This window comes from Eschrichtius robustus, chromosome 5, assembly GCF_028021215.1.
Source record: "Eschrichtius robustus isolate mEscRob2 chromosome 5, mEscRob2.pri, whole genome shotgun sequence".
Taxonomy (NCBI): Eukaryota; Metazoa; Chordata; class Mammalia; order Artiodactyla; family Eschrichtiidae; genus Eschrichtius; species Eschrichtius robustus.
The window spans coordinates 90,609,776-90,681,864 of NC_090828.1; the positions used below are offsets into that span (position 1 = coordinate 90,609,776).

Below are 72,089 nucleotides of genomic sequence, written 5' to 3' on the forward strand. Positions count from 1 at the left end.
GAAAGTAGGGTGTTAATATCCCCTACTATGATTGTGTTAATGTTGATTTCCCCTTTTATGGCTGTTAGCATTTGCCTTATGTATCAAGGTGCTCCTATGTTGGGTGCATAAATATTTACAATTGTTATATCTTCTTCTTGGATTGATCCCTTGATGATTATGTAGTGTCGTTCTTCGTCTCTTGTAAATGTCTTTATTTTAAAGTCTATTTTGTCTGATATGAGAATTGCTACTCCAGCTTTATCTTGATTTCCATTTGCATGGAATATCTTTTTCCATCCCCTCCCTTTCCGTCTGTATGTGTCCCTAGGTCTGAAGTGGGTCTCTTGTAGACAGCATATATACGGGTCTTGTTTTTGTATCCATTCAGCCAGTCTGTGTCTTTTGGTTGGAGCCTTTAATCCATTTACATTTAAGGTAATTATCGATATGTATGTTCCTATTCCTATTTTCTTAATTGTTTTGGGTTTGTTATTATAGGTGTTTTCCTTCTCTTGTGTTTCTTGCCCAGAGAAGTTCCTTTAGCAGTTGTTGTAAAGCTGGTTTGGTGGTGCTGAATTCTCTTAGCTTTTGCTTGTCTGTAAAGGTTTTAATTTCTCTGTTGAATCTGAATGAGATCCTTGCTGGGTACAGTAATCTTGGTTGTAGGTTTCTCCTTTCATTACCTTAAATATGTCCTGCCACTCCCTTCTGGCTTGCAGAGTTTCTGCTGAAAGATCAGCTGTTAACCGTATGGGGATTCCCTTGTATGTTAGTTTTTGTTTTTCCCTTGCTGCTTTTAATATTTTTCTTTGTATTTAAGTTTTGATAGTTTGATTAATATGTGTCTTGGCGTGTTTCTCCTTGGATTTATCCTGTATGGGACTCTCTGCACTTCCTTTACTTGATTGACTATTTCCTTTCCCATATTAGTGAAGTTTTCAACTATAATCTCTTCAAATATTTTCTCAGTCCCTTTCTTTTTCTCTTCTTCTGGGAGCCTTATAATTCGAATGTTGGTACGTTTATTGTTGTTCCAGAGGTCTCTGAGACTGGCCTCAATTCTTTTCATTCTTTTTTCTTTATTCTGCTCTGTGGTAGTTATTTCCACTATTTTATTTTCCAGGTAACTTCTCCGTTCTTCTGCCTCAGTTATTCTGCTATTCATTCCTTCTAGAGAATTTTAAATTTCATTTATTGTGTTGTTCAGCATTGTTCATTTGCTCTTTAGTTCTTCTAGGTCCTTGTTAAACGTTTCTTTTATTTTCTCCATTCTATTTACAAGATTTTGGATCATCTTTACTATCATTACTCTGAATTCTTTTTCAGGTAGACTGCCTATTTTCTCTTCATTTGTTTGGTCTGGTGGGTTTTTACCTTGGTCCTTCATCTGCTGTGAGTTTCTCTGTCTTCTCATTTTGCTTAACTTACTGTGTTTGGGGTCTCCTTTTCACAGGCTGCAGGTTCGTAGTTCCCGTTGTTTTTGTTGTTTGCCCCCAGTGGCTAAGCTTGGTTCAGTGGGTTGTGTAGGCTTCCTGGTGGAGGGGACTGGTGCCTTTGTTCTGGTGGATGAAGCTGGATCTTTTCTTTCTGGTGGGCAGGACCGTATCCGGTGGTGTGTTTTGGGGTGTATGTGACCTTATTATGATTTTAGGCAGCCTCTCTGCTACTGGGTGGGGTTGTGTTCCAGTCTTGCTAGTTGTTTGGCATAGGGTGTCCAGCACTGTAGCTTGCTGGTTGTTGAGTGGAGCTGGGTCTTAGAGTTGAGGTGGAGATCTCTGGGAGAGCTTTCGCCATTTGATATTACGTGGAGCCAGGAGGTCTCTGGTAGACCAGTGTCCTGAACTTGTCTCTACCACCTCAGAGGCACAGGCCTGACCCTTGGCCAGAGCACCAAGACCCTGTCAGTCAGCCACATGGCTCAGAAGAAAAGGGAGAAAAAAAGAAAGAAAGGAAGAAAAATAAAGTTATTAAAATGAAAAATAAAAAAAATTATTAAAAGTTAAAAAAAAAGAAAGAAAGAAAGAAGAGAGCAATGAAAACAAAAAACAAATCCACCAATGATATCAAGCGCTAAAAACTATACTAAAAAACAAAAAAAAAGAAAGGACAGACAGAACCCTAGGACAAATGGTTAAAGCAAAGCTATAGAGACCAAATCACACAAAGAAGCATACACATACACACTCTCATAAAGAGAAAAAGGAAGAAAACATATATGTCTATATATTAAAAAAAAAAAGGACGAGAACAACCAAATCAGTAAAGAAATCTACCAATGATAATAAACTCTAAATACTAACTAAGATAAGCATAAAACCAGAAACAAATCAGATGCAGAAAACGAACCCAAAGTCCAATGCCTCAATTTTGCGGTGATTCATTGTCTATTCAGGTATTCCACAGATGCAGGGTACATCAAGTTGATTGTGGAGATTTAATCCGCTGCTCCTGAGGTTGCTGGGAGAGATTTCCCATTCTCTTCTTTGTTCGCACAGCTCCTGGGTTTCAGCTTTGGATTTGGCCCTGCCTCTGTGTGTAGGTCACCTGAGGGCGTCTGTTCTTCGCCCATATAGGAGGGGGTAAAGGAACAGCTGATTAGGGGACTCTGGGTCACTCAGGCCGGGGGGAGGGAGGGGTACAGAATGTGGGGTGAGCCTCCGGCGGCAGAGGCCAGCGTGATGTTGCACCAGCCTGAGGCGCGCCGTGTGTTCTCCCCAGGAAGTTGTCCCTGCATCACGGGACCCTGGCAGTGGCGGGCTGCACAGGCTCCCAGGAGGGGCGGTGTGGAGAGTGACCTGTGCTCGCACACAGGCTTCTTGGTGGCTGCAGCAGCAGCCTTAGCAGCTCATGCCCGTCTCTGGGGTCCGCGCTGATAGCCACAGCTCGTGCCCATCTCTGGAGCTCATTTAGGTGATGCTCTGAATCCCCTCTCCTCATGTACCCTGAAACAATGGTCTCTTGCCTCTTAGGCAGGTCCAGACCTTTTCCCAGACTCCCTCCCGGCTAACTGTGGTGCACCAGCCCCCTTCAGGCTGTGTTCACGCAGCCAACCCCAGTCCTCTCCCTGGGGTCTGGCCTCCGAAGCCCGAGCCTCAGCTCCCAGCCTCTGCCCGCCCTGGTGGGTGAGCAGACAAGCCTCTCACGCTGGTGAGTGCCAGTTGGCACCGCTCCTCTGTGTGGGAATCTCTCCGCTTTGCCCTCCGCACCCCTGTTGCTGTGCTGTCCTCCATGGCTCCGAAACTTCCCCCCTGCCCACACCCCGTCTCCGCCAGTGAAGGGGCTCCCTTGTGTGTGGAAACTTTTCCTCCTTCACAGCTCCCTCCCAGAGGTGTAGGTCCCGTCCCTATTCTTTTGTCTCTGTTTTTTCTTTTTTCTTTTGCCCTACCCAGGTACGTGGGGGAGTTTCTTGCCTTTTGGGAAGTCTGAGGTCTTCTGCCAGCGTTCAGTAGGTGTTCTGTAGGAGTTGTTCCACATGTAGATGTATTTCTGATGTGTTTGAGGGGAGGAAGGTGATCTCCACGTCTTACACCTCCGCCATCTTGAAGGTCTCACCAGCAGTACTTTCTAAGAATGTATTCTGAATGGTTATCAGCAAGAAACAAACATTTATTGAGTACTGATTATATTAGAAAAATTAGTTTTGATTAGCAATCATCTTTTTAATGTGTTTACTATTCCAAAACATGGATTATATCTCCAGATAGACCTGCTATCATAAGATGTATTACACTCGTGCCTTCTTTTCTCTGAATGTAATCTAATTCTTGATTCTTGAAGTGTGTTCGTACATTCATTCATTCAATTCACTTTCTTTGATTGTTCACCCTATACTAGGCACAGTGTCATTTTTTAAAAATGTTTGGGTATTCAGGTCAGAACCTTTAAAACCCTATTTCAGTGAAGTTATTTCACAGAATAAATTTTTTCACAGCTATTTTCTAGAGAGTGTTTTCCAGTAATATCAGTGCTTATCAAGTTAGTGCCTAAACTTAACATATCAGCACACCAATATCTCATAGCAGGTAATGACACGCTGACCTTTTTCTGCTAAGATTTCCTGAGGCTCCTCGCTGAAATAAACTGTTAGCTTTGGATACACCTTTCCTTTAGGCAAAACGAAACCTAGAAGCAGGTCTAAGTCTTTGGAGGCATGAAAGAGAAAATAACTTGAAAATAGAGGTCAAAGGATGGACGAAATATCATAAGAAATACCTGACAGAGTCTCAAAAGATGAAGCCAACCTATGATTCTTTAAGACCTGACCCCTGGTCTTATCCCCTGGTTGGATAGATTTTTGAGGCTTGGGGTATCTCTAAAACAGTTATAAAAAAGTTGAGGGGCCATTTTCCAAACAATATCTCTCACAAGATTTTATTGCAGAGTTGAAATTTAGAATTGCAGGGGAAAATCATGCTGTTACTGTGCTGAGCAATTGCTTAAATCTTGTTCATACACAAAAAGAGGAAATGTGGTATTAATTATATGTCCTGTTCATTCCACAAAGATTTATGACTAAGCAGTTGTTCTCAAAAGTTAGCATGCATCAGTATCAGAGGACTTGTTAAGCATAGATTTTTGAGTCCACTTCCAAGATTATCTGATTCAGTAGGTCTGGGCAGACAGAGAATTTCACTTTCTAACAAGTTTGCGGGTGATGCTGATACTGCTGGTTCAGGGATGACACTTTGAAAACCACCAGATTAAAGTGACGAATAGATTTCATTAGAAATTGGTTTCGGCCGTAAGGTAGAAATCAATTTTGAAAGGTTGGAAAGATCATTTGTTCTGAAGCCAGAAGAAACCTCCACTAGATTTCTAGTTTCCTGTTTCAATGACCTTGACCTCAAAAAGCTACAGTTACATCACTGCAAATTAAGATTATAACACCTAACATCAGGGGCTATTGTTGTGAGGATTAATAAAACATTGTATACAAAGTACCTGATACATACCAAGTGCTTAATACGTTGTAGTTAGGATTATATTATTGGTGGTTGCGATGATACTATTTTTATAAAATACCTATGCATTAATCACTTGTGAAAATAAGTGGATCTAGTAAATTTATCAAGAATAACTGTGCCCTTTGCTACAGTGGCTGGGCAGAACACTGTTCCCACATTGGCTGGTACCTGCCCTTTCCACCCCAGATTGTTGCTTCTAATATTTTTGCAGTCCCTCAACACCTTCAGTCTAGAGGGTCATCCCAGTCAAAATGAAATCTTGTCTCTTCTTGCTTTTACCGAAAGTTGAGGCCTGAGGTTCACTGCATTATTAATAACCAACCTTTCCTTTCACCCCCGTCTTTGTGCAAAGCCCAGTCATCCTAGATCTTCAGTCATCACACAGACATTTATTCCCATATGGCACCGGATATATTCTACCAAGACCCATCTCCTATTCTCACCTCTTCTCCCCAAACCCTTTTTACTATGTCCTATGGGATTCAGGGTCTGTGATCAACAGACTTCTCTACATCCTTACATTCTTCTCCAAAGATCTATTTTCTAACTAATGGGACCATCTGCTGAGGTCCTAGCTTCCCCTGCTTTGTGTTCCCTCCCATACTCACTTTCTTGAGCCTCATAGCTCTAAGCCTAAGGGGTTGTATGCTCCCAGTTTTTATGTGCAAAAAAATTCTCCTTCTCCCATTTTCACAAATTCTAGTTTCTTTGAAACGTGTCATCAGATTTTACTAGTGTTATTCTTCCTTGTTTTTGTTATATGTGTCCTCTCCCTCATTCACCAGGTAAATGTCTTCTCTTCCACACAAGCCTGCCATTATTCTTAGAGATTTCAACATAGAAGCAAATGATCTAACAAGTAGAAGATGGCTTGACCTCTATAGAGGTTAACAATTATTTCCTCCATAAGGATTATTTCCTCCACCCCAATCCAGCCACTTCCTCACACAATTGCAGTCTGGGTCCTGTCATCATCAGCAATAGCACCACATGAAGAAAGTTTTTTTTGTTTCCATTTCCCCAAATATCGACCATCCTCTGATCATCCCTTCTCTTCTGTCCAGTTCATGCACTCTCACTCTTATGCCGGACTGAAGTTCTCTAAAAATAAATTTTGTAAAAAACACTGATGCTTTCTGAAGATAAAGTCTGTTCCATCTTCTTTGTTAATGTTCTCTGGAGCATCTATGGCAGGGATTTGCAGAGAGAAAAGATTCAGTTAACATGCAGACCTGACTTTACACAACTCTTCTTGTATTTGATGGAAGAGGATTGAAAGCCAGAAAACTTGTTTATCTTTTCAACTACAGAAATCAGGAAATTAGATGGTATTTTTTCCTGGCTATATGTCTCTGTAAAAGGAAGTTGGCCAATTTCAGAATTTCTAGGAGAAAACAAGCAAGGTAAATATCATCAACTAATTCTTCCTCTCTGCTCCTCCGTCCTACTCACCCCCCCCCCCCCCAGTGATAGGCCCTGGTTGAATTGGAACACAAATATCCATCACATAGATAACCAATAAAGCAAGTGAAAAGTAAATATTTTAGTTTTTTTGAATCTCCACAACTTGCTTTTTTAGACAAAACCCACAAGACTTGAATGATGGATGTGATGGCAATCATTTCCCGTTTTTTTTTTTTTTTTTTCACACACACACACACACACACACACACTGTATTTTATTTTTACAAGAGATAAATAAACTGACACGAAGCATTGTAAATGGATGACCACAGCAAAAGCAACAATGATTGCAATTACCAAACACGAAACACACTCATACTATGTCATAATATTGACATTCAGTCCAGTAATCCTCCACTGTAACAGCTCCTATACTTTGCTGTGAAAATTGATTTGTACATTTTTTGCCTCTCAGTCCTTGTGGGATTTTTTTTTTTTTCTCAAACAGAAAGTCACAAAAATTTGACTTTTCCCATTTTAACTCAGCAATTAGCTCTATAAATCATGATAATTCCTTAATTTCAGTGACTGAATTGAACCAATTCCATACATGGAAATGAGTTTAAGGGCTCATGGAGGAAGATGATTCTCCTCTTACTGCTTATGCAAAGTACAGGACCAGAGCCAGCCATGTGCCAGAATAAGTGTTCACAAAAATTTCCCAGAGGGAATTACAATGACCTTTCCTTTGTTTGAACTATGAAGTTCAAACCACCCCATGTGGTGAATGGCCAAAGAAGAGATGAACTCCTTCTGAGGTTGATGTGGATGGGGGCTCTCGGGCAGTTCCAAAAGGGTGGTTAAAGACTGTACCATGACCTCCCTTATTATCACCTAACCCCTTTCTACATTTTGGATAGAAAACAAACAAGAACAAAAGATGAAAACTATAGAAAACCACTTTGAAATGACAGATATGGGCTGCTAATGTTTTAGAGCTGTCTAGTTGCGTCAGGAAAGATTATTGGAAAAGATTTTTTTTTTTTTTTTTTTAAAAGCTGCTTCTCCTTTATATAGTACAGAGGGGGTAGGTCAGGGAGAGTTACAAGAGACCTCAAAGAAATACCTAGGAAGACAGATGCTTGATGATCAGATTCTATTTGTTGGGTAATAGATTTTCTAGGTGTATGCTAGGATTATAAGCTAGAACTCCCTGCTGATAACTATCAAAGGCTTCATTGGATTGAGAGAAACAATATTTATGAAGAATTGCTTGAATGTATCACAGTCCATCCATTCCCTTGGATCCTCTAAAATAGTCCGTCTTGAATTTGGCAGAGACCAACAGACAACTCTTCACCTAGAATGCAGAACGTTGCTTCTGCACCCTCCCTCTCACCTCCACCACCAGCTCCACACTGCCTGGGTGATCAGCCGTTTGCTGAATCATGCTTTGGTACACTGCCCTTGGTCTGTGTTGAAAAACTTGATAAAATGCAAACCAAGGAAACATAGAATAATCTACTGTGAGGACATTGTTCACAGGGCTCATTATGAATACCCTTGGGAAACAACCTTTTATCTCAGTATCAAGAAAAGATGTTGCTTGTGTTGATTCACTTGTTTGTTTTTATATTTTGGATGTGATGGAGCATGCAATGGATTGTATTCCCCCTTTTTCACTGCCTGCTGAAAAGCTTAGAATTAACTTTGATGCCTAACTATAACATAGTGTAATTGCCTTATTTATTTTAAACTTTATTTTTTTGCTGTCAATAATCTGCTTCTGGTACAAATGAGAATAAAATATATTAAATATTTAAGATAAGATAAACTACTTATGTTGATACGGGAAGTGATCCAGGGTGCTGTGCGATTAGGTGATGCAATCCACCATTTCCGTACCGTGCAGCTTTCCCCCTGTACTGGTGTACCACAGTGCCACAGGAGGTGGTCTAGCATAAAATAGTTAAGAAATGTGCCTGGAATTGGACAGGATTTTAATTTCCAGATTCTCGGGGGTTTAATCACGTTATTTTAGATTTATGCCCTAATCTCTCTGAGTCAAAGTTTCTCTTTCTATAAAGTGCAGATTATAGTTATGCCTACTTTATGATTGAGGATTTGATGCAGTGGGATGTTTAACAAAAATACTTAGTATCACCTTCATTTATAAATATACTTAACACAGTGACATACACACACGATATACATATAAATTATGAGATGATATAGGATAATATAATAATATAATAATTATTTAATAAATGATAGCTTTACTACATTGCTTTTCTTCTTCACCGTTGTTGCTTTTTCATGCATGAGCTCTAGGTGGCATTATATGAACTGAATTCATTTCCAGCTCCTCCAGATGGACCCACCCCCCGCTGCCACAAAGGCGACTTCATTGATGGACAATTTTATATACAATGTGATAGAAGTTTTATGGGAAAACATGGGTTATAAGATCAGGTAATTTTGCAAAACACTGTACAAAGCAAAGTAAAAACTAGTCTATTTATTTAAGTAATTTTCAGTGTCTTCATTATGTTAGTATATACATGAATTCTTCAAACCAGGGACATAGAATGCAGCCTTTAGCGAACTTATTTTATTGCATTAAAAAAAAAAAATCTCTCCAGAATCATTCAGGGGACTGGATTTCTGGAGAATCAGTTTTGGGAAATGCTACACCATGCTAAAATTCCTTTTCTAGTGACCTATTAAGGTGCTTGAAATTCTCACTTCTTTGTGATAAATCATTCCTTGAAGAAGAACTGAAAAATCACACCTACTTACATCAAAACTTTTAGGCCTCAAAGTGTAATTACCTGAGAAGTTTACAAGCTCTCATGTAGGTTAAAAAAAGGACTCAGACAGATGGAAACACAGCATATTATCCAGCGGTATGGGTCATGGTCAAGAGAGCAAACCTAGATGGAGGAACCACGGAAGTTGGGGCATAGCATGAGGGCACCATGGGAAGGAGGTGGTGGAAAGGGGAGGAGATATGGAAGAAGAGTAGTAGATAGGAGAGCCTTGGACAGACTTTATGAGCTGCATAATGACAGGTCATGGACAGATGTGAAAGCTACCTACTACATATTAGGTGGTAATGGAAGGGTTAAATATCTATCCCTGATCGTTTAAGAACTCCTTTTCCACAAAAGGGCACATAGAGTTAGTTTTTTTTGGTTTTTTTTTTTTAAAACATCTTTATTGGAGTATAATTGCTTCACAATGTTGTGTTAGTTTCTGCTGTATAACAAAGTGAATCAGCTATATGCATACGTATATCCCCATATCCCCTCCCTCTTGCGCCTCCCTATCCCACCCTTCTAGGTGGTCACAAAGCACCGAGCTGATCTCCCTGTGCTATGCAGCTGCTTCCCACTAGCTATCTATTTTACATTTGGTAGTGTATATATGTCCATGTCACTCTCTCACTTCGTCCCAGCTTACCCTTCCCGCTCCGTCCCAGCTTACCCTTCCCACTCCCTGTGTCCTCAAGTCCATTCTCTCCGTCTGCGTCTTTATTCCTGTCCTACCCCTAGGTTCTTCAGAACCTTTTTTTTTTTTTTTTTGATGCCATATGTATGTGTTAGCATACGGTATTTGTTTTTCTCTTTCTGACTTACTTCACTCTGTATGACAGACTCTAGGTCCATCCACCTCACTACAAATAACTCAATTTCGTTTCTTTTTATGGCTGAGTAATATTCCATTGTATATATGTGCCACATCTTCTTTATCCATTCATCTGTCGATGGACACTTAGGTTGCTTCCCTGTCCTGGCTATTGTAAATAGAGCTGCAATGAACATTGTGGTACATGATTCTTTGAATTATGGTTTTCTCAGGGTATATGCCCAGTAGTGGGATTGCTGGTCGTATGGTAGTTCTATTTTTAGTTTTTTAAGGAACCTCCATACTATTCTCCACAGTGGCTGTATCAATTTCCATTCCCACCAGCAGTGCAGGAGGGTTCCCTTTTCGCCACACCCTGTCCAGCATTTACTGTTTGTAGAGTTTTTGACGATGACCATTCTGACTGGTATCTTTTACTCTCTCCACTTGTCAACTAACATCTGTAGTTAAAACTAACTCTAACCGTTCTGACCGGTTAGAGTTAGAACGGTTACAGTTAGTTTTAACTACAGATGTTAGTTGACAAGTGGAGAGAGTAAAAGATACCAGTATGTAAACTAATGTTTCTCATCCCATGCTGCACTTCCACAGCACCCAGGGTACTCTGTAAAAGAACCAAGGCCTGGCTCCAGTCCAAACCAATTAAATCAGGATCTGCTAAGGCTGAGGCCAAGACACTAGTAATTTTTAAGCTTACTCAGAGATTCTAATGTGCATCCATGGTTAGAACCACTGCCTTAGAGAAGAGATCATCGAAGAAATAGTGGGGAGTAGAGAAGGATAGTTTCTTCAAACTGGCACTTAGGGATGAAGTGGTTTCCTTTCTACCAAAAAACTGTCCACAATTTATAAATCCCGACGCAAAGGTAGAGAAAATTATGAAATTCTTTGAATGTATTTCACAGGCCTTTATCTGCTATACCTTTCCTTTATTCTCTTACCAAATTGCCAAAGGGCAGTTACTCTGTGGATATGAACCATCTCCAGTCCCACGCTCCACACTTTAGAATCCTGTTTACCCTGAGACTAGTTGATGGAGTGAAGATGAAATTTCTCCCCAGAGTTCTGTCATCATATTTGCATGAGTCATCTTTTTTGGAAAATCCAGCTGATTATCAAAGAGCATCAGTTTTATTTTAAGATTTTGGTGGATTGTCTCTTTCCCTCTTCAGATAATCTTTAGGTTTCAGCTGAGAGCACCTGGAAGAAATGAAGGATTTGGGGATAGTATTTTATTTAAGTGATGGTGACTTAAGGTAGGAGGCACATGAAGGGGGAAAAGGAAATCTGTCAAGTATAGGACCTTTCTTCAAAGTGTACCTAAGGCTCATAATGGCTGATTCAATGATGGTGATGTATTTTAATGAGATTTACATGACTGAGTTTCTTTGCCCCCTGGAATATTGATTCTTGTTTGTAACTTCGTCTTCCTCCAATGAACTTTCTCCAGTGAAATGATTGCTTTGCTTCTTAAACAATCCAAGGGGAAAGGAAAAAAAAATCCAATAACTGAAGGAAATTTGATAGCCTGTACCATGATAATAGTCCTATACCTATCATCTAGATGAATTTTGATGTGCTGGGGAAGAAAGGAAAACAATATTTTTTGAAAATTATTTTTTCAGCCGATTGTAGTTGAGTCTTTTTTTGCCAATGAGTGAAACATAGCAAAGAGACGTACCTATACAGAGTCCTATTACTCAAAGTTTTAAATAAGAGAATAATTTTTTTCATTTAAAAGAGTCATGAAAACTTTAGAGAGGCAGAATATAATTATCACAATATGTATTCATCCATGTCACTGAAATTTTATACCATGCCTTTTTATTCTTCTCCTGACTGATTCCTACCATGGTAAGTATTTCTCCTTGGGAAATAGTGGGAAAATGGAAAGAATGTCAGTATAAATACTGTATTAGTTAAAATTAAAAACATTTATAGTTGGTGTTAGCGTAAGTGACAATCAAGTGCAGAATGGCTCCTTTGGTAATTTCTAAACAGCCATAATAACACAGAAGCTCCAGTGATTTGTTTTTCCCCATTAGAATTATCTCCACATCTTCATCATTTATAGATATGACCTCCCAAGACTAGGAGGCAAAGTGGCATGTTCTTCTATATTAACAAGATATGTCCAACCAAACTAATTTATTAGGATTTGTTCAGACAATTAAAACAGTATTTCTCTCTGCGTTCCTCATTTTTATTTTCTATCTTAGCAGAAGCATCCATTTTATCTAACAGTATAAATCCACCATTTAACTAGCTGTGATTGTGAGTAATAAACATTTTTCTGTTTCTGTTAACTTTTTTCTTCTTTCTGTTAAAAGGACAGACGTAAAAGGGGAGAGAAGCATATTGATCTAAGTATTCTCATCTTTCATTATAAAGCATAAAATTGTATACATTTATTCAGAAATATTTATTAAGAGCGTGTAATATACTTGCTGCTATTTTAAGTCATGGTTCCAGAGCAGTGAACAAAGTTGAACAAAAACCCCTTCCCTCGTGAAACTTACATTCTGGTACTATTTTTTTAAATGGGAGGTAAAGTTAAAGGAGTTGAAGACAACAGGTCTCAAGAGAATTGTTAAAATTAAAAGTATGATGTTTAAGGTATGATGCCACATCATAGACAATAATAGTATTGTTAGTAGTAGTTGGCTCGAACTATGGGCCATGAATTACTCATTAAATAGAGCTTTTTATTTAATGATCACAGCTTCTTATGAATGTGGTACTTTTAAATTCTCATTTTGCAGTTAAGAAAACTGAGAAAGTTTCAGCAACTTGCCCATAGGGACATAATTAAGAGGGACCCCACCTCATAGAGACTGAACTTCAGATCTGTGCTCTTTACCCCTTCAGTTTGTGGCTCCCTTGTGTACAAGGATCCGAACCAAGGTACAAAACTACGTATTTTCATATGAACCTAGTATTTCACCTGCAGTGCCAGGTTTTAGTTATTTTAAATATTAACAAAAAAATTAATTATTGTTAAAAATCATATAACAGATAAGGACATGGACAATTAGATGAAGGGCCCATATCTTCAACTCTTGAGTGTCAAAGAATTGTCCAAATCATTGTCATTATTTTAGAACCCAATAATATAACACAGAGCACAAACTTTTTACACAACTTAGTACCGTATGAGATAAGCTTACTGTGTTTTTCCATTATTTTTCTACTTACAATCCAAATATTAATTGAGACTCTGATCTAAAATTGATTATTATTTATATTGCCAATCTGTACCTTTCAAATAAGATTGTTTCATGACCTTCATTGTATTCTCTCTTCTTGCCTTTGACTTACAGAATGAAGTGAGGGGAAAATTATAGAATGATTATGATTCATGTAATAAATGACCTTTGCCAGGCAGCCCTGGTGTTAGCCAACTCTAGTATTTATCTCAAATTAAGCCCCATTTCTTTCTTCCTAGTGGGAATTCCAAACATTTTCCATGCTTCTTTAGCCCCCAATCTAACTTCTATCATTGCTGTTCTCCCCAAATAGCGTTCATTGAAGTCGTTTAACACAAATTCCTTCAATCACACATTTATTTTGAAAATGTTTCTGTATTTTTAAACATGTCATCTTGCATGCTTTTTTCTTTGACACCACATTCTAACGATTTTCAGCTATTCCTCCCCCAATTCCTTGAATTATTCTTTTTTTTCTTTCTTTTTTTTTTTCCCCCTGATATTTAAACAGATACTGGTGGAGTTATTTTTTTAAAGTAAGGAAAGGGCTCTGGGAGTTTTGCCTTCTTGAACACTTTTCTTCAAAAACCTTCTTGGAATCTTTCATACTAACCACATGTCCCTGAATCACCCCCGTGGAACCCTCAAGTACTAAGGAACAGTTTGAATACCACTGCATCAGACCACACTCCGACGTAATTTAACAGCCTTGCCCTAACTCTTCAGGGAGGATCATAGTGTGCAATGGATTATAAAGGGCACAGTGGCAAACCCTGGGTTGAGCAGGAAGCCAATCCAATTACCCAGGAGAGATCACCCTAAAACAGTCCCATCAACAGAAGTAATCTATTTGGGTTACCCAGTCATTCAGTTTTGTTACCATGTGCCATTTGCTTTTTTGAACTAAAATTCTGCGTGGTTTTCTCTATTAGATTCTTTCGAAACCAAGTTGAAGTTCCCTTAAAAGTAGCTGATCCGAAAATGGTATATGTATACAAAGTAGGGAGAGGAACCTATTGATTTATGCTTGCTTCTTGCAGTTTATTCTGAATTTTCTAAAAATTTGATTGCTATATTTCCCTGCATTTGCAGGGATCATTTCAGTTAACCAAGTGGATTTTCATCTACCGGTTAAACTGATCCTGTGAGGTTGGTAATACAGGAGGAAATCAAGGTGAAGTCAGTAAAAGTTGCAGGAAGAACTTAAAACCATTGCCCTCTGTGTTTATTCAGCTCAGTGGTTTTGCCTCCACAAGAAAGAATTGTTTTATTGGCATTTGTTCATGTCCACAATGATGTTTCTCTTGCTTGTCTCACTTTTCTGGAATACGATAATACATCATTGATGATTTCAAAATGACACTGAGTCACGAGAAAAGATAAAATATGTCATTCTTGTGTTCTCAAAGAAGGGAAAGTTATATGATATGTATTTTAGAAAGTAGCTAAACATTTAGCTTTTCAGGAAAAAAGCTCTGTTCCTTGAAATTCACATCTATGAATATATTGACTAATAGTGTGTAAATGAATTGTATATTTTTTATATTGATAAGTAATGAGTTGTCATTTATTACTTGCCTATTATTCATGAAGCTAGACATTAACCACCAAGCCTGACAATAACTCCAGAATTAAGTATTAATATTTCTGATTTACAGGTGGAGTTTGTATTTTTCTTCATGTTTCTCTACAGACTTATCTCTTTTTTCCCTTCAGTTTATCCTCCAGTTTATCCTAAGCTCTTTACTCTCTTACCTAAGAAACAAATCCTTCTGGAATCTGATTTCTCTCTGCTAAAATATTATTTTTCCTGATTCAACTGCACTTCCAAACTACCTTCCCTTTATTGCTAGTATCACAAAACAGGAGTATCTATTCCACCATGGTTTCACAATACACTCGGCCACACCACACCATCTGGTTTTCCACAGTTCTACTCGATTGATACTGCTCTCTTAGAAATAACTGGTGGCCTTCTAATGACATCTACATGACTTTAATTCATAAAATTATTGAACACCACCTTCTACCTTTTTTAATACCTGTACTCATCTACTTCTATAAAGTACAAGTAATATCTGTACTTCCTACTTCTATAAATTTTCTATTGTAGATGCCTTGTAGCTTCCTCCTCTAATTGCTTAAGTGTAAGTTCATCCTTTATTTGAATATCAACCTTGTCTATTTTTGCCTCACACTTTGCCCTTGAAAGTATCATCTACCTTCAGAGTTTTAACTTTTACTTTTAAGTTGATGACTCTGAAGTCCATATCATCAAGCCTCGATTCTTAGCTGGTACCTAAATATCTCAATGTAACCAGGCTGACAACTCCACAATCACAACCAGAAGTGACGTCATTACCTTCTTTTCCAAGCCTTCTTGTTTCCTTTTACTCAGTTTTGAGTCACCATCACCTTTACTCTCTGATTCACTTTTTAAACTCTGTCATTTCTCTCTTAACCACACCACTTGTTTCAGTGATCTCTCTTTTCTTCCCAATGCTTCCCAGGACTATTATAATAGCTTCCTAATTGGTGTATTGATTTCCAGTCTCTTGTTTTTTCAATCTGTGATTTATATCACCATCACATTTCTCTTCTTAAACAAAGAGTAAAGTTGACAATTTCTGTTATCAAAAGCCTACATTGTTTATCTCTTCTACATGTTTATAACTGAATCACTTTGCTGTTCACTTGAAACTAATACAACATTGTTAATCAACTATACTCCAATATAAAATAAAAAGTTAAAAAAAAAAAAAACCTACATTGTCTCCTATTACATAGAGAATGAAATACAAACTATTTGGCCTACCATTTAAGATTCTTTCTTATCAGGTCACCAAAAACTTCCCTACCTACCTAACTTCAGTCATCAGAGTCTTTAACTACTAGCCCTTAAATTGCACCAACTTTCCTATCTCCCTGATTTCATTTATATTCTTTTTTATATGATTTTATTCCCTTAGCCCTTCTCATAGTTCTCTCTCTCACCTTCCTCACCTTCTAAGACCTAGTTAAATCTGTTTCTGACATTCACATACTTTGACCCTGGCCTAGTGCATATTGTGTTGAATGAAACTGAATAAAATAAATTTTTTTTCTTGAGTACATTTTGAACAGTGGAAAAAACTTTTTTTTGTCTGTCAAAGTGACAAATATCAACTCTAGGAATTAGTTGCCAATGGAATAGTTGTGATTTTAAAAGCACTTTAAGGAAGACTATAGTTAATCTCCACCTGGAACCTTATAATACTACAAATAATAGTTCATCACAAACTATTTTTCAAATGTATTAATTTTGAGAAACTGATAAGGAAGTTTCAGAAAATGAAATTAAAGATATATATACATATATATAACTACAATGACATATTTCTATCTATATCCTTAATATATTTGAGGTTAACAGTAAAATTGCCTGATTATACAACCTAATTTATATGTTAAAAAGAAGGTTGCTTTCTACATTTTAGAGCTGAGTTTGAAGTTTGAAAATGGTAGTAAATATACACTGAGATAGAGTACACTCTGACAGAGTGAAGTTTTGTCTTGCCATGAAAACTTGGTCTATCTTAAGTTTCAATAGCTAACTCTGCTGTACTTATAGTCCACATTAATCACAGAAATATATACATACTTTCATTACTAACATAGTGAATAGATATCATAAATAATAATTAAGTAAAAATAATCAATACAACTGGAAATTTTCTCACTGGCCATCCTTTTCCCCACATCATTAGGTAGTTAAAATTGATGATACCAAATAAATGATTCCTTCCCCTGAATTTTAAGTCCATGGATAAAGATTCTCCATTTGCCACTTGACTCACTTCCTTCTGTCATGCATTCATTTAATGCATATAGTTTTAGCTTTTTACTTAGTAGGAGTAGTTTCTAACTCTGGGTTCTAGTTTTAGATGTGTCACCAAGTTATCTTGAACTTACCGTTTCATTAACCTGTAGTTCAGTATCTCCATCTATGATAAGTTTGATGTGAAGATGAGGCTGTGAAGAATAAACTGGCCTTAGTAAAAGTCTTTGAAATGTGAAATTAAATTGTGTGTGTGTGTGAGAGAGAGAGAGAGCGAGAGAAAGGGAAAATCAGTGAGAGCTGTAGTTAAAATAAAGTAGTTTTGACAGAAGAAGATTAATCAACTAAATTAGAAATGCATATCTAGCAAGCAGCATCTATTAGATTGTCTTACTCACTCTCCCAGAGTACAATTTGCACAGTTACACAATGGCATTCTCAAGCAGTTACTTCATCATGCCTATCCATAGCTTGTCTTCTCATATAAATTGTCATGTGACCATTTTACACAGAACACTCATCACAGTGGGACTGGACAGGTGCTGGAAGTTGAGTTCCATTTCTCATTTGCTCTCCACAAAGTCCAAAACCCACTGATTTTGTGAAGTAGGTCCTCTTTATTGTCTGGAGTTTGGAAGCCTTGCTAATTAGCATTTACATATAAATAATGCAGGGGTTAGCTGACAGTAAGTAGTTCTCTGTGTGATGCCTTCACTCGGTGTAAAGTTGAAAGAGGTGGTGAACAATCACTGTACAAACCATGTTTTCTGGAAATTATATTAAAACCTTTATTAGTACTTTAATGCCAGAATCGTGTTTCCATTTGTCTTTGCAGTTCTAATCTCATTTACAGGAAGTTTAACAGCAGTTTCTAAAACAGTCACTTTCAAAGCATTCAGAACCCTCCTATGCTGTTAATCCTCTCCCTCTCTGTTTCCCATTTCAGAGACCCTTCTTGTTCTAAGGGAGCCATAACCCCATATCCCCAGTGGGGAGTTGGGGGTTGAGGATGGATAAAGTGAAGCTAAGAGAACTGGGAACACATTCCCCACAGTCTAATTTATACAATTAAAACCACTTCTTCCACCAGTCATTATTTGTCATTAGGGCTCTATATCCAGGGTTAGATCTTTTGTTTTCTACCACTAAGTCATCAGAATTCCTTCCTAGTTGTGTGCGTTAACTTCTAGCATTCTTCCATCCCCATTCCCTGAGACAAGGTTGAATTTTGTCTGAGCCCCATGTTCTCACCCTTTGGTGTTCCAATTAGCAGCTAACAGCAGAGGACCACCCTGCCCTTTTTATTCTCAGAAAAGACCCACCTCTACCCTTCCTCAATGACTCATCTCCATCCATCTTCATGACTCCCTTAAGACTCACAGATGGCTCCCTGTTTACCTGCCTCTCTAAAACTCCAGGTCTCCTTCCTTCCTTATTTATTTATTTTTGAGAAATTCCTCATTAATGAATGTTTTCCCTATTGCAGTAGCCTGAATAAAATCATCTCCTTAGTTGTCCAGTGCAGCATTGCAGCATTTTATCTTTTACAGCTGCAGCAAAGTTAAAATTAAAACAAAAAAGGAGAAGAAGGTTGTCTAAAACACACATGCAGCCAAAAAGATCTATATCTTTTTTTCTCCATGGAACTTATGAGGCTGCTCTAATGGCATAAAGAAATATTTCACTGAACTGGCAACATATAGAAATATGGAAAACATATTATTGCATATGTATTTGTGGCATTAGATGTTAACAGTATAAATACACGAGAAAGAAAAGACTTAAGGAATTTCACATATTAAAATACTATACTGTAGTTTGAAAGACATATACACTTTTTTTTCTGAAATTAATGAGCTTTAGCAAGTTTTAATGCACCTTGAACAGGAAAATTGGGAGAAAATCTTGCTAACTATAGGGGGCTTATGACTTCTTTTCAAACTGCTTTATAGGTTTCTGAAATGCATCATTAATATAAATGTTTATTAGACATTTTTTTGAAATCTAATGTGGAAGAGATGATTCTATGTTTAAAATATGTATCACTGGTACTTGGCATAAGGTAGGGATTAATTAGATTGAAGCAACAAAGTACTGTAGAAATCCATTAACTTCAGTGAAAGTTAGGAAATGTATAATGTTCTTATCTCCCATCTTAAAAAAGTATATCCAATTTGCCATGTAAGAATAGCCACCTGAGAACAAATTGTGTTTGGGAACGGCCTCAGTGGAATTATAAAATTACTAATAAGATTAAATCTCATTACATCATTTCAGAACCTGATTGATATAATGAAAAGAGCCAATGATTAAAGATATCTAGAAATTCTAATAGATTTGATACTAACAGTACGTAATATTTTTTAGCTGAATTTTCCTTATAAATTGTTATTGGTCACCCATTATGTCCCAACTCACTATATAAATATCCTAGGGACACCAAGAAAAAAATAAATAAATCCTTGTCTTTCGGGGGTCATTTTAAACATTTGAGACAATGTTAGTAAAAGTATAAACAACAGAGAAAAGTAAGATAGGGCAATTGCCAATGATTGGTAATAGAAAGCATTTGAGAAAATTGAGTGACACGTTGATATAATATATGTAAAGAGCTAAGCAAAGTGCCTGGCATTGAGTGGTCAATACATGATATCTAGGAACATCATATTTAAATCCTAGGAAGAACACCTAGGGAAAAGGAATTTACATGCTTCTTGACTGAAAAATAATTTGACTCTGATAAACTAAGAGGAAGCAACAGAAGACAGTATCCTAAATAGTAAGAATAGAAAAAGCAAAGATATGGAGGAACAATGTCTATAACATGAAAGTTTAGAGGTTCTTAACTACATCTATGCCCTTTATTGTATTTTAAGGATAGCCATAAACTTATCCATTGCACTGGAAAACTGAATCAGTGATTCTCCAAGGCGTGCTTGGGTTCGAGGTGAACTTCACAGAGTGGACATGTAGTTTGAAAATGACCCTGGAGATTCTTCTAGTTCTTTGCTATTGAAATTCACAGGATTTAGTAAACCATTTGTAGGAATAGTTGGAAATAAATAGGTATATGTAGGTGACAGAGAATAAAGGTCAGTAAATATCCATCTAAGGAGGGTGGACTACCGGCAAAGGGAAGGCAGGAGATATTTGGGGGGAGGAAGAGGTACAGAGTGGCAGAGCAGGGATACACGTTTGTAACTAGCTTTGTAACTAGGTTGGATGGAGGGAGGAGAGGGTCAAAGCAAGAAACTTTATTAGGAAACTCGGGATACTGGAAGTATCTAAAACTTAACATACTCACCTGAATATCTTCACAATTTACAACTGGCAATGCTGCCGCAGTTTATAACCCAACTCTGGTGCTCCAGTTGTCAATTGCTGAGTAACAAACCAACCCACAGCTTACACTTAGTGATTCTGTGGGTCAGATATCCCAAAAGGACACAGCAGGGCCTCAGCTGTAATGATTCAAATGTCTGAGGTGATCAACATCTAGGAACTGGAATTATTTGGAGGTTTTTCACTCATTCTGGCACCTGGGCTGGGATGACTGGAAGGGTAGCCTCAGCTGTGGAGTGGGGCACCTAATCAAGGCACAACCTCTTCATGCAGCTTGGACTTCTCAGAATGTGGGGTCCTGTGCACCTGGGTCCTATGGTGAGCGAGTGAGCCTTCCGAGAGACACAGGCAAAAGTTTTAAAGCTCCTTCTGATCTTGTCTTGAAGTCAAAGTCATGTGACATTATTTCCTCTGAATCATATTAGTCAAAATAATCACCCAGATTCAAGGGAAATGGGCATAGACATCACCTCTAAATGGTAGAAATGTCTAAGAATTTGAGACCATGCCTTAAAATTGCCACGTGTAGATAATAACAGAAAAATGTGTATAATATGAAATAAAGCAGTGTTAGCAACTGTTTTCAAAGAACCTATTTAAAATGGCATATTACTTATTTTTGATATTACTCATGCAATTCTATAATCCTCAGGGTTAGGAGGCATGTAAGGGACATGAGACATTAGCAGTGCTAATAGAACAGAATTGTGAATCGACAATTAAAACCCATATTCAATTCATAAGTCTCTTATTAGGAGCTCAAGGGTTAAAAGAGACGCCATTTAAAAGACTGAAATTTCTTAGAAGTGCATGTTTGAAAATATGGCTGGCCCTGCAGCACAAAACTCATACGGATTTTAAAATGATGCAATTAATTATCCAGATGTTTCAAATATCGGTGTTTGTTATTACTTCCACAATATCACCCGTCATTTGGTTTACATTTTTCTTTACATTTAGGTGTTCTGAGTTGCAAATTTAGGTGGAGAATGTGGCTCACCCTTAAGAGAGCCCATCACCATATGTTTTGTTTGGGCATGAAAAATGAGAATAATCTAAACCTTTGCCACTGAGAGAGGTAAAGGGTTCCCATCAATGGCCATTAAGGCTGAGTAATGGGGTTTTAAAGAGACAGCTTGTATTGTTGCTCTTTAGGAGCCTCGACAGCAGTTGTGCTTTAGCTGCAGGTGCCATGATCCAGCAGTGAGGGTAGCTTTGGCTCCACTCAGGCCCTTGCCTGTGTCACCACTGTTTGAGCCCCCTCTATGGTGTGCATCTGTTACCAATTCTCTTTCAAAGAACATCTGCTGCCAGAAGAGGCAAGCTTTTAATATGCTGATTTATCATTGTCAGATACAGGGTTTCATTGCTTGCATTTGAATATTGTATTTAAGGTGCTTTTGTGATTACAGATGTTTTACATATAAATTGCTTTATATTAGAAATATCATTTTTTTCAGTATTTTTAAGGAAACTTCACATTCACGTGTTTTACATTTTAATATCATCTTTTGCATTGCTGAGCACGTGTGAATTGCTTTTTGTCTGTAATGGCAGTCGGTATGAGCAACAGCATCTGTGATTGTTGCTGCTTCAAAGGAGAAAACTAAGTGTGGATATAGCTCTTCTCTTCGAGGGAGCCAGAATTTATTAATTACTAAGGGAAGCTTTGATTGTTATTTTATCCCCCAAAAGGACAGAATAGGTCACTACGTAAAAATAGCTTCCCACTCCATAACCTTTACAAACTAGAAAACGGTGTCAAGTTTCACACTTTTCTCTCACTTGTTTCTGTAGTCTTAAAATAATCTGAAAGTCTTTGGTACTGTATGGTCTTTGAAATAATAGCACCATCTACTGTCAGATCCTGAATTCATTCATCGTGTAAAGGAAAAAAATGAAGATGGAGGAGGTGCTCTGAGTCGTTTAATAATATGGCACTACGTAAATACTATATAACTGAAAAATGGGAAAATTCTTACTTAAAATTAGAAAATAAGACTAATGTGGAGTTCGTCATATTAAATAAGCATTGTGAAATACTTTTTTTCAAGAAAATCCATACTACAGTATAAAAATTATAGATAAGGTAATGTCCTCATTATCATCACTGTCATTATAATTTTAGTTTCCCAGTTCCTTTAAGCTTATTTTATATTCATTTAGATGACAGTGAGGGGTGGGAGAGGTGGATTTAAAAAGAGCTATCTTTAAGAAGTCCCTACCTCTCAGCAATGCATTGCAATGAAAGCATAATTGCTTCCTTTCTGCGTGCAGAGCCAGGCAGCTCTTGAGAGCACCTCTCATAGTGGGAGTTGCTAGTAGGCCTGATTGTTCCCTGTCCTCAAATCCTTTCCCCAAAGGAGTAATGTCATTTCATTAAAGAAACTCAACTGTCTTGGTAAAGGATCAGTGAAAATATGTCTCAGGGCTCTCATAAAAATAAGCTACTAGCTATTTCAAGAGCATAGTGTGGAATTCCGGACACCTTCCAACCCTCCTTCGTGCTGATTGCTTTCAGTGAGCGAGAGGCCAGTTGTCACTGTGCCTCCTGCACAGTTACTTCCTTAACCTCACAGCTCCCAGAGGACTGTTGTGCCTCCCACACATCTGTTGCAGACGGTACGTGGCTCTTCCTGCCTCTGGGATTGGCATCAAGTTATTCCATCTACAGCAGTACTTTTATGCTTTCCATCCAGTTTACTATCTCTTTTTTTGAAATCAATTCAAAAGGTTTATTTTCTGTACGTGGCCTTCTGCTCCCTATCCTTCCCCCTTTCATTCTACTTTATTGTTTTTTTTATTTCAAAGTGGAGCCTGAATTAAATTTCCTCCCTTTAAAAAATTTTTTATTTCAACAGTTTTTAATAACCAGTGGCCTGTGCCTAAAATGTGGAGAAAATATATATTCTCATGATTGATACTTCTTATTCTGGTCGATTTTTTTGAGATGCTACAAAATATAGTAAGTCGGAAATAAATGACATCATTAAAATGCCAACCATGATTCCATACTTAGTTACCAAATATATGTTAACTCTCTCCTATCTGCCAAAATATATGAAACACAACCCATACCTTCAGAGGCTCTTACAATCAACTAAGTATTTCCTTATCCTCTTTTTTTTTTTTTTTAAAGGACTTTATTATCTGTTCATCTGCATTGTAGCAGCTAGATACTGGCCAATTATCAGTTTTCTACCTAATCTAACCTTATCTCAATTATTATTGTAAACTATAGTAAGGTAATATTTTCAGATATTAACTGTGTTTTTATTCACTGGGAAAATATGATGGCTTTTTTATGCACTATATATAGGCAGAGAGTGGATATAAACGGAAAACAATAATAGTAATAATAATAAAAAGCAATTAATAATAACACATTCAACTGAGTTGCCAAGTACACTTTTTTTTTAACTCATTGAAGAAAACAACAATCATGAAAGTCAATACATTCAATTCACAGGACTAGGGCTTTTCTTCTTCTTTTTTGTCTTCTAAATGAGGAAAAGGCACTTGAGAGTCAAGAAACCAAGATCCAAAAAAAACAGAGTTGTAAGATCATCAGTAGCAAGTGTATGTAATGATGATGCATGATAATTTAAGTGCTAGTTTCCCACTCAAATGGGGTAATAGATCATTTGCTCTGGGCAGGAAGGAGAAAATTGGAAAAGATGATATGGCTGGGATTCGAGTGAGGTGAGCAAGCCACTCAAATAGGGTGCAAAACTTAAGGGGTCACCAAAAAATCATTAATCAAGATGTCCTATTTTAATGCAATTTTTTAATCAAAATTAATGCAAAAAATTCATCATGAACAAAATAGAAAAAAATTTTTTTTTTTTTTTATTATTTAAGACCTTTATTAACAGGTGCTTGCAGTTTGTTGACTTTTTTGAAAAAATCAAGCTGTAAACTTTTATTACAAATTAAAAATGAGGTTCTTAAAAATCTCAACTTGACCAGATATGAAACAATTTAAAAACCTTTAAAGGTGTATTGAGAAAAACCAGGCTTTTTTTTTTTTTTTTTTTTTAAAACAGTTTGTCATTACCAAAAAGAGATGTCTTTAGGTAAAAATAATAAAAACCCCATATGCTGCATAGATAATGCAGATCGTTCTAGTTATCTGGTCAACAGGCAAAAAACAAGCACTTAAGGTCTTCAGCTCCAATCTTTTGTTCATTTCTTATTGCTGGAATTTCGTATTCATTTCTTCTTGTTGGATGACTAAACCGGATGATGGTAGAGATGGTAAGCCGGCATTTACTCAGCCCCGCCCTGCTCAGCCTCGGGAGCCCGCGAATTCTCAGCTGGTGGATCGGCTGCTTTTGTCTCTTTGCCATCTTGTGGTTTAGGGTTTTCTGGGCGTCTGCGTTGGTAATTGAAGTTGCGGCGGTACCGACGTTGAGGTGGCTGCTGACCTTGCGTCTCATCTCCTTGATTTTCCTTTTCTTCTTCATTGCCGTCCTCTCTGGGCTGTCTTTGGCGAGGAAGGCCCTTGGCGGAATCGTGGTCTATAACCCCGATACATATTCTGTCTCACTGGTCTACCTTGTTCTCCTGCACCCTGGTTGTCAGCAACCTCTATCACTTCTCCCTGCGCAGGAGGGTTGGAATACTGTGGTCGACGCCCAGAGGGTCTCCACATGTAGTAAGGTGGGAACCTTCACCTGCGGTAGGGCCGGCGCTGTTGGGCCTGGCCTTCAGGAGCACTCTCCGATCCCTCATTCTTTTCCCCACTCTAACTATTCTGGTAATTCTGTTGGTAATTGCGTGGAGGACCCTTGCGACGTGGATAGCGTCTATAATGGTTACAGTTTGCTGCGTATTTACTGCCTTGTACTGGAACTCCACCAGGGCCTGTAACATTTGCTGCCTCCGCACCCTTTTCTCCTTCAACAACATCAAACTCCACAGTCTCTCCATCTCCTACACTGCGAAGATACTTCCTGGGGTTATTCTTCTTTATGGCAGTCTGGTGTACAAATACATCTTCCTTGGTGTCATCCCTATTGATGAAACCATATCCGTTTCTTACATTGAACCATTTTACTGTTCCCAAAACCTTCGTTGCGATGACCTTTTTGTCCCTGCCGGCAGGCGCCGCCGATGTGAGGCCACCCGGGCCGCCGCTGCCCGTCGTGCGGGGCTTGGTGTCAGCAGCGCTGAGGGCGGTGGGGGTGGGTGCGGCGGGCGGCTGCTGGGTCTCGGCCTCACTGCTCACAGTTGCGGTGATGGTGACTGGGGCCGGCTGCGGCAGCTGCGGCTCCTCCCGGGATGTGATGGTAACTAGGCCGGCGGCGGTGGTGGGGCTGCTCAGGGCTCTCTGGGGTCCGCTCTCCGCTCCCGCTACCAATCGAACTCGAAAAATTTTAAATAAAGACAAAAACCCTGTGGGTGAATGAATGTCTCTGAAAGGACCACAAGTCATGACTCTATCCTAAGTGAGTCTCAGGGGAAGGATGAAACCATAGATGGGATTAGAGTGAACTGGGGAACAGTAAGCTTTTGCCTCACTCCCATCATAGACCAGGATACTGTAAGGGTTTTGGAGAAGCCATGCCTACATACAGGGCTAGTTTGTTGATTTCAAGGAAAGCCTCAAGTCCCTGACTACATCGTTGGAGAGAGTAAACAGCTAGGGGTTTTATGAGGTTCAGAAGGGCTGAGAAAGGCCAGATGAGACAAGGGTTCTGAGCCTGGAATAAGGAGAAGTTAGATGGGATGGCCCAAGTGACTGGCCATGTTATGAGACCACAGATTCAGACTCGGCAGCAGAAGCCCAAGCTGATGAAAACACAATGGAAGAAAATCAAACCTCAATGAATGCCATCAGAGTAAGGCAGAAAGGCATGCCAACAATACCTAAGATACCTGTAAATTTCCCCAGCACCTCAGGAGTAAAACCACCTTGCCAAAAAGGAAGAAAAAAAGAGCTGTGCATTTGACTCAGTTGTTACTGTCGGTGGTGGAACATGCCACTTCAGAATATACCTCTTTGACATAAGAATTATTTTGAGCTGATTATTTTGAGAAAGAGCAGACACAGGAGAAGCTCTGAAAACAAAGTAGAAGTTACCCTTTTATGGGGGAAATTTACATTCATAAAGGAAATCTCTATTTGTAAGGTTATCTCCCTCTCTGAACCTGGAAGAGGAGAATGACAAAATCAAGAGAAACTCTTATGGATGGAGGTGTAAACTTAAATCTGCATAACAAATCTTACACTTGTTTACCATACTTTTTTTCTGGTCTCCCCACAATAACTGGCCACTCCCACACCCACTATTTTGTCTTTAGTTGAAGATTGTATTTAAGCCTGAATTCTAAGCCACTTCTGAGAGTTACTCATTTTTCTCTGGGTATCTTCCACATATACATGAGGTACACATGTTAATTCATTTATGTTTGTCTTTCTCTTATTAATCTTTTTGTTGTGGGGTTCCCAGCTGAGAACTTAGAAGGCTGGAGGAAAAGTTATTTTTTCTTACTTGACATTACCCAAAAGAGACTGAATTTTCATTGCAAGTGACTTGGAATAGAAATGGGGTTTTAAAAGCTAAATTTAGTTTTAGAAAATCTAAAACATAATAATTCTATTTGAATTTAGTAACTAAAAAATGTGTTCCTCAGAATATCAGCATCACCTGTATCATTCTTAGAAATGTGGAATCTTGAGTGCCTCACTAAGTCTACCAAGAAGAATCTGCATTTTAGCCATGTCTGTACTGTGAGGGGGAAAAAAAACATTCTACTAACAGAAGACCCCTCCATACTAATGTAGAAATTATATATATATATAGAGAGAGAGAGAGAGGGAGAGAGAGGACATCATTTTAATATTGGGTAAGCATTATGAGAGGCCTAAGCAGGTAAGGTAATATGTATAGCAGAGAAAAACTAATTTTCCCTTCACCCTTCTAGGTTCTTGGCTGAGACTCCCCTGTATTGAAAGACAGATTAACAAAAGAAAAATAAGCAGGAATTTAATAATATATATACCTTGGTTATACATAGGACATACACAGGAAAAATGAGTAGAATCCCAGAAATGGCCAAAGCCACCACCTTAAATACCATCTTCAGCTAAAAACAAAAGAAAGTGTTGGGGGTTGGGCAGGGAAGCCAGTTAAGGGATGTTAGCAGGAAAAACAGAGTAAACAGGTAAAGGTAAGCTTTGTTACACAGATTTAAGTCCATGCCTTCTCCACTGAGAGAAGTAACTCTTGATTTAGTCCTTCTTTTCTTCCTGGTACAGAGAGGGAGACACCCTTAAAATAAAGATTGCCCTTATAAATGTAAATTTCTTTATTTAGTTTTTTTAATTTTTATTGATGTATAGTTGCTTTACAATGTTGTTTTAGTTTCTACTGTACAGCAAAGAGAATTAGCTATATGTATACATATATCCCCTCTTTTTTTGGATTTCTGTCCCATTTAGGTCACCACAGAGCATTAAGTAGAGTTCCCTGAGCAATATAGTAGTTTCTCATTAGTTATCTATTTTATTTATAGAATCAGTAGTGTATATATATCAATCCCAATCTCCCAATTCATCCCACCCCTCTTTCCCCCCTTGGTGTGTAAATGCCTTTATAAAAGGTAACTTCTACTCTGTTTTCAGAGATTTTCTTCTTTCTACTTTTCCTCAAAAATAATCAACTCAAAATAATCCTTATTCCAAAGAAGCATATTTTGGGGTGGCATATTCTGCTACCTTTCATATGAAAGTGACTACAAAATCTGGACAGAATTTCACACAAGTTTATATAAAAAGCAGAAGAGAGAACAATTAAAACTTCTCTTACTCCCTTGAGAGACAAGAGGACAATCTTTGTGATTATGGCGCCTGCGCCCATGAGAGACCCCTGAGTTAAATCTGTAGGTAAATGTTCACAATTCTCAAGGGTCAGAAGACCAGGCACTTGAATTGTATAATCCAAACATCAAGCCTTTTTATCAGATCTCTTACGTTTTCAAAGAGACACTCTAAGGCAGTGGACTCCTTTCTTAAACAAAAATTATTTTTCCCTATGCTACACAGTTGATGTTCATATTCACATTTGAAAAGCATTATGTTACAACAGCAACCTAAATTAATACCCAAGTCTGTGGTTACAAATATAAGTCTAATGGTCCAATTGTCTTTCTTGCTTGACTTCTGGGAGGTTTCCAGTGACATCAGTAAGACAGTGATCTAGAACTGGGTCAACAAACTTTTTGTGAAGGTCCAAATAGTAAATATTTTAGGCCACAGAGTCTGTTTTACAATTACTCAGCTGTGCTGCGGCAGCACAAAAGTACCCAAGGGAATGAGCACAGTTATATTCCAATAAAACTTTATTTACAACAACAGGCAGCATGACAGATTTGGCCATAGTTTTCCAAATCTTGTTCCAGAATGTTCTGTGGAATTGTTCTTCCAAGTATAAGGCAGTGGTAGCTAATGAACAGGATTGTCTCTGCTCTAGAATTATTTCTTCATAATTCTTAAATTCTCTAGCAGTCTTTTGGCACATGGCCTCTACTAGCATAGAGTCACTCATCTCTGGGTTGTGCAGTCTTAGCACACACACAAACAAGGATGTGGCTTTGCTCTTCTCAACTCCAGATTATAACACATTAAAACATTTAAAATGCCCTTTTACTTATGCTGCTAATGAAAGTCCTTGCTGTCAGCTTCTTACATGTTACAGATGGATGTGTGGCATCCTTAAAATCAATATAGAAATATTTCATAGGTTAAGTACAGTGTGCCAATTGTATAACATTTGAAAAATAAGAGCTTAACAACATTAAATAATAAAGTAATAGTACTTGTAGTATCTTTCGAATATATAATGATTTCATATCTGTCTCTCCTTTGTTCCTTTGTCCTTTGATTGTTAAACAGTTGGGTCAGGTAGATAGGAAAATATTTCTGGGATTTTGAAAAATTAAATGAGATGGTCAAGGTCACAAAGCAAATAAAAGTTGGGCCTTGGCTTAAACCCATGTTCCTACTTCCTATCCTAGTCGACTTTTCACAACAACATAATGTCTTCAGCTAGTAATAGGACTATATATTTATGTGGTTGATAAAATCTGTAGTTAAAAACCACAATAGTCTACTAAAAATCTCCTGAAATTCATTAGTAACCTAGACAGAACTGTTACATGTGTTTCTATTTTCTTTTATCTCACCTTATCTCATGGCACATTTCCTTTCTACAGAAAAAATTTAAATTTGTTTTCAAGGATCTGTTATGCACATTTTATTTTTATAAAAATATAACAGATTATCAATTGGTCGATAAGCTTCTCCCTTTGAGTAAGTTGTATTCTTTGAAATATTCACAAATGAGTTAATTTACCCAGTGAAGTTGAGAACAAACATTAGTCTTGCACATCCCTTAAAGATGTATTTGATCTCTCATATTCACACCCACCTATTGGAGATCATCTGCTCTAATTACCTGGTTCTTCTCTGAGCAAATATTAATTGCATCTGAAAGTACATATTATTGAGCTTTAAATTCCATTAGCAGGGTCTAAATTTTTATCTGTGTTCTCTTTCTCTTTCTTTTACTGCCCTATATATCTTTGGAAGATATTTAATGAAGTTAAGAGACAGAGACTTTTAAATTTTTGACATGATAATCTTTCTTCAGGAATTGGGAAGTCTTTCAGGCACAGTGGTAAATATGGATAAGGTATGCAAAGAATGAGAGGGGTCTCTCTCATTATCTTGCTTCCTTCTCCCCAAAATACTCTCAGTTCTTTTAGAAAAAGAACATGTAGATACTGAAAAATGACATTATAATGCAGTTCTTTCTTGTTAGCACTAGTGTGATTCTTTTGATACTTGCATGTAAAAGTCTCCCAACATGTTTATGCTATAATGAATGGAAATGTATTCCCTCAAAAACCTTTTAACTTTCTACTTAATAGGGGGATTCAAAAGGAAAGTGAAAACTGAAAAAGACTGGAAACAGTAAACTAGAATTATAGGCACAGGTACACAGTTCTTATGTGTATAATGGACTTAGGTTTTATCTCTGAAATGATTCAAGTTCTCTGTATTGACTACTCAATTTTTTTCTTTATGTATTTTCATCTTGTTTCAGAAAAGATATGAGTCATCTAACAATCAGAACATGAATAATAAAATGTTGGCAAAAATAAGAAAGAAGCAAGAATCAGAAACAGGGGAGATATAAATAGAAGTAGATAGTTATCACTGGGTAGAGTTGATAAGAGGAGCAAGAGGAAGAAAAAGGAGTGGCAGAGAACCAACTAAATCCATGCCCTCAGGCCCTGTGGTCCTTGAACTTGTGATCATTGAACCTGAAGGTAGACTCATGTTTACTAACAACTAAAGTAAAAAGCAATATAGCTGTGATTATTGTAGAGCAGAACTACATCATTCTGTAGGTGATCAAAGCTGCATTATTGAAACAGGAGGGAAGGGGGCAGGGCACAACCTTTAAAAGAATGACATAGCCATAGTACATGACAAAAACTAATTAGAACCAACTGGGTCCAAGATGGCAGAAGATTCAACTTCCAGTAGACCTTGAGCCTCATTATACACTCATTGTAGTATATTAGCTAAGTGACACACCCACCAGTGCCATGACAGTTCTGAAGCTAACCATAAAATATCAAAAAATGGGTGGTGGCCCAATTCCTGGAAATCCACGCCCCTTCCCCAAAATAATTCCACTCATTAGCCTATGAAATTACCCAGCCCATAAAAACTAACCACGCCATATTTTGGGGCTGTCTCTCGCCTTCTGAGATGGCCCACACTCTGTCTGTGGAGGGTGTTTCTCTCTAGATAAATCTGATTCTTACCTATCACTTCGTCTCTGAATTCTTTTGTGACAAAGAAAGAACCTTAAATTCACCAGGAACATTATGACACTAAGATCTAAAAGCAAAAACAAGTTACCTTAATATTTGCACTCAGTTATGTCCCCCAAAATCCATATGTTGAAGTCCTATCCCCTGGTGTGACTGCATTTGAAGATAGAAACTTTAAAGAGATCACTAAGATTAAATGAGGTCATAAGGATGGAACCCTAATCCAACAGGATTGGTGTTCTTTTAAGAGAGAGTAAGAGACAACAGGAATGTATGAACACAGAGAAAAGGCCATGTGAGGATGAAACTGAGCAAGACCCTGTGGGGCCCTCCTGAGTACAAAAGCCTTTCCATGTCCCTTGTTTCTTGTTTGTAGGAAAAAGGCTTCAGCCCCATAGAGCTTCCCTCAGTTCCAAAGGGCAGATTCAAACATTTGTTAATTAGAGAAGAGAGGGAATGCAGAAACAAAGGGAAGGCAGTCAAGAAACAATAGTGCAGCGATGGGGCAGGGTCCTGGTTCCTCCTTGGGGATGTGAATAGCAATTTTCACATACTGAAGAGCTGGGGCCCCCACCCAGGTGGAGGATGGTAACATCAGGCTGAGCATAAGCCCTTGACCCCAGACTGCTCAGAACCAGAAGGCAGATGATTGAGATTCCTGGAACACCACCCTGTCACTTCACCACCAACCAGTCAGAAGAAAGTCACACATCCAGCTGCCCTTCCCCCAAATTTGCTTTTAACAGCTCTTTCCTGACACCCATCAGGGAATGTGGGGGTTTTTGAGCATAAGCCACCCATTCTCCTTGCTTGGCCCTTGCGATAAACCTTTCTCTGCTCCAAACTCTGACATTTTGATTTGTTTGGCCTCACTGTGCATGGGGCACACAAGCTTGGGTTCGACAAAATAGACTCTGTGAGAAGGTAGCTGCCTGTGCGCCAAGAAGAGAGTCCTGATCAGGAGCCAATGCTGCCTGCCTTGATCTTGGACTTCCAGCCTCAGAACTGGTAGAAAATAAATTTCTGTTGTTTAAGACACCCAGTCTGTGGTATTCTATTATGGCAGCCCTCACTGACTAATACACTTAGAGACAGCAATATGAGCAATGTGGTAAATGAGTTCTCAGTTAGCATTTCTATACATCAAATAGTAATATTTTTCAAGTGATAGATTACTGGGATTCTTTTATAAAAGCTAAGGATAACACATTAAAAGGCCACTTATAGGAGACAGTTTTGCATGAATTCAAGTAAATATAATCTCATATAAGGTTTTTTTGCTCTAACTCCACCTAAGGATAGAATTTGGAGAAAAAAAGTAAACGATGTAAGAGCATAACCTCCAGATAGATAGATAGATAGATAGATAGATAAAGGTTAAACAGATGGATAGATTTAAAAATGTAAATTTTCTTGATCTAGCTTTGCATACATGGATATTTCATTTTTATATCATTTAAAATGATATTTATTTAAATAATATTATATAATGTAATAATATTTTATTAATAATATTATTTAGTGACAATATTTTATCAACTTTCTGAGGAACTGCCAAACTCTTTTCCAAAGTGGCTGTACCATTTTAAATTCCCATCAGCAGTGTATGAAGGGTCCAGTTTTGATTCCACTCCCAAGTATCTACCCCCCAAAAATGAAGATATATGTCCACACAAAAACTTGTACAATAATGTTCATAGCAGCATTATTAATAATAGCCAAAAAGTGGGAACAACTTATGTCTATCAACTGATAAATGGACAAGCAAGATGTAGTATATCCATACAATGGAATAATATTCATTAATAAAAAGGATGGAGTACTGATTAATGATCCAACATGGATGAACCTTGAAGACCTTATGCTAAGTGAAAGAAGCTAGACACAAAATTCACCTGTTATATTTGAAATGTCCAGATTTGGGGCAAATTTGTGGAGACAGAGTGCACATTAGTGGCTACTTAGGGCTGGGGCAGAGGTAGGGAAATAATGAGAATTGACTTCTTATGGGACAGAGTTCCTTTTGTGGGGAGGAGGAAAGGCAAACATATTCTAAAATTGACTGAGGTGATGGTTGTACAACACTATAAATATACTAAAAAACATTGAGTTATACAGTTTTAAATGGGAGAATTTTATGGTATGTGAATTATATCTCAATAAAACTTAATCTTTAAAAATAACATGATACAGAATATCTGAAAATTTCACATTAAAAATTGGCTGTAATTTCAACAAGACACAAGTAATCACTGTATATATCTAGTCTCATTTTTGCTTATGTAGGGTTACTTTTTTAAAAAATTAAATTATAATACACTGTAAAATAGTAAGAAGTACCCAATATATATATTGGTCTTCGTCCCCAGTTCCCAACACAGAGCTCCTAAAATCCTTGTAAATTTCTAAGGGGTAAGAACACTAGGAACACTCTTATTCTAATATCTGTCTTTGACCCCATCCCTGACACAGGGCTTCTAAAACCCTTGTAAAATGCTAAGTGATAAGAGCACTAGGAGCATCTTTTGTTATAAAGAGGCCCCTCTGGGTGGGCTCCTGGATGGCTTCTGGATGGGAGCTGGTCACCAAAAAGACCAAGCCATGGTTAGAAGCTTGGGATTTTCAGTCTCCCCTACCCCAATTCTTCAGGGAGAGGAGAGGGGCTGGAAAAGAAATTAATAATTGATCATGCCTATGTGAGGAAGCCTCCATAAAATCCGAATAGTATGGGGTTCAAGGAGCTTCCAGATTGGTCAACACATCACACCAGGAGGGTGATTTGTTCCAACTCACAACCAACTCCACTGGGCAGAAGCTCCTGGGCTCAGGACCCTCCTAGACCTCACCGTATATATCTCTTCATCTGACTGTTCACCTGTATCCTTTATCATATCCTTTAATAAACCAGTTAATGTAAGTGTTTCTCTGAGTCCTGTGAGCCGCTCTCTAGCAAATAATCAAATCCAAGGAGGAGGAGGTCATGGGAACCTCCAATTCGTAGCCAGTCAGACAGAAGTTGTGGGTAACCTGAACACCTACTACTTGCAATGGGCGTCTGAAGTGAGGGTGGGCAGTCTCTTGGGACTGAGCCCTTAATCTGTGGTATCAGACACTCTCTCTGGATGTCACAATTGAATTAAATTGTAGGACACCCAGTTGGTGTCATGGAGAATTGCTTGGTGTGGGGAAAAGTCTCCACATACTTGATGACTGGAAGCAAAGTGTTTTATGTAAGTAGTAAAGGAGACTTACAGGGAAGACAGAGATAGTAGGAAAGAGCTGGGTTTTTTCCTACACAGGAGATAGATAAAGCTGAGTACTTTAAAACATATGCAAAACATTTTTAGCTTTTCTTTTTTTTCTTTTAGAAAAGAACCATGATAATTTCTTATACCACTAACCATTCTTCTGCAGGAATTCATGGTGAATTCTTCAAAGACATGACAGAATCATCTAGAAGGCCAGCAATTCATACTGGCTCTTCACATTAAGAACTCCCTTTATTCTCCCTACTCTGGGAATCCTGTTATTGTGAGCTATGATTATTAATGGAAGTGTGAGATCCTTTGTGTGTACTTGGTTAGAAAAAATGTTGAGAACCACTAAAAAGTAATTGAAGAGCATGGTTGTTTTGATCAGCCTGTCCAAAGGCAAGCATGATTGCCTACCCAGGAGTTTATTTGGGTATCCAAACAGATGACACAATGCGCTCAACAATGAATATGAATAACATGAATTCAGTACAGATCCATCATAAGTTGAAAATTGTAAGTCAAAATGTATTTAATACACCTAACCTACCAAACATCAAAGTTTAGCCTAGTGTATCTTAAATGTGCTCAGAAGACTTCCATAAGCCTACAGTTGGGCAAAATCACCTAACACAAAGACTATTTTATAATCAAGTACTGAATACCTCAAATAATTTATTGAATACTCTTCTGAAAGTGAAAAGCAGAATGGTTGTATGGGTACAGAATGGTTGTAAGTGTATCGGTTATTTACCCTTGTGACAGCATGGCTGACTGGGAGCTGCAGCTCGCTGCTGCTGCCCAGCATCATGAGAGTATCATAGAGCGCATCCCTAGTCTGGGAAAAGATCAAAATTCAAAGTATGGTTCTGCTGAATTCCTATTGCTTTGGCACCATCATAAAGTAGAAAAATCATAAGTCAGGGATTGTCTGTCGTCCCAGTAAGCTGGGGCTTCTCAGGAGGGTAGCGGCTCAAACAGAAGTCTGGTGAGCAGTCAAGCCAAGGGCCAAGGGTAGGGTTTAAAGTGTGGAAGGTAGCTTGTGGTTTCATTGTTGTTAGGGAGTGGAGCCCATGTGGGCTAGAGGCTGCACTACTCAAAGTTCCTTTGGCGTGAAGAGACAAAGGGTCTTTGTTGACCTTTTTATCCAGTTTGCCCAGATACAGAGCAGGCAGGGAAGAGTGATGGGGATCTAAAAGATGTCAATGGTGAAACATCAAAAACGGTCAACTTCTTTATTACAATGGCCAAGACAATATTTTAGCAAATATTGTTATCCCATGTGTAAAAATCCAGAACAGCTCTAGAAATATTTGTATAATATTACTAGGGAATCTTCTTTAAGGCAATATGATATCCTTTTAAGTTAGTCTGAATGAATTAAATATATCTCTTAAGTAATTAGACAAAATCAGTTGCTATATAGGTCTACTGGACAGAAACTCAATAAAATTTGGAGGTCATCTTCCTAAGCAACAACTTTAGTTTCTGTGAAAGTAGCCTACAACTATTCATGTCTATGTCCTGAGCCACAGAAAAATACTGATCGAATCTTTGAAAATTTTATTGCCTTTATCATCCATATTAATGGAGTCTAATCCATAATTACAATAGCCACTTCTACCCCCTGTAACATCACAAATCATCATACACATGCCCTAGAAGTAACTGTATTTAGAAGGCTATGAGAATAGTTGCAGAAGCAACTTTCCCTTACAACTTAAATGTCTGTCCATTAAAACTTAGGGCATGAGTAGTAGTCAGTATATATTTTGAAAGATGCCAACATTCCTGAAAATTTTATCATTGATATTAATTTTTTTCTTTCTGTAAACACATTAGCTTGGCAAATGAAGCCCTCCATGATGAAAACAGAATTGATTTTAGCATCCTTCTAGCTAATCTCCTTCCTACCAAAATTCAGCCATGTTATACATAGGTATTTCCCACGTGTCATGCTATGACACCTACCAATTAATTTTCTTATGGTATTTTCCCTGCTTAAAATACCAATCATTGCCTTGCTCATGTGACAAACAATTTAAAACTCAGCTTGTATGTTCAAGCTGAACATCATTTCTTCCAAAGCCTTTCTTGACCATCTCAACAACTTTGAGAGTCAGTGGTCCTTTGTGTATCCACTTTATGCTGTTTATCTATGGAGTTCACTTGTTTATATCTTTGATACTGTCTTTCATGCTATGAGCTCCTACAGTGTTGGGACTGATCGTTTTTACTTATGCCCATTATTTAGTACAATGATTGCTGTCTGTTAGATGTTTGATATTAGGATGGAGGAAAATACGGATGAAAGTAAGGAAGGAAGGAAGGGAACTTAACCTCATCAAAGGTTAAATTTGACTTCCATTTTGATAAAAATAGAGCTCCTCACTCTTCTAATGTAACTATACTCTGCCAAATTTCATTCATATTCTCAAGTGCATTTTACATCAGACTAAAATAAACAAAGGTGTCTTCAAAAAAAACTCTGTTGTTTGTCCCTTCTACTTTCTAAATTTGTACATTTTCCACCCCTCCATCACCACAGTCTTGTTAAAGGCTCCCAGGTCCCTCAAACGACCCAAGTTTCCATGGGGTGCACTGTGCCTTCTTTGGGGATTGAACTCTCTGTGGATTAAATCTCTCTCTTTTCTTCATTATTTTCCCTTTCCATCAATCAAAGCTTGCTCTTCTTTTGACATATATTTTAAGGGGTCATCTCTCAGCAGCTTGTCTTGGTGAAAAGTGCTCTGACATTAAACTGATTCACACAACATGCTGCCCTCTGAATCATTTTCCTGGAACAAAGAAGACGATTTTAAATGTGTAATCTCAGTGCCCTTAACTATGTGGCAGGAGATAATTTTCCAAATTTGTAACTGATATCTACGTGGTTTACATCCTATAATGCTGTTTAGCTATACATTAATCTTGCAACAATAATAGCAACAATTTATTGAGTATGGAAATATAATAATAATGTGAGTATGAATAATAATTGTGTATTAGTCAATCGATATTCAACATATAATAGTAATTACCTACTCTTTGTTAGCCATTGGACTGAGTCCTTCATACCTATTAACTCATTTCAAGTTCAAGTCAACCCTGAAAGATAAGTACTCTTTACCCCCGCATTATAGATATAGAAACCAAGGCCTGTAGAGATTAAATTGCTATAACTCACATAGCTGATAAGTGGCAGAACTGGTATTTAAATCAGAGCCTCTCTGACTCCAAGCCCTATAAAATATTACCACCCTGATTTTAAGGAATCTTTGGCCAACCCACAAGACAAGGGCAATACACTCATTGCCAAGCCTCAGCACTTGCCATGTATGGTACCCTTTCATGAAAATGTTGGCAACTCTTTATTTCCCCCCAGCAATAGTCTGAATTTGTTTGATTTCCCTCACAGCTTCTCTAAGTCTGTTGGCAAGGGGAAGTTCTGTTTACAAGCTAGATATTTCCACCCATGCATCCCTATGGCTGTGACATTAGTTATGGTTGGCTGTAGCTCACTTTATGGAATTTGCTGCTGAGCTGGTTCACCCTTTCCACTTATTTAAGGTCACTGATTATAGTAAATTTTCATTAATCTATAGTTATGTAACTCTTAATTTAAAAAAAGAGAAAATAGCAAATCTGCTTCTAGAGATCATTAAAAGTTGTATTCTCACAGGTCCAAATTATTTATATATTTTTCATGAACACATTACTTATGATTAAGAGTAGTTTTAACTGTACTTTGCATGCAAAATTTTAGTAATGATTTGTTGTCTATAATATTAGGCCCAAGTTAGTTTCTCATTAGTTTTCTAATTTTTTTTGGTCATTGCTGCTGCTTTGTCTTCCTGAGTTTTGCTTGGTCTTGATGTTTGTTTTTGGACAGGAATGCTTAATTCTAAAGTTCATATCTGTTTTTCCCTTGCACAATTATATTTTATATTTTAAAGGATTAATTTTTATTTGTTTATTCTTGTTTTTTCTACATTCTGCAAGCAAGGTCACTATTATGTCACTCCTGGGTATATGTACCTTTTTCCAAAATCCTCTAAATTCTCAGCTCTCTGGAGGAAAGTTTACAGTTCTCATCTCTGGGGCAGATCCACTGTCCTCAAAGTGTGGAAATCTCTACTCTAATTTCCTCATTGCATTATCTAGGGCCAGGGCAAAAGGAAAATATGGAATTCCACGTTCAAAAAGCAGGGGAGAAAAAGTGCCACTAAAGATACTAAAAAATAAATACTAATAATAAAGTTTTCTCTTTCCTCTCCTGTCTATCAGTATATCAAGATGCTTTTTATTTGCCATTTACTTTTGTTCTAATTAAAGAAACACTAAAAATTTAAATTATTAGCCTGAATTTTATTGTTCTTCATATTGTGCAATGACAGTTTTAAATGCAAATATGTGTTTATCTCATAAATGGAAGTGTCAGAATTACACAATTCATGTTTCTTAGCTCACATATACATATGTACTTCATTCTCATCAAAAACAGTGGGAATTCTATACAAAACTAACTTAATGGTCTTTTATTTTACTTCTTGCTATATGCATATTCTACTAACATTCTTTATCTTCTACCTCCTGAAGAGTAAGGAAGAACTGAAAGGAAAAGGAACTATGGGTTGCCCTATCTTTTTCCTTTCCTTCTGTGTCATCTTTTTCAGCAAAAGTGGTTGGCTAACTTAGGCAAGTAATATGAGTATAAATGGCATGGACATATATACACTACCAAATGTAAAATAGATAGCTAGTGGGAAGCAGCTGCATAGCACAGGGAGATCAGCTGGGTGCTTTGTGACCACCTAGAGGAGTGGGGTAGGGAGGGTGGGAGGGAGATGCAAGAGGGAGGAGATATGGGGATATATGTATATGTATAGCTGATTCACTTTGTTATACAGCAGAAACTAACACACCATTGTAAAGCAATTATACCCCAATAAAGATGTTAAAAAAAAAAAGGATACGGTAAGATGCCTTGGTCATTGGTGGTACTTAGAACACTGATGTCTTCTTTCTGTGTTTGAAGCAAGATCTGATTCAAATGTCATGTTTGGTCTCTAGAGATGGTCAGTGCCTCTGCTTACTCAGCATAGAGTTATTTGTACTCTTGAGCCTTGCTGGACAACCAAGCACTGTGTATCCACTGGAATTCTGTGCTCACATGGCAGCATGTCCTCTATATGCAAATGGGGTAAAAACATGCATATTGCATATAACACCTTTGCCTGTGTGCATGCTCCATTGCCATGCTTCATTTACCAAGCACAAGATCAAAGATAAGATTATTAAGAATTTCAAGATGGTGGCAGCCCAGCATTAAGCCAAAGGCAGGGCCCTTCTGAATGCAGGTGCTGTACAAACATACAAGTTGCCCTCCTGGGAAGCCTGTCTTGACATAGTCCTCCTAGCCCCAGTGGCAAACTTATACTGACTGTTTCTCCATCTATGTCTGTTCTGATCTTAACTGCATCTTGTTTAGTTTGGCTCTTAAGACACTCTTTTGCAAAGTCACGTTTAACCCAAATGACACCTTTGTGAAACTAGAAAAAGGTACCTCTTTTTCTAGACAGACCAAGCCCCATGATAAGGCAAATAGCCAATTCATTCCCCACTGAACACCATGGCTGTGGGCTCTTCTGAAGGATATTACATGCACACGCACACTCATATGCATTTGCCTTACTATGTTGTAACTAATATTTATGGACTGTTAAAGCCAAGAATTAACATAGGGAGCAGGTATTACCTCTGTGGCCCTGCTGCCAACATCTTGCATCTTCTTTCACAGAGACTTTTCTCTTCCCTCTGCTGCCCTGCCCCCTGTAAGACATCTATTTTCATTGTGCCTGGTCTTTGTGTCCTGTAAACAATTAAGATACCTTCTAATGCTGTTACAATCAGTTGATTAAACTGGCTTTGGAGCCCTCTAGAATTCAGCTACCACAATTCCTACCACCTCTGCTGCCCATCATTATCGGCGCAGAACTATTTTTGAAGGTTTCCTGCTATTAGCGCTGATGGTCTGTCTGAGTTCTTCTTGGTCTGGAGCTTTCCTAGCTTTGCCTGTCTGTCGTGAACACTCTCCCCTTGTCTGAGTTAGCGTGGTGACTGCTGCTGCCTTAAATGCATTGCTGACACCAACTTCATTGGAATTTAGAATGTGACCTGCCTTGGGGATATGCAGTTCTACCTCAGTCAAAGGGAAATTCAGAGACAAAATCATTATAAAAGGGAAGGAAAAGTTTACTTGCAAAAATGCAAGAGAGTCAGATATTACAAAGACTGGCTCGCCAAATAAAGAAGCCAGCTAGCATTTAAAAGGAAAAACACAAAATTTGCAAGGTTACCAAGTGTACATTATCATGTCCATAGTGGAATAACCTCACATGATTATCATATTCCGAAAGATCATGTCATATCTTTAGACATCACCATAGCAAAAATCAGGGACAAAATTGTTTTTGCTAAGAAGTTCAGGTTAAAGTAGATGCTCAAGATTTCATTTGAGAACCAGAACTCGAGAAAATGACCCTGTTATTTTTCATTTATATTCAAGTATAAAATGCTTTTTTCCTTACTATGCATCATCTCAAGTGCATAGTAATATTCAAAGCAGAGAAAACTGTCAGCTTTTGCTTCCATACCTCTCAGCATTAGTATTCTTTGGACAAATTCTGAACAGATAAGATACGTAAACAGATGTGGCATCGGGGCATCCATAATGTATCAATAGGTCTGTCTTTTATTTACAGCTTTATGTCATCAGGGTCCAGACCCTTCAGACAGTCCTTGAGAGAGGTGTATGATTCTTCTCACCTCTGGGCCAGATCCATTCTCCTCCACAGGTTTTGTCAGGCAGGAGCTATCTGGTTCCAGGATCTCATGGAAGAGGGCATATGCACACTGAGCCCAAATAGGCTTAGAGCTGGTGGTCTACCTTGCTTTCCCATTAGCAGACAAACACTTCTTACTGTTATCAAGGTGAAATTTTACTTACAAGACCCATTAGTCTTTCATTTGACTGCTTTGTTGCTTTCTCAGAAGCTTAAGTGTCTATGCAGAAATGAGAGACCTGGTGATTGGTAATGAACTTCCAAGTCCCTGAGTCTGCGAGCACCAAGTCTCATTAAGTTTAGGCAGCCAGGATCACTGGGCTTCCGCAAACCCTGGAGTTCTTTAGGCAACAGGACCCCACATTTTAGACTTTTTAAGTGGCAGAATAGTGAAATTTCATCCCTGCATAATTCAACCTTGTCTTCTCAGACCAAGAGCATTCCTTCCGTAACCATGATACCCTTGTAACATCCAAGGTATTTAATAGTTACATCAGAATATTGTTCAGTCCATATTCAAATTTACCCAATTACCCCCAAAATGCCCTTTTATAAAAATTTAGAGTCCAATCAGAGATCACATATTGTGTTTGGTTTCCATGTCTGTTTAAGCTCCTTGAAGGAAGAAGCTGTATGTAGAACAGTACCACTGTTTCTTTGTTTATGTTTTCTCATTCATGACATTGACATTTTAAAGAAATCAAGCTAATTGCTGTTCTTTAGAATCTTTTATTGATCTATCTATTAATGTCCCGGTACCAACTTGTTAAATTATACATGTTCTATAATCTGTTTTAATATTTGGTATTAGTTCCCTTTCCCCATTTCTCTCATTTTTCAGAGTTTCTTATATCTTCTTGGATATTTATTTTTTTGTATTAACTTTAGAATCTAATTTTCTACCTCCAGGAAAAAAAATTTTTGTTGGAATATTTTTTGAGATCAAATTAATGTTATGTATTGGCTTGGGAAAATTGACATACAAGCTAGGCTCTTAATTATAAATGCAGGGTCAGAAGACCTCTTAATCTTTCAAAGAGGTAAGACCTTTCCCCAGCTAGCTCAGAATTCATTCTTTTGCTGACACTCTTGAAGAAGCCAATGCTAAAGAAATATTAATTTTATTTAATTTTTTATCATCAAACATACAAATTAGAGGGAATTGTATAATGAATGCTCCAGAACTCATCACCCAGCTTAGACAGTTATCAGTGGTTATTTCTTCTCCTCTGCCTACATTTTGTGTCCACAGTCTGGTGTTTTGTTTTGGTTTTTTTTTTGTTTTTTACTTATGTGTTATAAACATGTGATCTAACTTTGCTAAAATATCATCTCTTCAAGGATCATCAATATTTTAGTTTTTTCTTAAAATTTAAATCATGGCTATAGTGGTCAAAACTATAAATGCAAACCAGTGCATTAAATTAAGCTGAAAAGTAAGTGATTCACTTGAATAAACAATTATTTCCAAATAGTAGACTAGGATGACCAGTTGTTGGGATAGATTACATAAGTAATTTGTTGTTTCAAATCCTTTCTACAAATCAAATAAAATACAAGTTATAAACGGAGGTCATAGTTGGAGCCTCTCATAATATGACTACATTTTGCTTAGGGAAATATCTTTTAACAGTAGGATACTGATGGTGAAGCATAGGCATTTTTGAGAAAATTATTGGCATCTATCAAGAGTTTTCACATTTAAACCAACTACTAGTTGTCTCATCACTTGTACTGAATTCATGGTGTTCATTGTTCTCACAACAAAGTAAAACTAATCCATACCCTTTATGGCCTCTACTTACCTTTTCACAAGCTCTGTGGTCCAGCTCTGTGGTTCTCCAAATGTGTTGGTCTCTCTTCATCTCTAGGCATTTAAGTGTACCCTTAAGTGTATCCTCACTGTCCCCAATTTCCTCTACTTCTCTCACTTAATTTGACTAGTAGCAATTTCCCACACAAATGTTTAGATTGATATCACTTCTCCTGGAAACCATCCCTGACCCCCATATCCCAATTTAGTACATTTCAAGTGTCATTATTTGATACATATTTACGTGTTTTCACCTTCTGCAGACTATGTGCTCCTCGAAGAAAGGAGCTGTATCTAAGTCCTTTTATTTGCATCTTCTAATTAAATTCTCAATATAAAATAGAACTTATAAATATGTATGAATGAATATTATAATGAAAAGGTTTTCTCTATGTGAAAGTATAATGCAGGGACTGTGATGCAGAGAATCTGGTAGCCCTTTGTCTGCCCAGAATGGATTGGGTGATATACAAGTCATTTCTTTCTCTATTGTATTTTTGGTAGCTCTAAGATGAGAATCAATATCAGTCATGTAAAACTTACAAAATTGCTGTCATAGTTGGATGTATTAAAAAATACAAATGTAAGAAATTTGGGAAAACAATAAGCGGAACAGTATTAACCTCAACCTTAGACTCGAGACCCATTATATTACAAGGAACAGGCACAGTACCTGATATATAGAAGTGTTCAATATGTGTTTGTTCATGTCCCTCATATATCACTTCACAGCTAAACTGATATATTTAGAGAGGCATGCATTGAACTTGTAATTATTGCAGTATGTCTAAGAAGCTCTGCTACAACAAGCACATTTTGTATGAAGGCTTTTCAAGGATAAGCTTTGAGAGGTATCTCCCTAACATAAATTGGCACAAACAACTACATTTTTGAGTAATTATGTAGTATACCTATACACATACAAATTATTTGGGGGGAAAATAGTTTTTATTTTTTATTTTTTGGCTTGGCATGTTTCTGTTTGAAAGGCAAAATATTTTATGGCTGTAGCTTTACTCTGTAGCTGGCAGAACTAGTGGAGAATTATCATGCTTGATGAAACACTACTTCTCCTGATCAAACAAATGTATATCAAAATGAAAGTAAGTGGAGAGATTACTGCTTTTTAGATTAGTGTCTATTATCGACAAACAGAGTTTCAAGTGCTCTAGCTAATGCGATTTCTTTGCCATTAAGGATAATTTGTTGTTCTCTTATATGAATAGTTGTCACATCTTTATACAATGAGTCAGATAATTCTTTGCACAATATTTAGTAGCTCTGTAAAGAATGAGATTTGAAATGTATCGAACAAGGAAGTACCTTTTAACATTTCTTCTCAGATAAAATGCTTGCTGCTTGAACATTTGATACAGATAAAATCAGATAACATCTGCATGTGGCAGAGTGCCCAGTAGCTATTTACATGTGGCTGCCATCTTGTCGATTAATCACGCATGATCTATATGAATTAATGACTCTGATATGACCAAATTGGTCATGTCACCATTAATACCATGTCAAAACAGGTCCAACAAATCAAAGTATTTAATTCTGGATTTGGCTACACACAAGCTTTTCTGGCAGTGAGTGAGGTCAATGGGATGTGTTAGTGTGTCTATGGGGGTGGTAGAAGCAGGATGGGGGAACCACAGAGATACAACAGAAGTGCAATAAAACAGACCATGGCAGCATCTTCTGGTTAACCCTTGGTAAGAGTAGGCCAGGCAAAGGGAGGCTGGTGTCAGGGAGATCAAGAATGAGTGACAGATTGTTATCCCAGAAGGCTGGCTAAGAATGAAAGAATAGATGATGCAGAGATACTAACAAATGGAATTTGTCACAGAGCTAAATTTTGGGGTCAAACTTCTAGATCACCTGAAGGGTAAGCAAGAACAAGGCAAACCACAGTCTTATAGGGATTAGCAGTCCTAGGAACAGGATGGAGCTTTATACATCTCAGAATCAAAATATAAAATTCAAGGAAGAACATAGAGAAAAATTGACTTGCTATTTCAAAATCTGAATTGTGAACAATGGCTTCTTAAATAATCCTTGACCAGGAAAAAAATTTTCCCAGGGGCCTGGGTTTAGATGAAAGATCTAGATGTAAGAATACAGGGAACAGGTAAGACACGCACAATGCTGAAGATACACTATCAAAAGTTTGCTGATAAATGTTTAACATTTATAACATTTGCTGATTTCTGTAGTGTAATTCTCCCATCATGGCTGATTTCACGCTACCATGAAAATGTGAGCCTTGCTCAAAAAATTCCTGAAAATGTGAACAATTAGCTCTTGTGAGCCAGTAAAGGCTAGTTCCAGCACACGACTCTTATGGTGGATGAGTCTCTATCAGGCTAAATTTATCAAACAGTTTATTGAACTTTTAAAAAATAAAATTATCAATTATTTTTAATCAATATTTTAAAAACGATTTTAATCACTCATAAAGTAATTACTGAGTTACCTTCTATGTACCAGAGCTTGTGCTGGCCATTGCTCAAGGTTCTTTGAGTCCGATGGAGCATTTATGACAGAAGGTCATGGGTTATATTGTATATAGGGAATTAACAATCCCTGAATTATTTTAAATTATGGATGGCTAATAATTCAACTAGAAAATTCTTGTACTTAACCTACTTTGATAGATTAAATATATCCAGATTCATTGCAGCTCCTTCCTGTGAAAATAAAATCTAATTCCACTTTCTGTGTATCTGCCCTGGTATTAGTACTTGCTTGACCTAACTTAGGGCCTAGTATGGCATAAATATTTAATAAATCACTGGTGAATATGTCAAGTTTTTAAAATTTTTTTAAATTTGGGTCCCTTATGGCATGCAACTGGTTTCCAAATAGCATGCCACTGTTCATAAAATTATTTTCTATATTTGGATACATGCATTTTTTTTCATGGAAAGAAGCAATCATTTTCATCACATCTTCATATTAGAGTAAATGAAAAATAAAGTTTTCTCGTTATCTCCTCCTCTCTCCCACATAGCATAAAAGCTGTAAGTAGTGTTCCATTTTCTAAACTCTCAAAGTGTTGTATTTGTGATTTTATTGCAACCTCACTGTTTTAGAGTTGTGTAGTCATGCCTTTTTCTCTCCAGGGTCCCCTTACTTCCTGGAGAGCAGTTTCCATGTCTTATGGTCTCTGGGATCTCAGTCCTCAGCACTTATTAGCGAGCCCGATGCATGGTGTGTGCTAAATATCTTTGTCAAATTTATTTAAAGTTACAAGTTTTATGACATTGCAATTTATAACCAACAAGCAATAAAATATATAATGAGTAAATATGGTTCTGTCTAGTAGACATGCATTCTTCCCTCAGAATTTCCACTGCTTCAAATTATATTAATGTTGATGGTGGTGTTTACATTCTGCTTGAAGCATTTCTAACTATAACATATCCAAGATATAAACTACTATCAAGTTAATATAAAGTTGTGAAGATAAATTGTTTAAGGAAATTGCATAAGTGAAACTTACTGAGATCAAGCTGAAAATTATGACAAAGTGATAAGTGGACTTATTTGTATAAATATGGGGCAGGGATTTAGTGACAGTTTGTTACAGTGGAGACCCTACCCAACTTGAATATTAAGACCTCAAAATTCACCTAGGGAAATATGCATTGCCCTGTCCTCATATATGATGCAAGAGAGGAAAGCTGCAACTTGAGCCTTGTTTTTATACTCACAGTACAAAGATGAATAAACAATACACACAAAATCAAACAAAATTGAATGAAGAAAGTATGGCAGCTTAAGGACAAGAATTAAGTTCAATATATACATAATCATATTTCTAAAAATAATTTTGATCAGAGATAAAAACAAGCAAAGGGGCGGTGTCAAGATGGCAGTGTGGGAAGACAGAGAGTTAGCGTCTCCCCACAACTAGGGCGCCTGCTGGCTGCTGGTGGGAGATCCTGATGCCCAAGGAGATGGGAGGAACCCCCAAATGAACTGGTAGGATGTGGGGGGACAGAAGGGGGAGGAGAAGTGGAGGCCAGACAGGATCAGTACCCCTGAGGCCGGGGAGATCAGGAGAGGCAGGCAGGAGGGGCCCTTCAGGAAGAGTGGGAGAGAAGCGGAGGACATTTGCCCCATCCATTCGGGCCCAGGGAGCCTGCTGAGCTCCCAGGCCGGTCCCCTGCCCTCCAAGGTCTCCACTCCCCCCGGACGCATTGGTCTTGGGGTCATAAGGAGGCTGAGGGGAAAACAGGAGAGGCAGGTGGGAGGGGCCCTCCAGGACCAGAGGAGCAGGAGAGAAGAGGAGGGTGTTTGCCCTGCCCACTCGAACCCAGGAAGCCTGCTGGGCTCCCAGGTGAGGTCCCCTGCCCTCTGAGACCAGGGGTGGGGGGCACGGCTGGGCCCCTTCTGTTCTGTTGAGCCTAAGCCCTACCCCCCACAGCCCCCAGGGCCTTTTCCAGTCCTGTGGGTCCTGAGCATAGGCCCTGCCCACTGCCCAAACCTCACCCTTGCTTAGGCCCCGCCCTCCATAGCCAAGGCCTTTCCCCCCTTTTTTTTTTTTTTTTCTTTTCCCTCCTTCTCTTTTTTACTATTGTGGTACTATTGTACCTTCCGGTTGTTGATTCATCTGTATTTTTATTTTTATATTCTAACATATCTGTTAGTTTCCTAGTCTAATTTTATTTTTTATTTTGTTACTGTTCTTTTTTTTTTTTTTTTTGCCACCCTACACGGCTTGTGGGATCTCGGTTCATGAGCCAGGGGTCGGGCTGAAGCTCCTGCAGTGGGAGCTCCAATTCCAAACCACTGGACTAACAGAGAACCTCAGGCCCCAGAGAATATTCATCAGAATGAGGTCTCACAGAGGTCCTCATCTCAGCACTAAGACCCAGCTCTACCCAACAGCCTACAAACTCCAGTGTTGGTAGCCTCAGGCCAAACAACCAGTAAGACAGGAATAAAATCCCACTTATTAAAAAAAGAGACGGCAAAAAAATATGTCACAGATGAAAGAGCAAGGTAAAAACCTACAAGACCAAATAAATGAAGAGGAAATAGGCAGTCTACCTGAAAAAGAATTCAGAGTAATAAGGGCAAAGATGATCCAGAATCTCGGAAATAGAATGGAGGCATGGATTCAGAAAATACAGGAAATGTTTAACAAAGATCTAGAAGAACTAAAGAACAAACAAACAGATGTGAACAACACAATAACTGAAATGAAAAATACACTAGAAGGAATCAGTAACAGAATAACTGAGGCAGAAGAACGAATAAGTGAGCTGGAAGACAGAATGGTGGAAATAACTGCCGAGGAGGAGAATAAAGAAAAAAGAATGAAAAAAATTGAAGGCAATCTCAGAGACCTCTGGGACAATACTAAACGCACCAACATTTGAATTATAGGGGTCCCAGAAGAAGAGAAAAAGAAAGGGTCTGAGAAAATATTTGAAGAGAGTATAGTTGAAAACTTCCCTAACATGGGAAAGGAAATCGTCACCCAATTCCAGGAAGCACAGAGAGTCCCATACAGGATAAACCCTAGGAAAAACACACCAAGACACTTATTAATCAAACTAGCCAAAATTAAATTAAAAAAAAAACATTAAAAGCAGCAAGGGAAAAGCAAAAAGTAATACACAAAGGAATCCCCATAAAGTTATCAGCTGATTTTTCAGCAGAAACTCTGCAGGCCAGAGGGGAGTGGCAGGATATACTTAAAGTGATGAAAGAGAAAAACCTACAACCAAGATTACTCTACCCAGCATGTATCTCATTCAGATTCAACAGAGAAATCAAAATCTTTTCAGACAAGCAAAAGCTAATAGAGTTCAGCACCACCAAACCAGCTTTACAACAAATGCTAAAGGAACTTCTCTAGGCAGGAAACACAAGTGAAGAAAAAGACCCACAAAAACAAACCCAAATCAATTAAGAAAATGGTAATAGGAACATACGTATCAGTAATCACCTTGCATGTAAATGGATTTAATGCCCCAACCAAAAGACACAGATTGGCTGAATGGATACAAAAAGAAGACCCATATATATGTGGTCTACAAGAGACCCACTTCAGACCTAGGGACACATACATACTGAAAGTGAAGGGATGGAAACAGATATTCCATGCAAATGGAAATCAAAAGAAAGCTGGAGTAGCAATACTCATATCAGATAAAATAGACTTTAAAATAAAGACTCTTACAAGAGATAAGGAGGGACACTACATAATGATCAAAGGATGAATCCAAGAAGAAGATATAACAATTATAAATGTTTATGCACCCAACATAGGAGCACCTCAATACATAAGGCAAATGCTAACAACCGTGAAAGGAGAAGTCGACAGTAACACAACAATAGTAGGGGACTTTAACACTCCACTTACACCAATGGACAGATCATCCAAACAGAAAATAAATAAGGAAACACAAGCTTTAAATGACACAATAGACCAGATAGATTTAATTGATATTTATAGAACATTCCTCCCAAAAGTGGCAGAATACACTTTCTTCTCAAGTGCACACGGAATATTCTCCAGAATAGATCACATTTTGGGTCACAAATCAAGCCTCGGAAGATTTAAGAAAATTGAAATTGTATCAAGCATCTTTTCTGACCTCAACGCTATGAGATTGGAAATCAGTTACAGGAAAAAAACTGTAAAACACACAAATACATGGAGGCTAAACAGTGCGCTACTAAATAACCAAGAGATCACTGAATAAATCAAAGAAATAAAAAAAAAATACATAGAAATAAATGACAACGAAAACACGATGACCCAAAACTTATGGGATGCAGCAAAAGCAGTTCTAAGAGGGAAGTTTGTAGCAATTCAATCTCACCTCAAGAAACAAGAAAAATAAACAAATAAGCAATCAAACCCTGCACTTAAAACAATTAGAGAAAGAAGAACAAAGAAAACCCAAAGTCAATAGAAGGAAAGAAATCCTAAAGAGCAGAGCAGAAAAAAATGAAATAGAAATGAAGGAAATGATAGCAAAGATCAATAAAACTAAAAGCTGGTTCTTTGAGAAGATAAACAAAATTGATACGCCATTAGCCAGACTCATCAAGAAAAAGAGGGAGAGGACTCAAATCAATAAAATCAGAAATGAAAAAGAGAAGTTACAACAGACACCACAGAAATACAAAAGATTATGAGACTACTACAGACAACTATATGCCAATAAAATGGACAACCACAAAGAAATGGACAAACTCTTGGAAAGGTACAATTTTCCAAGACTGAACCAGGAAGAATTAGAAGATATAAACAGACCTATCACAAGTAATGAAATTGAAACTGTAATTAAAAATCTTCCAACAAACAAAAGTCCAGGACCAGATGGCTTCACAGGTGAATTCCATCAAACATTTAGAGAAGAGCTAACACCAATCCTTCTCAGACTTTTCCAGAGAATTGCAGAGGGAGGAACACTCCCAAATTCATTCTATGAAGCCACCATCACCCTGATACCAAAGTGAGAAAAAGATATCACAAAAAAAGAAAATTATAGACCAATATCACTGATGAACATAGATGCATACATCCTGAACAAAATGCTAGCAAACAGAATTCAACAAGGCATTAAAAGGATCATACACCGTGATCAAGTGGGATTTATCCCAGGAATACAAGGATTCTTTTATATATACAAATCAATCAATGTGATACACCACATTAACAAATTAAGGAATAAAAACCATATGGTCATCTCAATAGATGCAGAAAAAGCTTTTGACAAAATTCAACACACATTTATGATAAAAACCCTCCAGAAAGTGGGCATAGAGGGAACCTACCTCAACATAATAAAGGCCTCATATGACAAAACCACAGCAAGCATCATTCTCAATGGTGAAAAACTGAAAGCATTTCCACTAAGATCAGGAACAAGACAAGGATATCCAATCTCGCCACTCTTATTTACCATAGTTTTGGAAGTCCTAGCCACGGCAATCAGAGAAGAAAAGGAATACAAATTGGAAAAGAAGAAGTAAAACTGTCATTGTTTGCAGATAACATGATACTACACATAGCAAATCCTAAAGATGCCACCAGAAAACTACTAGAACTGATCAATGAATTTGGTAAAGTAGTAGGATACAAAATTAATGCACAGAAATCTCTGGCATTCCTATACACCAACAACAAAAAATCAGAAAGAGAAATTAAGGAAACAATCCCTTTTATCATTGCAACAAAAAGAATAAAATACCTAGGAATAAACCTGCCTAAGGAGGCGACAGACTTGTACTCAGAAAACTATAAAACACTGATGAAAGAAATCAAAGATGACATAAACAGATGTAGAAATATACCATGTTTTTGGATTGGAAGAATCAATGTTGTGAAAATGACTATACTACCCAAAGAAATCTACAGATTCATTGCAATCCTTATCAAACTACCAATGGCATTCTTCACAGAATTAGAACAAAAAATTTTGCAATTCAGATGGAAACACAAAAGACCCCGAATAGCCAAAGCAGTCTTGAAAAAGAAAAAAGGAGTTGGAGTAATCAGGCTCCCCAACTTCAAACTATACCACAAAGCTACAGTAATCAAGACAGTATGGTACTGGCACAAAAACAGAAATATAGATCAATGGTACAGGATAGAATACCCAGAGATAAACACACGCACATATGGTCACCTAATTTACGACAAAGGAGGCAAGAACATACTATGGAGAAAAGACAGCCTCTTCAATAAGTGTTGCTGGGAAAACTGGACAGCTACATGTAAAAGAATGGTACACAAAAATAAACTCCAAATGGATTAAAGACCTAAATGTAAGACCAGACACTAAAAGACTCCTAGAGGAAAACATAGGAAAAACACTCTTTGACATAAACCATAGCAAGATCTTTTTTTATCCACCTCCTAGAGTAACAGAAATAAAAACAAAAATAAACAAATGGGACGTAATTAAATTTAAAAGCTTTTGCACAGCAAAGGAAACAATAAACAAGACAAAAAGACAACCCTCAGAATGGGAGAAAATATTTGCAGATGAAACAACAAAGGATTAATCTCCAAAACATACAAACAGCTCATGGAGCTCAATATCAAAAAAACAAACAATCCAATTTAAAAATGTGTGGAAGACCTAAATAGACATTTCACCAAGGAAGACATACAGGTGGCCAAGAGGCACATGAAAAGAGGCTCAAGACCACTAATTATTAGAGAAATGCAAATCAAAACTACAATGAGGTATCACCTCATGCCAGTCAGAATGGCCATTATCAAAAAATCTAGAAACAATAAATGCTGGAAAGGATGTGGTGAAAAGGGAACCCTCCTAAACTGTTGGCGGGAATGTAAATTGATACAACCACTATGGACAACAGTATGGAGGTTCCTTAAAAAACTAAAAATAGAACTAACCTTATGACCCAGCAATCCCACTACTAGGCACATACCCTGAGAAAACCATAATTCAAAAAGAGACATGTACCACAGTGTTCATTGCAGCACTATTTACAATAGCCAGGACATGGGAGCAACCTAAATGTCCATGGACAGATGAATGGATAAAGAAGCTGTGGCACATATATACAATGGAATATTACTCAGCCATAAAAGGAAATGAAACTGAGTTATTTATAGTGAGGTGGTTGGACTTAGAGTCTGTCATACAGAGTGAAGTAAGTCAGAAAGAGAAAAACAAATACCGTATGCTAACGCATATATATGGAACCTAAAAAAAAAAAAATGGTACTGATGAACCTAGTTGCAGGGCAGGAATAAAGATGTATACATAGAGAATGGTCTTGAGGACACGGGGTGGGAGGGGGAGGCTGGGGCGAAGTGAGAGTAGCATCTAGCATTGACATATATACACTTTCGAATGTAAAATAGTTAGCCTGTGGGAAGCAGCAGCATAGCACAGGGAGATCAGCTTGGTGCTTTGCGATGACCTAGAGGAATGGTGTGATAGGGAGGGTGGGAGGGAGGCTCAAAAGGGAGGGCATATGCGGACATATGTGTGCATATGGCTGATTCACTTTGGTGTACAACAGAGGCTAACACAGTATTGTAAAGCAATTATACTCCAATAAAGATCTATTTAAAAAAAAAAAAAAAACAAGTAAGAAAAGAATCAGGGAGATAAGATTGACTGATATGACCAGATTGACTTCAACAAAAGAATACAGGTCACTGGCAAGGGGCAAGAGCTGGTCTTCAGTCTTTCTGGGGCTCCATAAGCAACCTCTGCTAATGTTACTGAACTTTTGATTACAGATAACCTCACCCAGTAAAGTACCTTCCTGTTATAAATCAAGATGTTATGTAAGGACTTTCTTCTCATATTGGTCATTTTCATATAGCTCTTCCAACCTAAGCCAAAGAGAAGAGTTAATATCTATATATCGTATATAACATTCTCCCTGAAGAGGTGACGATAAAAGAGGGGCTTATAAAAGAACACCTCATCTTACAGTGCTGTGCTTATTTTGTGAAAGGTTAGAGCCACATTTAGATCCTTAAGCCCTAGATTTCAATTTTAATTTAAGCATTCTTTCCCGGTGACCTTTCCCTTTTACTGCAAAAAGACAGTGTTCAGTTTGACACTTTTGTTCTTCAAAATCTACCCGCTTCCTTGATTTTTAAGTAAGAATTGAGAGAGCCTATCAGAGTCTGTTGTAAGGCAGGCATTTTTTCTTTTCTCCAGGGCTTTTGAATTGTCTTTATTGGAGCAGGCATTATTTGGCATAAAGCAAGAAAGTCCTAAGAGCAGTCTTTAACGGAGTTGAGTCGTTAATAAAAAGAAAACAGGGGAACACCACCTTGTCAGTGATGTGGCATCTACTGTCTCTCAGTCCGTACTCATTTTGAAGCCTGTCAGGTATCATGCACTTGTTAAGCATATGGGCTGATAAAAATATGTGTTAATTTTAATTAACACACTTTCAGTACTCTATGAGTTACAGGTGAGTGACAAGTTATTCAGTAATAGTTATAGTATACTTATTAAATTTATTTTTTCTGAGCTGTTAGAAAATTGCAACAATTCACTGATTTACACCATTAGTTTTAAGGTGGGTTGATTAGAAAATATGAGCCTTTCAATGCAACTACTATTTGAATACCTAGTTAAATGTCTAATAATGGCAATTACATGTCATAGTTTGGGTTATTATAATCTGTTTTGCAAATGCCCTCTGCACAAAAATATCATGAAATTTTTAAAACTTTGTAAGTTTTTACAACATTAACAGTTATTTATTGAGTACAAAAATGAGCCAAGACAATACTAATCAAAAGAGATACACAATAAACATGATAGGTGTGGTAGCTGCTTTCAAGGAGACAATGTAACAAAGGCCATGTGCCTCTGATGCCAAAATAATCTAGCTGAAAATGGAAAAAAAAAAAATCACCCAGAAGTTTGTTCATCTGAACCAATCATGTTTCCATTTGACTGAGTTTTGTTTAGTTTAGGAGAAGGCTATTTGTCCAAAAGTATTTTATTCAATGGAAAATATTTTCTTTTACAGCCACAAAAAAAACCTACCAAGCATTTTCGCTATAGTAATGATTGTCTAGTACTCAGTAAACATTCTTTCCCTTTCTCTTTCTTCTCTCTCCTCCTCTCCTTTTCCTCCCTCCCTTTAACAAATAGCCAATTAGCACCGAATTTGTTACAGGCATTATGTGAAATACCTGGGATTTAAAGTATGGTACCTGGCCTTATGGAACTACTATCAAGTTGAGATGGCATAGGGAGACCTCTTTGAAAAAAACAGTGTACTTGCTTGCTTAAAATAATTACTTATATTAAACCTCATTATAAGGACTTGAAATGGAACAATAGGAAAGTGATGAATTCTGCATGTGGAATCGGGGAAGCCTCTATAAAGGTTTCTTCACTAAGGTGTTCTGAGAGACATATGGGAGTGTTCTACTCACCAGGCTTACAACAAACTGGGTCTTGACTGAGGCTTTATCTCTGCCTACCTCCTCACTCTCCTACATGCACACAAACCCTACGACCACCCCTTTCCCCTTCAGCGATTTAACTACAGCCCGTGTTTAAAGGTTCAGTCCAAGTCTTATTAAGACTTCCTTGAAGCCCATAGAAAATGGTGCCGCCTTCTTTGTGGTTTCCTCTTAGATTAGTCAGTAGCACCTCACACTAGTTTTCTCATCGTTTGTCTGCCCAACTAGACAAGAAACTGAATAGATGGTATAGCCCTGTGGAATCTCTTGGTTCTCCCAACAGGAAATTTAGCAGTTGATAACTATGAACAACTAGTTTGATTCTTTTCCCTGAGAGTTTGACAACTAATCATCTCTATTCTTTCCTTTCCTGACCCTAATCCTTACCCAACATGTACATAGTCTGTTATAGTCTGTAAGTAATAAGATTTCTAACCAATTAAAGAGTGCTATGTGTCTTCTTTTGCATGAGAAGATATACCAAGAGAAAGGATTGGAACATACTGATTGTCATATCGCAAACCAAGAGTATGGTCTTGGTCTTTGTAACTTAAATGCCTTGAAAACATTTTAGTGGAATTCATCCTCAGTGGTAATGGAGCTTGTTCTGGATTTAATAGGATTCTTTGAGTGTAAAGTGTTAGAGAATGGCCTCAAAGAAAGATGATTCGTACACAGAAAATATTGCTTGTACGTAGTCATTAGACATCCCAGGTACATACTGACTTGCCGGAGGAAACTGAAAATGTCCCTGTTCTGATGTATTTTTTATTTTTTGTTTGGGCTTTTAATCGTTCCCTTTCTGAAGTACAAGGAAGAAAAATTGTGAAGGATTTTTAAAAAGATGAAAAATTTGACTTCAGGTCTCTTTCTTTCCTAAAGTTGCAAGTCTTTTAGTGATCCTGTTTTAAAGTAGATGCACATTTATTCTGCTAAGGGAAACCACGGCACACTTTGATAGTATGTCCTTCCTGCAGCTATTCACTTCCTTAAGGAGAAAGTAAAAAAGGTTTTTGAGCCTTGAAAGATTTGGATTTAGGAGGTCAGTTTATTATAGTGCCTTTATCTCCCCCCTTCCTTCTGCCTGCACTGAGCATAAAGACATTTCTTTAGAAGTTTAGGAGGAAATGACCTTTCCCCTGGGTTGTCCTTGAGCTAACAGCTGCACACTTCAGATTTTCAAGATAACACATGCAGCAACACATGTGAGGAAAGAGGTCCTGTCCTGCCCTCACTTAAAAGTTCAAAGGCTGTGGTAGGAAAATGTGCCCATGTCAAGTGGCTTCTGAAGATGCTGGACCTGTACTGAGCTAACCAGGTTAAAGAATGGCAAATATTAGGAGGTTAGGGTGAAAAGACTCAATAAAGACCTTCCATAAAAGTTGGCCAAAAGAGAGATGATCTAAACAAGGTCAAAGAACAGAAGAGTTGATCAGCAGGAAACACACACAGTGGTCACAAATCAAAGTAGAGAGAGGAATTGCTGAATGAGATGTCAGCTGATTTTTTTGCTCCTCAAGGTATTAAAATTGTAGGTATGTAATGGAAATAAAATATTTTTTACAGTGGCATAGTAATTATCTACATGAGTTCAAATTGTGTATGATTCAGGACGGTTTTGCTCTAGGAAAACTCATCAGGGACTTGGCTGCCTTATAAGTGAGGCTCACTCATCATTACTTTTCTCTCCCTACTTAGACAGTATAACCTCTGAAATGTAGAAGATGAATCTAACATATCAAACTTCACTGTGTCATTTAATAACAACCTTTCAGTTTAATAAGAGTTGTTCAATTTTCACAGCCTTCCAGGGCACACAGATTACTTTACCATGTTGCTATGAATTATAATAAAACAAACATTTTTAATCTTCCTCCCACATTAGAGAAATTAAGCATTGAAGAGCATTGAGGGAGTCCCAAAATTGTTCTTCAGATAGCCTCTAGAATAATCTCTCTAAAAATACAGACTTCCTCATATTATTAATAGTATCTTCCACCTTCCTTTTCTTTATAATAATTAAGAGAAGTGATATATGTGAAAGTTCCAGTAAAATGCAATGAACAAAGCAGTTTCAATAAATACCGATTCTTTTCGCTGCCTTCTCCCTGTCTTGAATGACAATATACAGACTAGATCAAATGTAAATACTACTCACAACATTAGCCAGAAATGAAGCATAAAATATAAGCAGATTTCTTTTAAATGCACACCTGAATTCTTAAGGAAGTAAGAAAAACACCAAAGGACAGCTGTAAAGAAGGAGTCAAAAACAGAATGATAGGTGTGAAGTGGTACTGGGACTTTAATGGAGTGGCAGTAAGGATTTTTTAATTGGGAAAAAATATATATGAATTGGGGTTTAATGGTCACCAAGTGACAGGCAATGAGGCTTTTGGTTTAGAAAAGCCAGGAAGCAGGACTCCAAACCAATGCATAAAACATTGGTCCTAGCAAAAGACCACATCCTCAGAGTAAAAGTGGTCTAAAAATAAAAACAAATCTCTATATTCATACAAGAAAACCACTTGTGTCAAAGGAAGCTTGACTCTCTTGTCCTGACTCTCAACTGAAAAAATAAATCTCTCTTGAGAAACTAAAAATTAACAAAATATTATTTAGAAATTCAATAGAGAGTGAAACAGCATAATAAACACAGTGGAAGAAATAAATGGAAAAGCTGTTTACATTTGACATGATTTTGTATATAGAAAAACCTAAAGACTCTGCCAAAAAACTATTAGAAATAATAAATGAATACAGTAAAATTGCAGGGCACACAATCAATATACAGCATGGTATTGACAAAGAAATAAATACATAGTTTCAGAGTCTGAAACTGACCTTTTTATTTGTGGAAACTTGGTATAAGACAGAATTAGCACAGCAAATCAGTAGATAAAGTGTGAACCATTCAACAAATGGTTCTGGTAAAGTTGAATTTCCACATGGAAAAGATATTAGATTCATATCTCATTTCACATACTTAAACAAGATGCAAAAAAGGCCAAACCATAAACAAAATGATTGATAAATATGCCTAAATACAATTTTTTTTGGAAGAGGGGAAAACTTCAGAAGCAAGCTGGAGATTTGGTAAAGTTTTATTTGTGCAACATACATATCTGATGAAATACTAGTCTTCAGCCTAGAAATCAATATAAACAAGAGAGAGAAAAAAAGAAAAGAAATATGAGTAAATAATACTAATAGGCATTTCTCAGAAGAGAAATTTCAAATGGTCAATAATCATATGAAAAGACGTTCAATCTCGTTAGCAATCAGAAAAATGCAATTTTAAACCAAAATGAGACACAATTTGCCACCATTCAGCTTGACAACATTCTAAGCACAAAACACCAAATGGTTACGAAGTTGTAAAGCAATTGGCAACTCTCATACACTACACAAGGGAGTGTAAATTGGTAAAATTACCTTACAGAAAACACCTTTTCAGTATCTAGTAGAGTTAAAGGGCCATATCCTCTATATTTCAGTAATTCCTCCGTATGTATCTATCCTAGATAAATTATTACTAAAAAATTAAGGAGAAATATACAAGAAAGTTTACTTAAGCTTTATATTTAATAGCCAAAAAAGAAGTGGGAGAGGGTACAAAACAACCTACATCACAGGAGAATGGATACATAATTTGAGGTATATTTATAGATTGGAGGGGTTAAAAAGAGAAAATAAAAATAAAATATGTATGGACATGGATAAATCAATATAGCTATATCAAAAATCAAATAACATTGACCAAAAAAGAGAGAGGGTTGTTATATGATGAGGTATACAGTATAACACAAATACATTTCAAAATCACAAAATAATTCTATATATCATTTATGCATAAATGAAATTGCATGGGAATAAAGGCTAGAAACTTCAGAATGATGGTATTCATGGACAGGAGCAGAGGGCAAGGGAAAAGGTAGGAAGTTTCAACTCTTTTAAACCATTTATTTATTTCTCCTAAAGGATCTCAAGTAAACGTGTCAAAGTATTACATATATGTGTGTGTGTGTGTGACAAGTGCATGCTATGGGGCCTTTGAGTATCAATTATACCAATTCCTAGCTTTTTATGCTGAAATATTTCAATTTTGAAATTTAGTAACAACAACAACAGCGACAATAAAGGTAAGGGTGGTGCTGCATTCCTGGAATTTCTAATATCTTAAAACCTTAAGATTGAAAGTATCAATTTTGATATTCAATAAAAAGGCAACAAAATTCTGAATTCTTCTAAAACAATGGAAATTTTATGGGTAGCTGTTTACAAGTTATAAAAAGCCATGATATTCATATGAATATCATTCCAGAGTTATAAGACATATCAAATCTTTCATGTCAGTTGAACTAAATATATTTTAAATTTAAAGACTTTGTAGTAATAGTGACTTCATTAGAGAAAGACAATTTGTCCACCCATCTTTATTATTAGGATGTTAGCTAGATTATCTGTAATTATGCCAAATGAATAGGGTCTCTAGACTCTTGAAAAAGATCATTTAATCAATGAAAGAAATTTTATAATTAGAGACAGATAACATAGGGGAAAAGGGTATGTATTATGTTTGTGTTCAAATTCCAGTTTTGCTACTCAGCCATGTGATATTATAAAGCTTGATTAACTTCTCTAGGTTTCCATAATCTCATTAATAAAATAGAAATATCTATTTCAGTTTTTATAAAGATAAGTGACATAACATATACAATTTACAGTTAAGTAACTGTTGTTTATAGGCATTTAATAAGTGGCAGCCTTTTTTTCATTTATTATTTTATTTACTTATTCATCCTTCTTATTATGTGGAAATATTACAAATAAACCTTATCAAAGGCAGCTGGGAGTCTTTCAAATTGGGAAAAGTACATAAAGAGCTAAAACTGATTTTTGAAAGTTGATGGCTGAGGGGACAATTAATTTGAGAATAAAATAAAAGATTATTGAAAGAATTTCCTGTTTCAGCATGAGTAACAGAACAGTATTAATGATGAACTTAACAACTGTAGTATTATTGTAGCTGAATATAAGTTGAAACAGTCTTGTCAGTCACAAGTTGTAAACAAAGCCTGAGGCATTTCATAAGTGAGAAAAAGAAAATAAGTTAATGTTTGGAGAAAAAAGGTGGTAAAAAGTTAAAGGTGATGAAAGAGTAGATAGCTGTTTTACTTCTTCTAACGCTTGCTTTAGCTAGTGCCTTTTATATTTTAAGCATGGTTTGAAAATTTAAATCATATATCTGTTATTGTCTAAACAGTTTATTTCATTTTTAAAGGAGAGGAGTGTGTGTAATTATTAGGTGCATTATCCGTTTTTAAAATCCATACCTGAAATAATTCTAACTGCTGAGCCTGTAGTACTATAATCAAAAACATCAATCACTTAGAAGCAACTACCACTCAAAGAAAAGACAGATGGAGCTCAATTTCTCTATGACTTGCCCTGGAGCATCAACCCTTTTTAAAGTAACAACAACAAACAACAAAAAAGATCATTAAGGAGAAAGAATTATCAAAGGAAACTTGCTATAAAGTGGTATCATCTAGAAAGTGGCCTTAGGGTCTAGGTCCTAAGAAATATATTACTAAGAAATCACTGAAAAAGATTACAAAGTTTTGTTTTGTTTTTCAAAGTCTTCCTCATTTACAGAATCACAAAGGCTGAGAGGAACCTTAGTCCAAAGGTAACAATAGTCCATATTCCTGAATCCTGGAAAGACCAGGCTAAACAGCATGAGCTTGAGAGTTCTAACACAGACACTCCTGAGGCAGTCCTTCCCTTTGCTAAAAAACCATCGCTGGGAGAAAGTTGTTTATAAACTTAAAGGTCCTCTTGGGATTATCTTCCTCCCCTTCAAATGGGCCTTCCCTATGTAACATACAACTTTATTTCCCGCTGCCACTATCCCTCCAAAGATGTACTTCTATGATCAACATAGGCACATAAGCCAAAGGTGAAAAGCAAGTTCAGAGACTATAAAAACAACGATGTCTTCTTTAGTATCCCAGCCACTAAACACACAAAGCTTGTCTTACCTCCAGGTTTTCAAGCATGTCAGTTCTCTTATAGAATCTCCTCCTTTCTCTTTGTAGTCTGGACAAATTTTTCTCAGAATTCTAGATTCTGGTCAAGACTCAAGTTTATTATCAAGCTTGCGTGACAAATTTTTATATTTTTCTGTGATTTTCCTTTCCTTCAATTGAGGCATTGTTTGAAATACACACATACACACACACCACTTTAGAAACATATAATTACAGATCTTTCTTGATTTATGATGAGATTACTTCCCAATAAACCCACCATTAACTTGAAAATATCTTAAGTTGAAAATGCCTTTGGGACTTCCCTGGTGGTGCAGTGGTTAAGAATCTGCCTGCCAATGCAGGGGACACAGGTTTGATCCCTGGTCCAGGAAGATCCCACATGCCGCAGAGCAACTAAGCCTGTGTGCCACAACTACTGAGCCTGCGCTCTAGAGACCGCGAGCCACAACTACTGAGCCCTCGTGCCACAACTACTGAAGCCTGTGTGCCTAGAGCCCGTGCTCCACAACAAGAGAAGCCACTGCAATGAGCAGCCCACACACCGCAACGAAGAGTAGCCCCCACTGGCTGCATCTAGAGAAAGCCCGCACGCAGCAACGAAGACCCAACACAGCCTAAAATAAATAAATTTATAAAAAAAAGAAAATGCTTTTGATACACCTAATCTATCGAACAATATAGCTTAGCCAAGCCTTACTTAAATGTGCTCAAAACACATTAGCCTGCAGTTGGGCAAAATCATTTAGCATAAAGCCTATTTTATAATAAAGTGTTAAATATTCATGCAATTTATTGAATACTGTGCTGAAAGTGAAAAGAGAATTGGTTTGTACGTGTATCGGTTTTTCCCTTCGTGATCATGTGACTGACTGGGAGCTGCTGCCCAGCATCACAAGAGAATATCATACTGCATATTGCTAGCCTGGAAAAAGATCAAAATTCAAAGTATGGTTTCTACTGAATGTGCATCACTTTTGTACCATTGGAAAGTCAAAAAGTTGTAAGTTGAGCCATCTTAAGTCAGGGATCATCTGTATATAAATGTAGAAGCCACTTTTGTCCAGCTCAAACCCAGAAATGTTGCCTTTTAGCACAGTGAACGTCAGGACATCACTTTCCATTAGACTTTGTGTGTGGGTTGGATAGAAATATTGTTGGACATTCCCATCCTTTCATGAACAGGGTATAAAAGTACAACAGACTGAATAGCTGTACTTTTGAGTGCCCTACAATTAGAATAGGAGCAGGTCCCAAGTCAACCCACCTGTGGAAGGATATTTTCACCTGAAATAGAATAGAAATTTGGTTACCTTGAGTGAATTTTCATGCAAGTTGTTAGTGGAGTACCTGAAAGGGCAGAGAGAGCTGACACTCCACCAAGCTGAGAGGACAAATTTTATGAATAAATTTGTACATGCTTAATGATCAGTGCCTATATGTATGACAGAATTCATTCTGAGACTTATTTTTTTCCTTTCCTACCTTGTAGTAAAGTTGAAAAAAGGAAACGTGTAATCCTCACCTACCTTCAACTATTGGGGGTCACCAAAATTTTACCAAAATCTACCAAACATATTCCAGCAATTGTGAATGACCAAATTTTATGATTCCATTCTTACATTCCCAATCATCAGATGTCACAGGTATTGTTAGCCTAGAACACACAATTTGGCACTTATTACAGAAATACGTCTGTCCTCTTCCCTGTTGCCATGGTTATCTATCCCTTCTCCAAGCTTCCTAGCTCTCACAGACACCTGCTTTATCTGTTTTTTTCATTATTTCACTTCTGTTTAGTTTTCTCACCATCAAATTGAAAGCAAACTGAACTGGTGCGGGTAAAAATATTATAAACTCTAGAGCCACATGGCACTAGATTCAAATTCTAACTACACAGTTTCCTAGCAGTTTGACCTTGGGCAAGTAACTTATTCTGCTTATGTTATGTTCTGTGTAAAATGCATACAATTATATCCAATGTACTTGAACTTTCTGAGAAATCAATGTGATGAGGTGTGCAAAGTGCCTAGCCTAATGATTGACAAACGGTACACTCTCTAAAAGTATCGGTCACCTTCCCTTTTTCTTCGCATGGTACTAAGCACAAAGTAAGAACTTCATAAATACTTGCTGACATTGATAGATGCAAATGAATTTTTGTTCACTGTGGGTTAAGTACTATTTTCATTTTGGTAAGATGTATTTCATTATTACCTCCAACACTGTATCACTGTTTTCATGTCAAGTGATTGTGGGAGTAAACATAGACCACTGATTATTCAATACGCATTTTTCGAAGAAGGCATTGCTACCAATAAGCTGAGTCATCAAACAACAAGACGAAACAAATGACCAGCATCTTTTCAACTACTTCACACTTGTAAGAATAATGTGCTTAGCATAATAATCACTAACGGTGGTCTACACAGTTGACCCTAGAACACGTGGGGGTTAGGGGCGAAAACCCTCCATGTAGTGGAAAATCCCTGTGTAACTTGTAGTTGGTGCTCCCCTCCCTAGCCGAGCTTCCTCAGTATACATGGTTCCACATCTGTAGATTCAACCAATAGTGGATCTGAGTCCTGTAGTATTTATCATTGAAAAAAATCCATGTTTAAGTGGACGCTTGCAGTTCAAACTCATGTTGCTCAAGGGACAACTGTGTATTTTTTTTTTCAAGGGAATATGCTCCTCTTGCTTGTTTCATTATATTTCTCAGCTAATGTCAAAAATGCAATTAAACTCCAGATATAAAAAAATTAAACCATGACTTTATCTTAATTATGCTAAGAAGAGCAACTAAAAGAAAAAAAAATCATTCACTTAGAATCAAATAGTTTAAATCATCTAATATTTATGAGAAGGCAAAATGTATGTAATTTTTACATTTACATCAACCTAACTTTCAAGTCCATACGTACAAATCAAATGGCAAAAGAGCAAAAAGCATTTAAACAGATAAAGTATAGTACGTGTCCATTTTCCTTTCTTGTTTAGCGGACCGTAAGTCGATTATAAGCTCTACCTTTTCTGCCTAGAATGACTTCTGTAGCATCTGGGCAAAGGTTGGTATCTTCAGAGCTAGGAAAGTCGCTAGCTTTGACTGCTTCATATTCCCTATCTCATCTTTCTCTGTTTGTCATTCAGGCCCAAATAATGTAATCAAGCAGGAAAATTGTAGCTCTGCATCATACCAGGCGTGATAAGCTTGATTGCTGTGATATGCTATTTCTTCTGTTTGTCACTATATCTTTGGAACTGACATCTTGGGGTGAGAATATTTGTGTATGCATGCAGGCTTGAAATATGTACGTGGCTTTTTTTACATTTATGTCTAAGCCACTTTAATAATTTTTAATAGTTTGTATACATTCAGTCCATATCAGAAGTAATTCATTTTAAAATTAGGTTTTTTTTCTTAAAAATGTACTATTTCTTTATTGATACCAATTATGGCATGGTACTCAAATTCTCAAACACTGGATACATGGATCATGGTTGGGGAATTGACATTTTCTCAATTTTTGCATTTTGGGATACAGATTTTATGACAGTCAACATACTGCAAGAAAATATTGGCATTGATGAGAAAATACTCCACACACAGAAAGCTCCAAAACAAACTGGCCAAGACCAAATACACAGTTGGTGTGGAAGATGATAGTTTTTTTTTATTGTCATCAGGCTAAGAATATATTCGGGGTGTGTGTGTGTGTGTTGGTTTTTAGGCTGTGTATTAGGAATGATGATTATGTTGGTATCCTAAAATTGTAAAGAATTCTCATATCTCTGTCAGCGTGCTCTCTCACACAATTTAAAATAGACATCAACATATTTAAAGCACAGAAGATAGGAATCTGTCTATCCCAGTATAAAACAATTCTTAAGTATATTTACCTCGCTATTCTTGACGGTGGATAAGTGGGTCAAAACTCTCTGGTTTCAAATCCTAGCTCCTCCCGTATTAGCTGTGTGATATAGCAAAAGCTACTAAAATCTCTTCCTTTCCCACCTGTAAAATGGGCATAATAGGAGCATGTATTTCATGGAGTTTTTGTGAAAATTAAATGAGTCATTACATGTGAAGTACTTATAGTACAAAGTGTCACAAAGTAAGTGCTCAATAATTATTAGCTATTATTATTGTGGCCTTTCCCCCCTAATAATAGATATTTCTCTTTTTTTTTTTTTTTAATCAGTCATCAGTTTTATACACATCACTTTATACATGTCAATCCCAATCGCCCAATTCAGCACACCACCATCCCCACCCCACCGCAGTTTTACCCCCTTGGTGTCCATACATTTGTTCTCTATATCTGTGTCTCAACTTCTGCCCTGCAAACCGGTTCATCTGTACCATTTTTCTAGGTTCCACATACATGCATTAATGTACGATATTTGTTTTTCTCTTTCTGACTTACTTCATTCTGTATGACAGTCTCTAGATCCATCCACGTCTCAACAAATGACTCAATTTCGTTCCTTTTTATGGCTGAGTAATATTCCATTGTATATATGTACCACACCTTCTTTATCCATTCGTCTGTCAGTGGGCATTTAGGTTGCTTCCATGACCTGGCTATTGTAAATAGTGCTGCAATGAACATTCAGGTGCATGTGTCTTTTTGAATTATGGTTTTCTCTGGGTATATGCCCAATAGTGGGATTGCTGGGTCATATGGTAATTCTATTTTTAGTTTTTTAAGGAACCTCCATATTGTTCTCCATAGTGGCTGTATCAATTTACATTCCCACCAACAGTGCAAGAGGGTTCCCTTTTCTCCACACCCTCTCCAGCATTTGTTGTTTATAGATTTTCTGATGATGCCCATTCTAACTGGTGTGAGGTGATACCTCATTATAATTTTGATTTGCATTTCTCTAATAATTAGTGATGTTGAGCATCTTTTCATGTGCTTCGTGGCCGTCTGTATGTCTTCTTTGGAGAAATGTCTATTTAGGTCTTCTGCCCATTTTTGGATTGGGATGTTTGTTTGTTTAATATTGAGCTGAATGAGCTGTTTATATATTTTGGGGATTAATCCTTTGTCCATTGATTCATTTGCAAATATTTTCTCCCATTCTGAGGGTTGTCTTTTTGTCTTGTTTATGGTTTCCTTTGCTGTGCAAAAGCTTTGAAGTTTCATTAGGTCCCATTTGTTTATTTTTGTTTTTATTTCCATTACTCTAGGAGGTGGATCAAAAAAGAACTTGCTGTGATTTATGTCAAAGAGTGTTCTTCCTATGTTTTCCTCTAAGAGTTTTATAGTGTCCAGTCTTACATTTAGGTCTCGAATCCATTTTGAGTTTATTTTTGTGTATGGTGTTAGGGAGTATTCTAATTTCATTCTTTTACATGTAGCTGTCCAGTTTTCCCAGCACCATATTGAAGACACTGTCTTTTCTCCATTGTATATCTTTGCCTCCTTTGTCATAGATTAGTTGACCATAGGTGCGTGGGTTTATCTCTGGGCTTTCTATCTTGTTCCATTGATCTATGCGTCTGTTTTTGTGCCAGTACCATATTGTCTTGATTACTGTAGCTTTGTAGTATAGTCTGAAGTCAGGGAGTCTGATTCCTCCAGCTCCGTTTTTTTCCCTCAAGACTTCTTTGGCTATTCGGGGTCTTTTGTGTCTCCATACAAATTTTAAGATGATTTGTTCTAGTTCCGTAAACAATGCCATTGGTAATTTGATAGGGATTGCATTGAATCTGTAGATTGCTTTGGGGAGTATAGTCATTTTCACAATGTTGATTCTTCCAATCCAAGAATATGGTATATCTCTCCATCTGTTGGTATCATCTTTAATTTCTTTCATCAGTGTCTTATAGTTTTCTGCATACAGGTCTTTTGTTTCCCTAGGTAGGTTTATTCCTAGGTATTTTATTCTTTTTGTTGCAATGGTAAATGGGAGTGTTTCCATAATTTCTCTTTCAGATTTTTCATCATTAGTGTATAAGAATGCAAGAGATTTCTGTGCATTAATTTTGTATCCTGCAACTTTACCAAATTCATTAACTAGCTCTAGCAGTTTTCTGGTGGCAGTTTTAGGATTCTCTATGTATAGTATCATGTCATCTGCAAACAGTGACAGTTTTACTTCTACTTTTCCAATTTGTATTCCTTTTATTTCTTTTTCTTCTCTGATTGCTGTGGCTAGGACTTCCAGAACTATGTTGAATAATAGTGGTGAGAGTGGACATCCTTGTCTCGTTCCTGATCTTAGAGGAAATGCTTTCAGTTTTTCACCGTTGAGAATGATGTTTGCTGTGGGTTTGTCATATATGGCCTTTATTATGTTGAGGTAGATTCCCTCTATGCCCACTTTCTGGAGAGTTTTCATCATAAATGGGTGTTGAATTTTGTCAAAAGCTTTTTCTGCATCTATTGAGATGATCATATGGTTTTTATTCTTCAATTTGTTAATATGGTGTATCACATTGATTGATTTGCATATATTGAAGAATCCTTGCATCCCTGGGATAAATCCCACTTGATTGTGGTGTATGATCCTTTTAATGTGTTGTTGGATTCTGTTTGCTAGTATTTTGTTGAGGATTTTTGCATCTATATTCATCAGTGATATTGGTCTGTCATTTTCTTTTTTTGTAGTATCTTTGTCTGGTTTTGGTATCAGGGTGATGGTGGCCTTATAGAATGAGTTTGGGAGTGTTCCTTCCTCTGCAATTTTTTGGAAGAGTTTGAGAAGAAGGATGGGTGTTAGCTCTTCTCTAAATGTTTGATAGAATTCACCTGTGAAGCCATCTGGTCCTGGGCTTTTGTTTGTTGGAAGATGTTTAATCACAGTTTCAATTTCAGTGCTTGTGATTGGTCTGTTCATATTTTCTGTTTCTTCCTGGGTCAGTCTTGGAAGGTTATACCTTTCTAAGAATTTGTCCATTTCTTCCAGGTTGTCCATTTTATTGGCATAGAGTTGCTTGTAGTAGTCTTTTAGGATGCTTTGTGTTTCTGCGGTGTCTGTTGTAACTTCTCTTTTTCATTTCTGATTTTATTGATTTGAGTCCTCTCCCTCTTTTTCTTGATGAGTCTGGCTAATGGCTTATCAATTTTGTTTATCTTCTCAAAGAACCAGCTTTTAGTTTTATTGATCTTTGCTATTGTTTTCTTTGTTTCTATTTCATTTATTTCCGCTCTGATCTTTATGATTTCTTTCCTTCTGCTAACTTTGGATTTTGTTTGTTCTTCTTTCTCTAGTTTCTTTAGGTGTAAGGTCAGATTGTTTACTTGAGATTTTTCTTGTTTCTTTAGGTAGGCTTGTATAGCTATAAACTTCCCTCTTCGAACTGCTTTTGCTGCATCCCATAGGTTTTGGGTCGTCGTGTTTTCATTGTCATTTGTCTCCAGGTATTTTTTGATTTCCTCTTTGATTTCTTCAGTGATCTCTTGGTTATTTAGTAACGTATTGTTTCGCCTCCATGTGTTTGTCTTTTTTACGTTTTTTTCCCTGTAATTCATTTCTAATCTCATAGCGTTGTGGTCAGAAAAGATGCTTGATATGATTTCAATTTTCTTAAATTTACTGAGGCTTGATTTGTGACCCAAGATGTGATCTGTCCTGGAGAATGTTCCGTGCGCACTTGAGAAGAACGTGTAATCTGCTGTTTTTGGATGGAATGTCCTATAAATATGAATTAAATCTATCTGGTCTATTGTGTCATTTAAAGCTTCTGTTTCCTTATTTATTTTCATTTTGGATGATCTGTCCATTGGTGTAAGTGAGGTGTTAAAGTCCCCCACTATTATTGTGTTACTGTCGATTTCCTCTTTTATAGCTGTTAGCAGTTGCCCTATGTATTGAGGTGCTCCTATGTTGGGTGCATATATATTTATAATTGTTATATCTTCTTCTTGGATTGATCCCTTGATCATTATGTAGTCTCCTTCCTTGTCTCTTGTAACATTCTTTATTTTAAAGTCTATTTTATCTGATATGAGTATAGCTACTCCAGCTTTCTTTTGATTTCCATTTGCATGGACTATCTTTTTCCATCCCCTCACTTTTAGTCTGTATGTGTCCCTAGGTCTAAAGTGGGTCTCTTGTAGACAGCATATATATGGGTCTTGTTTTTGTATCCATTCAGCGAGCCTGTGTCTTTTGGTTGGAGCATTTAATCCATTCACGTTTAAGGTAATTATCGATAGGTATGTTCCTATGACCATTTTCTTAATTGTTTTGGGTTTGTTTTTGTAGGTCCTTTTCTTCTCTTGTGTTTCCCACTTAGAGAAGTTCCTTTAGCATTTGTTGTAGAGCTGGTTTGGTGGTGCTGAATTCTCTTAGCTTTCCCTTGTCTGTAAAGCTTTTGATTTCTCCATCAAATCTAAATGAGATCCTTGCCAGGTAGAGTAATCTTGGTTGTAGGTTCTTCCCTTTCATCACTTTAAGTATATCATGCCACTCCCTTCTGTCCTGTAGAGTTTCTGCTGAGAAATCAGCTGTTAACCTTATGGGACTTCCCTTGTATGTTATTTGTCGTTTTTCCCTTGCTGCTTTCAATAATTTTTCTTTGTCTTTACTTTTTGCCACTTTGATTACTATGTGTCTCGGCGTGTTTCTCCTTGGGTTTATCCTGTATGGGACTCCTCTGTCCTTGGACGTGGGGTATCCTCCTTGGTGAAGTCCAGTGTCTTCCTGTCAATGATTGTCCAGCAGCCAGTTGTGATTCTGGTGTTCTCGCAAGAGGGAGTGAGAGCACATCCTTCTACTCCGCCATCTTGGTTAATCTCTATACAGTTGATATTTCTCTTAATTCATGTTAATTGCTTCCTTTTTGGTATCCAGAGGAGTTGCAGAACAACTTCTTTACAGTCCCATAGAATTTGATATTCCATATGACCTACTTCCATCTAATTTATTATATAAATAAATAAATTTTATTAAGTGTTTACTATGTGCCAATGAAGAGGGAAGCACTGGTTATACATGTATACATATATTAGATAAATACTCATTTAATTCACTAAATTAGGTGCTATTATATATTCTATCTCCCACTTTATAGAGAAGACCAAGGCACAGAGAAACTAATAACATTTTACCCAAATTCTTATGAAAAGAATATTTTAAAGCTGAGACATGCACCAGATCTATCTAAGGCCAACATTTGTGCTCTTAACTAAAACCTACCAGTGAAACACTATTCCAGTGAAAAGATATGGGAAACAGTTGACCTGAAAAAAATAATTTTTCTAAATGCTAAAACTACTTGCTCTGTGCATAACTCATTTTGATATTCTCTCTTATATAAGATATAGTCATGGAGAGTAGAGAGTCATACTTGATATATATTTGTGGAAATAAATTTTTTGTCTTAAGTGATATACTACCTTTGACTTTTTCTCAAAGTTCTTGATTTAAAATTCTTTAATTACTTTTGTGACTTTTCTTGACTCTCTCCTATTTCTCTAAATCTCTTTTAAAGTGTGAAAACCAAAAATAGTTACAGTATTCTAGTGAAGGCATGACTAATGCAAATTCTAATAGATGTTTCCATTTTGAGGAAAAATGTTCCCATTATTACATTGCAACTCAGTTTTTCCCCATCATTCTGGGAAAGCTTAGCTTTCCTTCAACATAGGAATAAATTGACTTCCTACTTTCACCACTTTATCCATATTTATCCTGATTTGCAGGCAACCAGTTTCTAAGATCTGGGAGAAAGCTTAATGCCTAGGCAAGTTTTTCACAAAATGTATTTGAGCCTACTAGTCCCTCAAGTTATCTCTTAGAAATGCGTTCTATACACAAAGAAATTTAGCCATAGCTTCAGCTTGCTGATTCCCAATGCAGATTTAAAAACATGCACTCCTTTTGCTTGCTCCAGCACTTCCCAGTTTGGTAGTCATAGAGACTTTCGTCTCAGAGCACCTATGAACATCCACTATCGTCTCTAGTAGGGGCACAGCTAACTATTGGTCTCATCTCCCCTCCTCTGTTTCCTACTCTGTTGACCCTGCTAAATCTACATTGCTAAATTTGAGCACTTTACAGAGAAACGGAAGAGTTCCAGGGAAAGAGAATTATTTGACGTGAAGTATAATTTAATTTGAGACAATTGTAGGGGAGCAAAATTTGCCACCCAAAAATGTCTCTTTGGCATGTAGATTATTTTGTTCTAAAAACAATCAAGCCCCAAAAGACTCGGGAAGAAACGTTGACCTTCCCACTAACTGCCTAAAAGAATTTAGATAGAGGCCCTGTTCCAGGAATAGAGCTATCACCAGAGGTTATCTACAAAGAATATGGGCTCGGTGTGATGGGAGGCCTAAAGATCAGAATCCACTCTATCCCAGTGTCTCTGCATGACCCAGCAAACATTTGTTTACCAAGCATTTGCTTTTCCATCTCCATGTGAATCACCTTTCTCCCCTTTGAGGGTCCAAACTACTACCCTCAACATCCTCTTTTGTCTCTAGCTGAAAATGGTATTTAAGGTTAATGCTTTGGTCATTTTGGTGAGTTACTCAATTTTCCTGGGTTTCTCCTATGTATATATGTTATTAAGTTTTGATTTTCCCCTGTTATTCTGTCTCATGTCAATTTAATTCTTAGACCAGTCCTAAGAACCTAGAAGGGTAGAGAAAAATTTCTTTGTCCTTGACATCATACTGATGATAACGAACATAGAATTGGGATTTAAGACCACAAAAGATGAGCTTATAGTAATTTATGGGAAGGTGTTTCTGAGTTGTGATTGTTAAATGTTGATTTGGTTATCTACAACTGGAATCAGTGCTAGACTTCATCAGAGTTCACTTTTAAGATGTGGGATATAGTGTTAAATGTGCGTATGGATATTTTATTAGTTGTGAAGTACTGAATTAGGTTCTGAGAGGTAAATAAAAATTAATCAGGTAGAAGATATGCTCTTATAATCTACATAGTGATCTACCTGCTCATAAATAACTAATGCATTTTAAAAATGTAATATGGACCGTAA

The 72,089-nt window shown here is 37.2% G+C and overlaps 1 pseudogene; it reads right to left on the bottom strand.

The window, feature by feature from the left end:
* Nucleotides 1-24,329: 24,329 nt before the first annotated feature.
* On the bottom strand, nt 24,330-25,800 carry LOC137764645 (Y-box-binding protein 1 pseudogene; annotated as a pseudogene).
* Between the last annotated feature and the right edge of the window lie 46,289 nt (nt 25,801-72,089).